We start from the raw sequence: 72,089 nt of genomic DNA, 5'->3' as shown, positions 1-72,089 counted from the left end.
GAGCTTTATGTGACGTTCAATGTGAGCAGCTTCACTTGTCATCATCATGGCAGTGTCTAGCTCTGTCTAACTTCTGGCTAATCCAAAATGGGCACGCATTACTGGGAAATTAGGGTTAGGGTTAGGGTTAGGATATAGAGGGTGCAAAGCATGCAAGGATAAGGGAAGGATGAACATTCAAAAAGAATAAATACACAGAAAACAAGTACCTGCAGCTGTACACAGTACAGAAAAGAAAAAGACTATTCACACTAGACTTCCTCAAGTTATGATTAGTGGATGGATTAATTATTGTACAGATTTGTTTCAGGAAGAGACTAAGTATGTATGTACTGATCCTAGTAGTAGTGTTACATGAGTAAGGATTATTGCACAATTATTACTACACATGTATTATTGCAGGTCTGGTGTGACTATTGGTCCCATTGTTGCACATGATTTATTGTCCAGTTAACACATTCAACAGCTTAAATGTCCAGTCTATCGGCTGGGCTTGTTGTGGAGTCTGACAGCAGTGGGCAGGAAGGAGCGGCGGTACCTCTCCTTCACACAGAGCGGGTGTAGCAGTCTGTCACTGAAGGAGCTGCCCAGTGCTGTCAGAGTGCCCTGCATGCGTGGGAGGGGGTCTCCAGCATGGACAACAGCTTGGCTATCATCCTCCTGTCACCCACCTCATCCACTGAGTCCAGGGAGCAGCCCAGGACTGAGGCGGCCCTCCTCACCAGTCTTTCCAGCCTCTTTTTGTCCCGGGCAGAGATGATGCCTGACCAGCAGGCCACACCATAAAAGATGGCTGATGCCACCACTGAGTCATAACAACTCCTGAGGAGTGGACCCTGTATTCCAAAGGCCCTCAGTCTCCTGAGCAGGTAGAGTCTGCGGGTAGAGGGTGTCCGTGTTGTCAGTCTAGTCCAGTTTATTGTTGAGGTGAACGCCCAGGTACTTGTAGGAGATGACTCAATGTCTGTTCCCTGGATGTTCACCAGTGTGGGTGGGGTGTGTTGGCGCCTGCTGAAGTCCACCACCAGCTCCTTGGTTTTACCCGCGTTGATTTGGAGGCGGTTCTCCTGCCACCAATCCACAAATCCCTGGATGAGTTCTCAATACTCTCAGGCCGACGATGGCAGAGTCATCTGAGAACCTCTGTAGGTGGCAGGTTGGGGTGTTGTACCTGAAATCAGAGGTGTAGAGAGTGAACAGAAAGGGAGCCAGAACTGTTTCCTGTGGTGCACCTGTACTGGAGAGAGAAGCATGTTAGACTCGCCGCTCATACTATGGCCTGTTTGTCAGGTAGTCCACGGTCCAGGCACTGAGGTGGTGGTCTACTCCTGCACATTTCAGCTTGTCTCCCAGTAGGGTGGGCTGGATGGTGTTGAAGGCACTGGAGAAGTCGAAGAACATGATCCTCACAGTGCTCCCAGCCCTCTCCAGGTGAGAGAGTGATGTGTGCAGGAGGTAGATAATGGCATCCTCCACTCCAATTCCTGACTGGTAGGCAAACTGCAGCAGGTCCATCGATGAGCTCACCAGTGGGCACAGGTGGATGAGGACGAGTCTCTCCAGAGTCTTCATCAGGTGAGACGTCAATGCCACTGACCTGTAACTGTTGAGCTCCTTTGGGTGGGGGGTCTTTGGCACTGGTACCACGCATGATGTCTTCCACAGCTGTGGGACTCTGGCCAGCGACAGGCTCAGGTTGAACATGTGCTGGAAGATTCCACACAGCTGGTCAGCACAGGATCATAGGAGCCTGGGACTAATGCCATCTGGACCTGCTGCCCTCCTTGTCTTCAGCTTCCTCAGCTGATTCCTCACCTGCGAGGCTGTGACAGACAGGCTCGAGCAGAGAGGAGGGATGCTGGGGACTGAAGAGAGGGAGCCCATGTCTGCAGATGGGGTGTGAAGTGGCTGAGGGCTGAATGCTGGCGGAGGGGGGTGGAGGGGGAGCAGTTCACAGTAGGAGAAGTGAGGCGTAGCAGCAGGGACTGAGTGGGGGGAGGTGCAGGCACCACATCGAACCTGTTGAAAAACTGGTTCAACTCGTTTGCCCACACCTGGTCCCCCCCCCAGTCAGAGTCTTGGGTTCCTTGTGGCCTGAGATGGTCTTCAGGCCCTGCCAGATTCCGCTGATGTCCTTATTCTGCAGCTGATCCTCCATCTTCTTCCTGTAGCACCTTTTCCCATCTCTGATCCTCCTCCTAAGCCGGCGCTGCAGAGACTTCAGCTCCTCTCTATTCCCTGAAACGAAGGCTCTTTTCTTCTCCTTCAGGAGAGCATTGATGTCAGGGGTGATCCAGGGTTTGTTGTTGGAGAAGCACCGTATGGTCCTGGTGGGTGGATAGTCTGTAACTGTGTGAGTCAGCTGTCAATGTCCTCCCCATGGGCATCACTGATGCATGTTCCTGCTTTCAGCCATTTGGTGTGTGTTTTTGGGGAGGATTCTCCGAAGACAGAATATGAAGACTTACTAACCTTTATATTTTAGCAGCTGTCACATGTTCGGAACTCCTGTCCATGGCTCTCCATACCCATTAGTGGCTCGTGAAGACCTCAACCTTTCAAAATAGATATTTTAACTGAATAAAGATGTTTAAATAATTTCCTAAAATAGCAAATCACTATAATTTTTAGCAAGTGTTTCCGGAGCAAAACTATATTACTGACAGGATTTGGCTTGAACAATTAATCAAAAACACAGAATATATAAGTCACTCATTCAGTCACTATTGTCATATATTGATCCAAAAAGGTTATAATGTAATTGAATATCAAGTCATGTATAGTTTAGAATGAAAAGGAAATACAATCTATAGTTCAGTGTTCTATTCAGTGTTGAAAAGAAAAACAATGGAAACAGCATAACATAAGATATATCTAAGCAATGTCTTGTGGACATTGGAACAGTGAGCAAAGCAACCTAATCCTGTATCATCCCCTCACATTTTGATTGCCTTGATTAGAATCAACAGTAAGACAAGACAAGACAAGACAACTTTATTTGTATAGCCCATTTTTACAAACAGTTTGTCTCAAAGGGCTTTACATAACATTATAGCAGCATCCTCTGCCCTTCGACAGAGTTACCTGAGCCAACCCTAACTATAAGCTCTGTCAGCCTGGACTTAAATGTGGAGAGTGTCTGCCTCTCTGACCCATGGAGAGAGTTGGTTCCACAGTAGTGGAGCACGGCAGCTGAAAGCTCTACCTCCCAGTCTGTTTTTAGAGATACTGGGAACCACTAGCAGAACTACATTCTGGGAGCAAAGTGTTCTACTGGGGCAATAAGGAACAACAAGGTCCTTGAGTTAGGACGGGGCTTTGTTAATGAGAGCCTTATAAGTCAGCAGAAGGATTTTGAAGTCTATCCTATATCCTACAGGAAGCCAATGGAAAGCCAAGGCTTAAGCAGGTGAGATATGCTCTCTCTTATTAACTACTGTCAATACCCTCGCTGCAGCATTCTGGACCAACTGGAGACTCTTCAGAGAGTTTTTAAAACATCCTGCCAAAAGAGAATTACAGTAGTCCAGCCTAGAAGTGATGAATGCATGGACCAACTTAGGCCTGTCGTGATAAGCACTAAATCAGTTAATCGCATGATAAATTAAAATGAGCTCGATAATTTTGCCAGCCACAATAATTTCCAGTTGCATGCTTGTTTGTTTTCCTCGTGTCTCCCTCCCTCCCTCTCTGTACCAAAGAGACTGCATGACAAAAGGCTTCACTCCAGTGCATCGGTCTCGACTGACCGCTCGTGTTTCCTTAGCTTAAAGAGGAGTGAACTCTCGTGTCAGTTACGTGCCATTCGCATGGTGACGTACCAGAGTGTAGCATGAGAGCCCCCGTGAGGAGTAGTAAGCCAGAGAAAATGCTAGTTGAGATTTGGAAAAAAACAGAGATGGAATTGGTTTCTAAGCTGAACACGACAGCTGCAGCATGGGAGCAATTTGGATTCAAACCGAATGACCGTGGTGACCCACTTAACCTGTGCAAGCTGGTTTGTTGCATTTGTTGTAAAGCAGTAGCAGTACTTAATACAAGAGTAGCTAGTCATCAGGCATACAGACCAGGAGAGAGGTGAGCAAGTGGAGAGAGAGAGGAGCCATAGCTAAGTAAGCTAGCGATCTGACTAGTAGAAGGATCGATGAATACGGCGGCAGTTTTCTAACAAGCTTGTGGACTAAGTTCAGGTTGATGTAGTGGCGTTTAACACTATAAAACATTATAAAAGTTACAAAAAGTGCAAAATATGTGTATGAGGGTCTAACAGAGCAGAGCACTACATGCACAAACAAGAAATGACGAAATACACACACTACACTCCTGTTCACAGACGGTCCACAAACATTGACAGACTTTTTTTTACCAAATCCTTGTCCAGTTTGTGCCAGTTGGTAATAAATTAAACCAAACTGCAGTCTTGTCAATTGCAGTTATATGCTCTTTTGTGCACAGGTAGGAGCATTTTTAATTTTTAGCAGAATATAACCATAAAATTATTTTAATTTTCAATTTTATTTATATAGCACGTTATACAATCAAAATTGTCTCTAGGTGCTTTACAGAGGCCCAGAGCCTGAACCTCCGAGCAAGCGGACAGGGGCAAGTAAAAACTCCCTTTTAACAGGAAGAAACCTCAAACAGGACCCGGCTCACAAGGGAGAACCATCCTGCTGATAGTCGGCTGGGTGAAGGGGGGGAAAGAAGAGGTAGACAGGACAGAGATCCTCTCTGTCCTGTCTACCTCTTCACTGGAAAGAGAGAGAGAGAAACATACAGGCAATAAACATCATACATTACAAAGGACAAACATGACAGGTTGTTAATCAAGAGAACAGTGAAGGGTTGAACCTGAGCACAAGCTGTCAGAATCCAGCAGCTGTCACACTAATATGCACAAATAATTTGATTTGATTATAACAGACTTTATTAATTAAAGCAATATTAATTCACAATCGACACTTCAAATCAACAACAGCCAAAGAGACAAACATCCGTGTGTCTTTGTGTAAGGGAGAAAGGGAAAGAGGGCAAAGAGCAAAGATGGCAGAGGAGGTCGTGTGAGTAACTTCACCTTGTTGAGTTCAAAATAGCTTGTTAATCTGTGGGGTTTGAATGGAGTGTGTGGAGAACAAACAGGGACAACATGGTGTAACACGTGTCCAGCAAGGTGATGGTGGCAGATACAGGAATTGTTGAAGCACACTTGCTTCCCCGAGTAGGTTGATGTGAGAGAGTTAAAACAGAGTCATTGAATAGCCTTAAAACAGAGTTATTTATTTAGAAACAAAGATCTTTGGAGATCCCACCACAAGTCTGCTTCAGCCAAACGCCAAGTGGGATCTAAAGCACTCAAGGAAGTACATCATTATATACTTTAAGATAGCACTGGTTGTTAGTCTCAACACCTTTCCACTCAAGCCAGAGGGGAGGGGTGGTGTATCAGTGTCTTCGCCCGTCGGTCAGAGTGACTTGAGATATGGTGTCCTTCTCCTACTATGCATGATACCTCTATCTCCCTCAGAGTGTGCAGTCCTGAGACAAACAACCAGTTCTACATGATTATAACATTATTAATTATACCATTAATAATATAGCATAAAACATATAGCATAAAACAGAATAAGGCATGTTAAACATTTATTAATCCACAGAATCTATACTACCCCGCTATCTCTATGCTCTGGTGCCTGCAGATATATGATAGTGTATAGATGGGTTAGTGGAAGAAAGGAAAGAAAGCAGCAGCAAACAGAGAAAGGGCGATCCTGATCACCACCGAGGAGCAATAAGCTGTACTATTTTACCACACAGTAACAAGGCAACTGGTGAAATCTCAGGTTATTCACTTGGTGGAGGTAGGCTCAACAAACACACTCACCACAAAGCACTGAATGCAAGCAGTGAACAAGCAAAGAGCAGATGCACAACATTCAGTAAACAAAGGGCATGGTGGACCCACCACAACAAAAACACAGTTAACAATACATGCTAACTAAGTTCAGACAAAAGCCTCTTACTTTGCTTCAGCATGGTTCTTGGCTGGAAGCTGGCTTATTTTCTCAATTGGCAGCGGGGAAAAACATTGGAGTTGACTTGACTGGAAAAGAAGCTTAATACATTCTCTCCTCGTCAAAGTCTCTTCGTTCTTCCATGGGTAACAAGCAAGACCAGTTGATTTGACGCAACTGAATATCAGAATCAGAATTGTCTTTATTGCCATGTAAGTGAAGAGGTTTCACATTACTAGGAATTTGTCTTAGTCATTGGTGCATACATAAAATGTAAAAACGAGTAACACATAATAATAGAATAAAATAAAATAAGATAAAATAGAATAAACAAATAAACAAAATAAAATAAAATAAGTAAAATAAATATGGTACTTGAGGTAGTACTCAACGACAAGAAGAGGGCTTTCAGAGCGGGCAATAGGGAGGAGGTGAGAGCTATTTAGTGAATCCTGAGATTAAAGATTAGGGAGGCAAAGGAAAGGTACCGGAGGAAGCTGGAGTGGAAACTCCAGCAGAACAATATGAGAGAGGTGTGGAATGGCATGAGGACAATCACAGGTTACGGGCCAAACAGCGGAGGAGGAGTTGATGGCAGTGTGGAATGGGAGCTGAATCAGTTCTTTAACAGATTCGACACAAGGACCCCAATTCATGCTTCAAACGACTCCTCAGCAGTACGGTTGCAGCAACTAGCCACTCCAGCCTCTCTCCCCCCCCCCACATTCCATCTGGATGGCCTCACTCACGCCTCGTCCCCAGACGCCTAGGTGGACCGCTCTCACCTGGGTACCACGTGCACCCCTCCCCCACACATCACCTCAACAATCAACCGGTCGATAGAACCGGACAGGAACAATGTGGTTTTCGTCCTGGTCGTGGAACGCTGGAACACTATACCGTCCGCAGGGTGCTTGAGGGTTCATGGGAGTTTGCCCAACCGGTCCACATGTGTGTTGTGGACTTGGAGAAGGCATTCGACCGTGTTCCCCGTGGCATCCTGTGGGAGGTGCTCTGGGAGTATGGGGTCCGGGATCCTTTGCTAAGGGCTGTGCGGTCTCTGTACTCTCGGAGCAGGAGCTTGGTCCGCATTGCCGGCAGTAAGTCGGACCTATTCCCAGTGCATGTTGGCCTCCAGCAGGGCTGCCCTTTGTCAGCGGTCCTGTTCATTATTTTTATGGACAGGATTTCTAGGCGCAGCCAGGGGACAGAGGGTGTCTGGTTTGGGAACCACAGGATTTCTTCTCTGCTTTTTGCGGATGATGTTGTCCTGTTGGCTTCTTCAGGCCAGGACCTTCAGCATGCACTGGGGAGGTTTGCAGCCGAGTGCGAAGCAGCTGGGATGAGAATCAGCACCTCTAAATCCGAGGCCATGGTTCTCGACCGGAAAAAGGTGGTCTGTCCCCTCCAGGTTGGAGGAGAGTTCCTGCCTCCCTTAGGGATAGGGTGAGGAGCTCTGTCACCTGGGAGGAGCTCGGAGTAGAGCCGCAGCTCCTCCACATGGAAAGGAACCAGTTGAGGTGGCTCGGGCATTTGTTTCGGATGCCCCCTGTACGCCTTCCTGGGGAGGTGTTCCGGGCATGCCCCACTAGGAGGAGGCCCCAGACACGCTGGAGGGACTATGTCACTCGGCTTGCCTGGGAACGCCTTGGGGTCTGCCTGGAAGAGCTGGACAAAGTGTCTGGGGAGAGGTAAGTCTGGGAATCCCAGACTCAAGCTGCTGCCCCCGCGACCTGGTCCCGGATGAAGCGGAGAAGATGGATGGATGGATGGAAGTCCCTCTGGCAAACGAGGTGCTTCCATGCGAAGGAGGCTTCCTCCCCATAAAAGAAAGTTTACCATACTTGACCTTGCCATGCTAGGCCAGCAGAGGAAGAAAGCACAATTAAAAAGCATTCACGATCAATAAAAAAACATGGGCTGCAACAACATGAAAGCAACAGCAGGAAACATGGCCAAGAGAGGGGGGAAAGTTGAGAAAATAGGAGTGCTAACCAGAGACGCGATACCAAAATGATACAGGGAAATGCAAATAATGATGCAAGGATGAAAAGTTAATCAGAAAACCAGGGGAAATTAGCGTAGAAGGAGTAATATGTGACACAGCAATATGGCTGTTAATGCAGGGGAATAGCCATATGTTGTAGAAAGGGCTAAATGCTGATGCACTGTAGACCTGAATGATTCAGGGGAAATGCATGGAGCAGGAGAGTAGAAGTTTTACTCCGCTTCAGTGTTAAGGGCTGCAAAGTGACTCACTTGAAGACTTTATGCCTCCTCAAGTGGTCTCACTTCCTCTTGGTTGGTGTAGCCGGCGGGGTATATTTCTTTCTGTAATTGTACATATGCTGTGCATACAGTTTGTAGGTCATGCAAAATAAGATTAATTGTGTGCCGTCCTGTGTTTAAGAGTTCAAAGGTGGTTTCGGTGACAAAGTGTGATTGAGATGAAAAGAAAGCACCCAGGGAGTTCAGGTGTTGTCATAAAACTGATGTATATGAACAGATTATTAAATCTCAGGGTCGCACTGTCAGCCATAGTACACAAAGATGGGAGGCTGTGTAACTTAATAGGTGGCACATGTTCCTGCCTTCGTCAAGAGAACAAAACAGATTACAACTCTATAGATTTACTGATGGCAGAAATGAATATCTTTCATCGCATTCTTACCTAAATTGATTGAACTGAGGAGCAAAGGAGCTGCAGGGGCTGAAGCATTTTAGAGTATCTTGAAATGAACTGACTACAGATGATTAGGAAACATCAAGGTGTGGTGTGGCTGGTGTGGCAGGTGTGAAGCGAGTGGCTGCGGCAGCTGATACGGGGGGCATGCAGAAGCAGCTTACAATGCTGGAACGCCAGGGCAGATGAAGACGAAGGCCTGAAAGAGGGAGACCTAGTCTACTGGGATAAAAATCAGCTGATTCCTCTTGCGAATACATGTGCAGGCAGGGTGAATTGGGTGAAGAAAGGTGTCAGGTGTGTTATGTGATAAAAGAGTACCTGCAAGAATGAAAGGAAAGGTTTACAGGACAGTGGAGAGACCAGCATTGTTGTATGGTTTAGAGACAGTGGCTTTGAGAAAAAGACATGAGGAAGAGCTGGAGGTAGCAGAGCTGAAGATGTTGAGGTTTTCTTTGGGTGCAACCAGGATGGATAGCATCAAGAATAAGTACATTAGAGGGACATGTGAGATGTTTTGGCGATAGTTAAGTTAAAGAGAGGGTCTGGACATGTTCAGAGGAGGGATAGTGAATATATCAGTTGAAGGATGCTGAGGTTAGAGCTGCCAGGCAGGAGGATTAGAGGAAGACCAAAAATTAGGTTTATGGATGTAGTGAAGGAGGGCATGAAGTTAGTTGGTGTGAGGGAAGAGGATACACAGGATAGGGCGAAAAGGAAGCAGATGGTTCACTGTGGCAACCCCTGAAGGGAACAGCCTAAAGAAAAAGAAGACTGGTTACAGTGAGTGCTTAACCCACACCTTTCATTGTTTATACTACTTACTGTTTACTGTTTAACTGTTTTTTGTTTGTTTGTTTGTTTTTTATTTACACTGTTTACTCCTTACAGAACTGCATTCTGGTCGGTGCTTCTCCTTTTGTGTTCACTGTTCTCTCTTGCACTGTGTATAGTCTTTGTGTAGTATGTATAGTCTGTACAGTCTTTGTGCACAATGTATAGTGTTTGTGCACTGTGTATTGTCCTTGTGAGTCATGTACAGTTTTGGTTGTTTGCACTATGTGAAGTTATGTACCGGTTGTATTTAATCTCTCTCTCGTAGTGTTAGTGTAGCACCTGGGGTCCGTTTCATGAAGCAGGTTATGTGGAAACTCTGAGTATGTTAAGCCTGAAATCAGCGAAACCCTGAGTTAAGCGCTTCAAGAAGCGAGGTAAGTTAACCCTGAGATCGGGGTAAGTTCAGGAGTAAGTTAAGCCCGTTTCATAAAGTGAGGTAACTCATACTCAGAGTCTGTTACCGCGGTAACTTAGTCTGTGAACATAACCTGGTCGGGAGCAGGTTTTATCCCAGAAACCCAGAGTTTGTCTCTGACTCCTCCCCTTTACGGAACATAAGCCTGAACCGTTTCCTTATTCACCGAGTCTCCGTCGAACCTGCTAAGTTTACGAAAATCGAGTGTCTGTTTCTGGAGGAGCCTGTAGACGAAGAAGCAATACTGATTCACAGAGAAATGTGATTGCGTCGGGCGAGGATTTTCCGAGCACGTCTGGGTAATTTTTCATCCTGTCCCGACTTTTTACATGAGCCTTTACAAGAGCCAGGCTAGAGATGACTGTAGGCCTGTTGAAAGCCTGTTTCCAGTGCTTACATCATCTCAGAGTAACCCCTGAGAGAGCCTGTGACATAAGTGTGGCATGTGTTATTCTCCATAATATTGCGACTATTAGAGGAGAGCAACACTCAGAGAAACAGAAGACCATGAGGAGGACCCCATCCACCTCCCAGAAAACCAGGATGAAAGAGCAATCAGAGATCTCATATGCAATAATCATTTTCCAGGTTAAATCAATAAAAGCACGACCACACTGTCACACATTGATTTTATTTAGTCTTCCTTATATCCTACAGACAGAGAGAGACAAAGAGAACATTTTTCTGTTAGTTTTTCATATTGTTCCAATAATAAATTAAATTTACCTGTGACTGCACACCCACCTCTAAGTTGTATTTAAGTATCTCGATTTCCAGATCTGCCTTTTGGATCTGGCGGTCCAAGTGCACCATTTCCTTATCTGTTATATATTATTCTACATGTGCAATTGTACAGAATTAAACTGTGTTGTTTACTGAAACTCTCACTGTGTTCATTGGTGCTGCAGAGTTTGATGGACGCTCTTCATTGCTGTCCAGTTACGCTCTGTTAAAAAAGGATAACAATGTTAGCTTCCATGTCAATATAAATCCATACAAGAATGTCACATGTACATGTAAAGCTGATCTAATGTGATACCTCTGTAGGCCTTTCTGTGACAGCAGACACAGTGTCTTCATCTTCATTATCCTTTGAAAACAAGCATTTTATTCTGTGAACTTTACACCACTATTGGTTATGAGTTTTGGTGTGTTGAGTTACATACAACAGACTGGAGTCTGGAGTCTACCCTCTTTCTGTTGGCTAGGCAGGAGTCAAATGTTAACTTCACCACATTAATTAATGAAACATTACAGAGAACAGAATGTGTGGAAACATCATGCGGTGATGAAAGAGTTGTCCAGTATTAAATCATTTAAATACATTTAAATAGTTTGACATGTCAAATGTTAGCAAAGTGAGATACAACCAGGCATGTTATGTTTCAGCCTCACCTGACGGAATTATATTTTTATATTTCACCCGTTTTTCATCCCCTGGGTTGCACCTACATGAACAGAGGGTCAATACCATATTTTACATGCAATATTTTATGAGTGATTAAACAAAACTTACGCATTGACTCGAGCAGTGATTTTTTCCCCACGCGTTTTCGCTTTCCCTTTTCCCGCAGGTGTTACTTTTTTCCGGATTATATACCGATATTCACCGTACGCCTCCATCAAAATTTCCAGCTCCAGCGGTGAAAATTATGCTGAGCGCTTTCTTTGCCCTCCGGCCTCCGTGGTGAATCAGTGAATCAGGGCTCCATTGATGAGGGCTTTTTTAGAGTCGCGGTGCACGAGCTTAACATACTCAGAGTCGACAAAACTAATGCGAATCCGCTTTGTTGAAACAGGAAACTCTGAGTTTTTCATCTCAGGGTTTGTCAACTCAGAGTTAACATACATACTCACAGTTTGCTGAACCTGCTTCATGAAACGGACCCCTGGTCCCTGGAGGAACGTATTGTTTTACTGTTTAGTGTAGTACTGTAAACAGCTGAAATGACAATAAAAAAGCCACCTGACCTGAAAAAAAGTGTCTTTGCACCAGACAATGAATCATGTTACTTCAAATAGATAGAGCAGCACCTTGCATGGAAGTTTTGCTACTATCAGTGTGAATGTGAATGAGTCAATTAGAGGTAATATTACAAAGCATTGTGTTTGTTAGGATACAAAACACAAATAAAACACATCTTTCACTCGGTTAAAACAGAATATTTTGTTTATTTGCATCTTGCAAGCTATTTAATTGGGTTCTTTTATTATTGTGGGAGCATTGCTATAGGCTTACCCTGCTGGAGGATCTCAATTCAATTCAATTTATTTCAATTTATTTATTTATATAGCACCTTATACAATCAAAATTGCCTCTAGATGCTTTACAGAGACCCAGAGCCTGAACCCCCGAGCAAGCAGACAGTGGCAAGTAAAACTCCCTTTTAACAGGAAGAAACCTTGAGCAGGACACGGCTTGCAAGGGAGAAGTATCCTGCTGATAGTCAGCTGGGTGAAGAGGGGAAAGAAGAGGTAGACATGACAGGTTGTTATAATTGGAATTCTGAAGACTATATATTGTATGTATTTGTTTTTAGCTGATATGTTGTTTAAGTTAATTATATTAGCACTACATAGAAGAACAACATGGGCAAATGTTGATAGTAGACACTGGGTTTGTCAGAGGGCTGGATGCATTTCAACATGTAGATCTGGATGGAGAGAGACCTGCAGAAAGATACAGAGAGAGAAAGAAAGGGAGGGAGAGGCACAAAACTACGAGGAGAACTGGACACACAGTTAGTGACATAAAATAATGAATTATATGTTGATCTGATGAAAGGAGAGGAGGGGAGAGGAAGAAGAGGAGAGGAGGTGAGGCAGTAGAGATGGTGGTGGTATTGGCGAGGTGGGGGAACTGCTCGGTGGATCATGTTTGTGTCCCCCGCCAGCATAGGCCTATAGCAGCGTAGCTATGATAGAGATTAAAGATTAACAGTTAGTCAGACCTATTCTACCTGTGACTGTCTGTCAAGAAGTGACTGCAACTATGCCTACCAGCCCTACACACTTTGTTTGAAGCTAACTATACGCTTTACTAAACAGAAAGGTTTTAAGTTTAGTCTTAAAAGTGGAACCAGATTGGCAACTGGTTCCACTGCGGGGGTGCCTGATAGTTAAAGGCTCTTCTATTTTCATGAATTCTGGGAACTGCAGGTAAACCTGCACTCTGTGATCTGAATGTTCTACTGGAAATATATCGGGCTATTAGATCCTGCAGGTATGATGGGGCTAGTCCATTTAGGGCCTTATGTGCAAGTAAGAGAATTTTAAAGTCTGTTCTGAATTTTACTGGAAGCTGGCGAACAGAAGCTAAGATGGGGGAGATATGATCCCTTTTACTGATTCCTGTCAAAACTCTAGCTGCTGCATTCTGAATCAGCTGCAGGCTATTAATAGAGTAAAGACAAGTTTTTCAACATCACTCTGAGAGAGGACGCTCCTAATCTTAGCAATATTACGGAGGTGAAAGATGTCAAATTGGGGTCGGCGTCGCTGACGCAGGAATATACTGCACCCCGATGCAGAGTCAAAGGAGCAGGCAGGCAGGCAGGGGTCCGAGCAAAAAGTCTTTATTTTTAGATAACAAAACCTAACTCAACAAGGCGCACACTTACTGTGTCCTAGGATCTGTGAATATCTGTGGCTAAACTCCTGACAAAAACAGGGCATGGCAAAGCAAAATTAACAAAAGATCCTGGCTTGACCTGGGTGGAAAAACGCAGACGCACTGACAAAGGTGACTGGGAAGACAAGGACTAAATAGACATGATAACGAGACACAGGTGACACACATCAGGAGGGAGAAAGCAATCAGGAAAATCAAAAGCAAAGTTACAAGAAAACAGGACACACAGGGGAAGTGACGCTTTTCAAAATAAAAGCGGACATGACAAAAACCTTGAACATAATACATGGAAACACATGACAAGACGAACATGGAACATGGCACATGGACAGAAATCAAAAGACAAAGCATAACAAAAACCCAGGCATGACAAAAGAAGGCAGTCTTAGAGATCTGTTTAATGTGATGGATAAATGACACGTCCTGATCGAAGATAACGCCGAGGTTCCAATGAAAGTTGATTCCATGTTTCTGAATAATATTTCCTAGAGGGAGCATGTATAAGCTGAACAGGATCGGCCCAAGCACTGAACCACGTGGAACGCCGAGGTTAACCCTTATATGTGAAGAGGAAGCATCATTAACGTGAACAAAGTGAAATCTGTCTGATAAATATGATTTAAACAGCCTAGTGCTGTCCCTGTGATCCTAGTCTCATGTTCTAATCTGTGTAATAAAATGCTGTGATCTACAGTGTCAAAAGCAGCACTGAGATAGAACGAGTAGAGCAAGTAGAACGAGTATGGCATGATGCCATGAGGAGGTCATTTGTAACTTTAACCAGTGCTGTTTCTGTGCTGTGATGGGCTCTGAAACCAGACTGAAACATTTCAAACAGACTGTTCCTGTGTAGGTGATCAATTAACTGATTTGCAACCACTCTTTCAAATATTTTAGACACAAATGGGAGGTTGGATATCGGCCTATAATTTTCTAAGATGTCTGGGTCAAGTGAAGGTTTTTTTTAGCAAAGGTCTGATAACAGCAGTTTTAAACGCCTGTGGTACATAACCTGTTGTTAAAGACAAGTTGATCTGATCTAAGAAGGAAACGACAGTCAAGGGAAAGACGTCCTTGAGGAGCTTAGTTGGGATGGGGTCTAAGAGACATGTAGTTGGGTTAGATTTATTAATGCTGGAGGTCAGCTCAGGGAGGTCTATGAGCAGGAACCTGTCCAGAGATGGAGTAGGACTAAAAGAGGTTTCTGGCGGTATATTGGCTATTGTGGGGAGCTCTTTATAGATTTTTTCTCTAATGTTAGTGATTTTATTGGTGAAGAAACTCATGAAGTCTTCACTACTAAGAGCTGCAGGAATACAAGGCTCAACAGAGCTGTGACTCTTAGTCAGCCTGGCTACAGTGTTAAAGAGAAAACGTGGGTTATTCTTGTTTTGCTCTATTAATGATGAATAATAGGCAGTTCTGGCTTTACGAAGGGCCTTTTTATATGCCAGTAGACTATCTTTCCAGGCCATCTGGGATTCAATTGGTTTGGAGTACCACTTCCTCTCCATCCGTGTTGATGTTTGCTTCAGTGTTCATATATTTGAATTATACCAAGGAGCTAGCCTCCTATGATTTGCAACCTTCTTTCTCAGTGGAGCAACCATATCTAAAACTGTGTGTAACGTGGCTGCAGTGTTGTTGACAATGCACTGAGCTCTTTCTTCCTCTCCCTCTCCTTCTGCACATTTATGTCTCATTAATGCATGTTAGTAACTCAACTTCTTCCCCGGAGTCCTTGTGCTTTCTCATCTCACAGGATCATGGTTTGTGGTTGGACCTCCTGCTGCGATCCTACTTGAAACCTACTGCAATTACTACAGTTTAACTCCAGAGTTGTGTTTTTCTTCAGAAAGCTGTAATGACCAAAGTGCAACAGTCAGCAGGAGCAGACAGTACAGCAGCTCCTCCTCCCTCCTGCAGAGTGGACTTCTCTTTGATGTGGTCTGCTCAGTAATGTCTCCTCCTGCTCTCAGACCACAGACACTTACCTGATAGGACCAGAATAGTTTATCACATGTCAAATAAGTGTGAGTTGGTTCAGCATGGAGCAGCACCAGCAGGGAGCCCCTGGTCTTTCAGTTTCAGTGATAAATAAACCACTCACTATCCTCCCTCTGGGAAATTGAATCCATCAGGAGTGTAAGATGTAGAGAAAAAAAAATCTTCAAAACCATCCAAAATGCACAAAATAAATAAATGCTATTTGTACAGAAACTACCCAAACTACCCAGGAATTATGTGGACATATTATGGACAAGGAATTAAAAACAATACTATAACTATATAACCCGCCTCCTGAGCGGGAACAAATTCCCCTCTGGGCACTTATGGAACAGCGGCCCCATAGCGTTGAGCTCCTTGATCTGTGCTCCACTGCCAATGAGTAAGAGACTGCTTGGGCACAACCCAATTGCACAGGGGTCGCTTAAAATACGGAAACAGTTAAGAATACATTTTGGGTGCAAACAGGGCCTCTCTCCAGCTCCCATCTCAGCAAACGCTCTTTTCCCACCATCTCTGATTGACACGTTTCAATTCTGGTCTGGAAGAGGTGTAGGTTTGGTGAGGGATTTCTTTAAAGACAAGACAAGACAACTTTATTTGTATAGCCCATTTTTACAAGCAGTTTGTCTCAAAGGGCTTAACATCAGCAACATCCTCTGCCCTTCGACCCTCACATCGACTAAGGAAAAACTCCCAGAAAAACCTTTAACAGGAAAAAATGGAAGAAACCTCAGGGTGAGCAACAGAGGGATCCCTCACCCAGGACGGGCAGACGTGCAATGGTTGTTGTACAGGCAGGAAAGCAGTTAACAACATGAGAACGACATTACTAAAAAGACAAGTAAAACAAAATCTCAACTGTTTAGTTTCACTTTTGATACCACCTCAATATGATTTTAACATTTCACAAGACTGAAAGTATAATAATGAAATTATAATGAACTGCTGTATCATTCATGTATTGTAGTCGGTGCACAGAAGAATGACAGGCAGATGTCAACAGTAGGCATTGGGTTGGTCATAGACCCGGCTACAGTTCAACATTAAGATCTGGATGGAGAGATAGAGAAAGATAGAGAGAGAGAGAGAGAGAGAGAAAACGAAAGGGAGGGAGAGACACAAAACTATGAGGAGAACTGGACACACAGTTAGTGACATAAACTAATGAATTGTATGTTAATCTGACGAGGGGAGAGGATAGAAGAGGAAAAGGAGGAGAGGAAACTGCTTGGTGGATCATGTTTGTGTCCCCCGGCAGCATAGGCCTATAGCAGCGTAGCTATGATAGAGATTTAAAGATTAACAGTTAGTCAGACCTATTCTACCTGTGGCTATATAGCATGAGGTGAGTGAAACTATGCCTACCAGCCCTACACACTTTATTTGGTGCTAACTATATGCTTTACTAAACAGAAAGGTTTTAAGTTTAGTCTTAAAAGTGGAGGTGGTGTCTGCCTGTCGAACCCAGATTGGCAGCTGGTTCCACAGTAGGGGTGCCTGATAGCTAAAGGCTCGTCCTCCCGTTCTACTTTCATGAATTCTGGGAACTGCAAGTAAACCTGCACTCTGTGATCTGAGTGTTCTATTGGGAATATATGGGACTATTCTGCAGGTCCTGCAGGTATGATGGGACTAGTCCATTTCGGGCCTTATATGTAAGTAGGAGAATTTTAAAGTCTATTCTGAATTTTACCGGAAGCCAGTGAAGAGAAGCTAAGATGGGGGAGATATGATCCCTTTTGCTGATTCCTGTTAAAACTCTAGCTGCTGCATTCTGGATCAGGTGCAGGCTATTAATAGAGTAATTTGGACATCCTGACAATAGTGAGTTGCAGTAATCCAGCCTAGAAGTAGCAAAAGCATGGCATCACTCTGAGGGAGGACGCTCCTAATCTTATATTAATATTATATTAATATATTATAATATTACGGAGGTGAAAGAAGGCGGTCTTAGAGATCTGTTTAATGTGATGGATAAATGGCACGTCCTGATTGAAGATAATGCCGAGGTTCCAATGAAAGTTGATTCCATGTTTCTGAATAATATTTCCTAGAGGTCGCACTGGGGGCCAAAGTAATGCCGTCCAGAGAGACAATATTATCAGCTATTCTAGTTCTAAGATGTTTGGGGCCTAGAACAATGATCTCAGTTTTGTCTGAGTGTAATAATAAAAAATTGTATGTCCTTAAGACATGCCTGGAGTCTGGCTAATGGCTCTGTTTCTTCAGGCTTTAAGGATAAGTACAGCTGAGTGTCATCAGCATAATAATGAAAGTTTATGCCATGTTTCTGAACAATATTTCCTAGAGGGAGCATGTATAAGGTGAACAGGATCGGTTCAAGCACTGAACCTTGTGGAACACCGAGGCTAACCCTTATATATGAAGAGGAAACATCATTAACGTGAACAAAGTGAAATCTATCTGTTAAATATGATTTGAACCAGCGTAGCGCAGTCCCTGTGATCCTCTAATCTGTGTAATAAAATGTTGTGATATGCTGTGTCGAAAGCAGCACTGAGATGCAGTAAAATGAGTATGGAGACAAGCCCGCGGTCCGAAGCCATGAGGAGGTCATTTGTGACTTTAACGAGTGCTGTTTCTGTGCTGTGATGGGCTCTGAATCCAGACTGAAACATTTCAAACAGGCTGTTCATTTGTAGGTGAGTGAGTCAGTTAACTGACTTGCAACCACTCTTTCAAGTATTTTAGACAAAAATGGGAGGTTGGATATAACCCTATAGTTTGCTAAGATGTCTGGGTCAAGTGAAGGTTTTTTAAGTAAGGGTCTGATAACAGCAGTTTTAAAGGCCTGGGGTACATAACCTGTTGTTAAAGACAAGTTGATCTGATCTAAGAGGGAAACACCAGTCAAGGGACAGACGTCCTTGATGGACTGTGGTGGTAGGTTCGACTGTTTTTACTGAATCGAATCATTCACTCTCGAACAGTAAATGAACAAATCTTCTTTGAGTTATTTAGTTCATTTTTACAGCAGGTGGCGCTGTAGCCCTCTTGTAGGCGTTGTAAAAAAGGCTGCAGTTCACAAACACTAAATGCAGAAGGCAACATGGTTTGCTTCAGCTGACAAAGTATAATACACAAAATGTCACAAGCAATTCAAACCATGTGAAAACCTGGGAAAGTAAATACACACCACAATAACATGACTTATGTCCTGCATCCTCCCTGCCATTGTTGTTTAACAGCGCGACAGTGACTAGGTACCTGTCACGTAACAGCTGAACGAGAGACCGATCCAAGAACGAATGTACTGTTCGAACTTACAGCATCATTCACAAACGATGAACGGGAACGATGAACGAATGTACTGCTCTCCACACAGCCTGAGCTGTGAACGATGAACGAGAACGAGAACAAGTTGCTTCTTACACAGCCTGCACTGCCTGTCACGTTACAGCTGGTAGAGGACAAGTGAATGTAAAACTCATTTTGAAAATTAGTGAGACAATAAAAACAAAAAGTAACAATTAATAAGTTCCCCAAAATGTTTACATGGTGCATTTACTGTGTCCAAAATGTGCAATTTACAACATGAGAAATGACATAGTAATGAAAATTATAATGAACTGCTGTAACATTCATGTATTCTTTTTTTTATGTGATGTTGAGAATCACTATCCTATCAGTTCGATTTCGGCCCGTAGGGAGAACCACCCCGCCGATAGTCGGTACACAGAGGAATGACAGGCAGATGTCAACAATACACATTGGGTTGGTCATAGAGCCGGCTACAGTTCAACTTGAAGATCTGGATGGAGAGATACCTGCAGAAAGATACAGAGAGAGAGAGAGAGAGAGAGGGAGGGACACAAGACTACGAGGAGCACTGGACACACAGTTAGTGACATAAAATAATGAACTGCATGTTAATCTGACGAGGGGAGAGGATAGAAGAGGAAAAGGAGGAGGGGAAACTGCTTGGTGGATCATGTTTGTGTCCCCCGGCAGCATAGGCCTATAGCAGCGTAGCTATGATAGAGATTTAAAGATTAACAGTTAGTCAGACCTATTCTACCTGTGGCTATATAGCATGAGGTGAGTGAAACTATGCCTACCAGCCCTACACACCATTTCACACACCTTGCAGAAGACAGGAGAGGCAGAGGGAGGGCGAATGGAAGAAGCCATGCTAGCACTAAGCTAAGCTGAGCTGAGCAACAGAGACAGAATCGGATCGGGAAAGTAAAAAATCCAGAGGATCGTGCAGTTAATGAACATTTCCTGAAGTGCTTGTGTACTTATTTGTCAAAACTAACCACAGTTAAAGCTAACACAAAGTATGTCGCAGGTAAGTGAATGAATAGGACAGAGCAGAAACAGGAAGTGACTCAATACGTTACCCAACCGTCAAAGATCCTATATATAGGTATAAATACATATACCTATACTGTAACAAATTTACTGTGGATTTCACAGTAACTAACTGGCAGCAACTGACAAGTAACTTACTGTAAATAATATCACAGTGATTAACTTAAGGCAAATTACAAGAAACATACTGTAAAACACATCACGGTATGGTGATGGTATTTTCCTGCATCTTTTTACAGTAAGTAAACTTTACTGTATTTTTGTTTACAGTAAAATTGTTTTAAAATGATGAAAATGGTAAAATACAAACATTAATATTGTATTTTTTTAGTTACTATACAGTGCTAATAAAGGAAATTTCATCATGTCTCATACGTCATGGTCAGTTACAGTTTAGCCATTATTTAAAAATTTTAAAATATCATGGGTATGATCTGCTATGACAACCTAATTTCCCCTCAGGGAAAGTCATGAGTCTAGCTAAACTTTATCAATAACTACAAAGAGTCAGGTAGCAATACATTTAACTGTTTATTAACAATTCTTTAATGTAGGAATTGTCAGTTCAATGTCAATATTTAAGGACTATTTACAATAATATTTTGGAACTAAAACTTGTTATCAAAATAGTACCTTAGTTTAATTTTGCCAAACAAAATCAGTGAAGTCCCTCATGAGTTCCAGTTTTACGTCTGCACCTTTGCACTGCACTTGGTGCAGTCAGGATCAGTCCTGGCAAGGAGCCTGGAAAAATGAAAAGCTGTACATTAACATTCAGTCACATGGCCAGATCAATAAGTATATACCTCTCACAGCAGATCACATAGCAAATCAACAAATATATGAGAAATTGATTTCTATATTTTGATAATTATAGGGGAGGCCTAATTTTTGAAGCTACTGACACAAAAGGTATCAAATTTCAACTTTAATACTTTTAAAACATAAAAGGATGCTGGCTGAGTCTTGAGCTTAAGAGGGTCTATATTTGCTTTACACTACACAGACAAGATCTAGACAAGAGCAATACCTCTGAACTAACTCCAGCGTTGTGGCTGCCTCCACCTGATATTCTATGTTGAAGATATAGAAACTGGCAAACAAGACAGCAAAGGCAATTGTGAAATCTGGCATAGGAGGTGAATGTGGAATTACAACATGGCCCTCTATTGACAGCATCCACTTGTTGGCTGATCACACACTGTCTCCTACAACAATAAATCATAAAAAATACAATTACAATACAATATTAGACATTGTTTATTGATCCCATTTCAGGAAAGCAAACCCCCTTCACATTTGTACTGCGGTGAAATAAAAATGTCCCTATTCAATCTTTGAAAGGATATATTGGAAAAGCAACACTGCGTTATTGTACGGTGAAATCTAATGTTTTCCAGATTTCTGTGAATTTTAGCTTGCAGAACGAATGCTGAAATGTGTTGTTGTACTAAGCTGACACAACTTGAAAGTGTAAGACATTTTTCATGCAAAAAACTGAGCAAACAATAAACAAAGCTGAACCCAGACCAACTGAGTTGGTCCAAAAAATGAATGAAAATGACTTCACTTACAGTGAAAGGTGCAGTGTAGTTGTTCTGAAGAATCTTTTAATCCAATGTTATTGAAAGTCTGCGATTGTCCAGGTAAAAATCCTTCAGAGAATGACCTAAAATCAAACTGCTAAGATCATAGGCTGTTGAAATAATGAACTCTCCCGCGCTTATGTTACATCTGAGTGGGCTCAGACCGGCTCAGACGTAACTTTTACTTCTACTACTACTACTACATTTTCTGTTCTTCTAGAAGACTACCGACCCCTATAGTCCAGTAGTAGATTGCAGTCTATTTTCAAAGTTAAAATCGTTTGATGACTGCTGATAGAAGTCTCTGTCCCTCTCTCTGTATCTCTCTCTCTGTGCATGTGTTCATGTGTGCATGCACGCCTGTGATTTTTCCAAAGCAGATAGATAGATAGATAGATCCATCGATCACCAGGACAAATTTAGATAATTGTTTTTTTAATGTATGTATCAAACTTTACAGTAATTTCCTGTAGTGTTTAATTATTCACTTTTTCTACAGTAAAATATTGTCTACTGTCCACTACGATTGTCTACTGTCTACTACGATTGAGATTTTCCACAGCACATAACTCTTTACTGTAATTTCTACAGTATGGAAATGCATACTGTAATTTCCCACAGTAAAATAATTTTTACAAGATACAAGATAGGTTTATTTGTCACATACACAATCATACACGGTACAATGTGCAGTGAAATTTTTTTATGTCCCTGCTACCAAGAAATAGGTAAGTAAAAATAAAAAATTAAAAATTAAATATTGTAAAATAGAAACCTTATTAAAAATAAAATTAAAAATGTGAGAATGTGCCGTATTTAGTGCAGTATTTACATGTAGTGCTTGTAGTGCAAGTGGGAGTAGGATTGTCCAGTTTAATGCTCACTGTTGAGCAGACGGATGGCCTGGGGGAAGAAGCTTTTCCTCATCCTCTCTGTGTTGGTTCTCAGGCAGCGGAACCGACGGCCTGATGGCAACAGGGAGAAGAGTGAGTGTCCTGGGTGATGGGGCTGCCTGAGGATCTTCTCAGCTCTCGACCTGCATCGTTTGATGTAAATGTCCTGCAGGTCGGGTAAAGTTGTTCTGATTGTCCGTTCAGCTGAGCGGACTACCCTTCTAAGGGCCGAGAGGTCCTGCTTTGTGCAGCTGCCCATCCATGTGGTGATGCTCCCACTCAAGATGCTCTCAGTGGTGCAGGTGTAAAAGTTCCTGAGCACCTTGAGGGGGAGTCTGAAGTCTCTGAGGCGTCTGAGGTGGAACAGACGCTGCCTGGCCTTCTTAACAGTCCTGTTAATGTGCAGTGACCAGGACAGGTCCTGTGTGATGGTCACACCGAGGTATTTAAAAGTGTGATCTTCCACAGCACATTATGAGTTACTGTGGTTTCCACAGTAACTCTTTGCATACTGTGTTTTCTACTTAAATACACAGTATTTCGTTGTTTTGTTTTGTTTTGATTTTCCACTTTAAAGAACACACATTCACAAACACAACAACACAACAATCAAAAACAGAAACTCCCCCAACCCCCCTCTTCCCACCCTCGATAAGATCCACGGCAAAAAACAAACAAATAAACAGACAAAAAACAAAAAAAAAATAAAATAAAAATTAAATAGAATAAAAAAGAATACTAAAAAAATAATAATATCCGTATGTACATTACATATTGATTATACATACATTTAAGTGAACAACAATATATCAATATGCATACATACAGACACACATATTCAATGCAACATAAGTACGTATTTCGGTCATCTTCTTCATCTCCATTTCTATTCTCATGTCACAATGCTAGTACTCCAGACATGGAACTAATAATAAGCCATTTAATGTCATGAAGGTGGTTGCATCGGTCATTGTCCAGTTCAGTATTCCATTGTTAATTGTTATGCAGTAAGTTACTGTACTCAAACACAGTATGTTACTGATTTTACAGGTATTTATACATATATAAACATACTGTAACTGTCTGAGAAACAGTATGGTAATTGAAGTGTATGATGAGTTCATGATTTTAGTTTTGTTGTGGAAAATGATTTCATGTTTGTGCTTTAGGAAACTGGTTGTTAGTAGTGCGCATTTGAGAATTGTGCCTTTTCTCTTTAAGAGTTGTTGTATACGGGTCACATAAGGGTCATGACCAGAGGATTATGGGTAGAGCGCCAACAGAAATATAACCTGTGACGGACTCACAACGTTAAGAGAAAGCGAGATGGACTCTGCATCATAGCTTATCATAGGTTTATAGCGCGAATGTTGTCACAGTGTTTTTGTGACACATTCCGATTCAAATGGTGTTCAGTGTTGGAGTTATTTAACAGAGTCAAACCCAAGCAAATTAACTCTGTAGAGATGTAAAGAGCAGATCTATTACATCTCTACAGAGTTAACTTGCTTGATAGGCCCCTGGGCTTCAGCCCAGGTAAACCCGTGCATCAATTAATAGTCTGCTGAGCGTCTTTCATGTGCTGCTGCTGGTTTTGGGAGTGGCTGCAGAGTTGGAGGGAAAGTTTTCCACAGACGGTACAGTACAAGTACAAATCAAACTTACGGGAACAATAATAGCAAAAGAAACGCAGTGTATAAAATGAAGTATCTACTGAGAATATATACGGCACTTTGCTAAGCTTTTTTTGTCACTGGTACTGAACACCTAATGTGTGGGGTTAACATTAGCTAATTTTTTTTAATGTAACCACTAGCAGTTAAACATTAACAAGCTGAAAAACGGTTTCCTACTATCCATTACAGTTTATCAAGTCCCATGCATGCTTGAAGTGGTGTAACAGTAAAGCTTTATGTTTGTAACTCTGTCAAACCTAATTTTGGGCTAGCGCAACGTTAGCAAGCTAACATGAAATTTACGGTCTTTCACCCGTGCTGTGTAGTGTTTGGTCGACAACAATAGCATGTTGACGAGCTTTTAACACAGGAGGAAGATGTTTCAAAAATTCTGTTTGCCTTTAATGTAAACGTTATTTTTTTAAATTTTAACGTTAATTAATAACGTTTGCAAGAACAGTGTTGCGGGGTCTTCTTTTTCCTTTGCTCTAGATGTGGGTGATGCTTTCCCAGGCACCTGCATCCTTGTGGATGTGCAAATACTTTTATGTTTGATACAGAACGTTAATTTAGTGAAATGGAGCACAGTAACTTTAACTTTCACTTGGCAATAGTTATAGTATTTTGTCCGAATTTAGGGGCATGGGCAGCCACTAGTTTGTTTGGTAACATTGCTGTTAAGTTTAATTGCATTTTAAAAGAAAGCAACCTAGCTTTACTGAATCACTACACCACCTTGCAGAGGCGAATACATACTGTGCTCACTAATTATAATCCACCTCTGTGGTAGTTCAAACTGGGGTGCTGCTCTTCAGCTGCAGAGTCGTCAGCTTGTAAGCCTCCGGTGAAGAGAATCGAATTGGCAATGTCGCTGGATAGACATGTTGGCAGTGAATTTGATCAGCATGCCCACTCGCTCTTTGTTTCAGATTGTTTCCTGCTCTTTTAAGACAGGCTCATCTGAACTTTTTGCGGACTTTGTGTTTACACCGTAGACTTGCAGTCTACATGGTTCACACATACATACAGCCTCTCCAGCTGGTGACGGTATGTTGTGAAATTCACTGCATATGTGTGAAAGAGGCTTTAAAATACTGCTTAGTGTATGGCATGGCTGATACTGACTTATCATGTTTATGTGAGTGTTTTAATCATTTTTGCTTGACTTGACTTTACTTGGCTTCAGTTTCAGTTTACTATTAAGTGCTTATTACTGACATTTTTTTTCTTGTTTTTTTGCATTTCTCAGCAAAATGCTAGTCCAGGTTCGGTACTGCCAACAGCAGAAGTATGTGAAGTTGGATGAGGTTGATGGACAGTTTGATTTTGTGCGGTTCCATGAAAAAGGTTTGTTTTTATTTTGCTTAAGCTTGGTTTAGGAAAAGGGGGGGAAAGAACCCCCTTTTCTTTAAAATTTGGACTGAACAGGGAATGTATTTTGTGTAGGGGATTCTCTCCAAGCCTGTTTAATCATACAGTGGAGGATTAATTTATTGATTGATAGTGAAATCATTTGTGAGGCAAGAACAGTGCTGGCTTAAAAGATGCTCTTAGATGTATCTTATCTTTTCCAGTCATCGAGAGATTTTGCCTGCCACCTGATGCAAAAGTAGTGTACAAAGATGCGACAGGGACAGAAGTTGATGAAAACATTTTCAGTGACCTTGTCAGCCAAGGCAATATGGTTCTAACAGTTTTCTCAAGTGACGGAGAGAAATGTAAAGGGGTTAATGACATGAGGCAACTTGGTGGGGATGCTTGCCAGGTAGCCATGTCTTTGCTCAAGCATTCAGGAGGATATGTCCTGCTCAGTGTTGCCAAAATGCATTAAAATTTACATACAGTACAGAAATACAGCAAAAGATTTCAATTTAATGTTTTCAGAAGAAAGTATGTTTTAAGTACACTTAAATCCACTGTAGGTGGATCACGTATTCAATATTTATTGAATACGTGGTTACATTACTTGATATTTTCAGGGGCATTCAGTCTGACTTTCGTTAAAAAATGGTTTAAATGTCATTTAAATTGACATAAATCCAACATGAATACAAAATGTATTTTAATAAATCTGATGCATGTCTTAAAACAATTTTTGAAGATATTTCTGAATTGCTCATCTTGCCAACTTTTATTTTTTGCAGACCCAAAGACAGATATAATCAAGCTCAACACCAGGCATGGGAGAACTAACCCTCAAAGGGCATATTGCTGGCGGTTTTTGTTCCAACCAATCAAGAGCACATAGTTTGACCAATCAGCTCTCTTAAGACTGAGATCAGTTGATTAAATGAGTTAAGTTTGTGGTGTGCTGTTGCTTGGTTGGATCTGCGGCCACGTGACTTTTTCTACATCCTACAGAATAAATTATAAAATTATAATATATTTTTCCTTTTAGAATTTTCTGATTGCTCCTTGTCCTCTGCATCTGAGTGGTCTGATTCGAGTTTCAGTTCAAGTGCATCAACTATAGGCCTATTCCTAGATGAGGCTCCTAGTGTATAACCCTACCTCATGTACTACAATCACCTGACCCCAGACAACTCTAAGGTTTAAACACAAAACGCTTTACTGAAACAATTTCAACACAAACACCAACATAAACATAAAGTAAAGTGACATATTTAGTCTCTCCAATGGTATTCCCACACAGAAAATACGTTCCCCAAACACAAATTAACCCTTGAAAATCCATCCATCCATTTTCTATACCGCTTATCCGTCAGGGTCGCGGGGGGGCTGGAGCCTATCCCAGCTGACTACGGGCGAGAGGCGGGGTACACCCTGGACTGGTCGCCAGTCAATCGCAGGGCCAACACACAAAGACAAACAACCACACACTCTCACACTCACACCTAGGGGCAATTTAGAGTAGCCAGTTAACCTAATGTGCATGTTTTTGGTATTGTGGGAGGAAGTCGGAGTACCCGGAGAAAACCCACGCAGGCACAGGGAGAACATGCAAACTCCACATAGAAGGGCCCAGACCGGGATTCGAACCTGGAACCCTCTTGCTATGAGGCGACAGTGCTAACCACTGCACCACCGTGCCGCCCACCCTTGAAAATAAATAAACAAAATAATCTCGGGCTAAACCAAAATTATATTCACTTTGACAAACAAAAATATACCCCTTAATGGGCTTTAGCGAAATACCTTATCAAACACTTGTAAGAAAAAACAGTTTTAACCCTTTTGTTAAGATAAACAAACAAAAGTTATGATGCTTATAACACTTTCTACCTCGTGGGCCCACACACACACACACACGATGTCGCCTGTCAGTACAGCGCACCAGCGTCTCTCTGGTCGGTGCATACCTCTAACTTACTGTTCACTTTACTCAAAGTTGCACAAAAACACCTCAGCACGGATAAGCACCCAATTACTGAGAAACATGCAGTGTTGTTTATATAACTTTTCACTACTCAAAATTACACTCAGCCATCACACAGAATCTCTCCGCTTGCTAGCTAACTCTGCCTCGTGCTGCTCTTCCTCCTCCTCTTCCTTACATGATCAACCAAACACATAACAGAACAGGAACACATTCAAATCCACAACAACTCTCGTGAGATTTAATCATTCATGTTCAGAAATAATTTTAAACACATTTCTGTTTTTATTTATCAACATATTGTGAACCATTTATGCCTTAAAGTGTTATTTAAATGTTGTTCTCAGATTCAAACCTAAGTGCGATTAAAACATGCTTAGTTTCACTCTCATTGCTCTATTTTATGACTTTTAACTTCATAGGAACCAAATGTATTTAATCCCTACCAGGGCTACACTAGGAAGAAGAGTTGAGGGTACAATTGATGCAGAATAAAAAGGTTGTGACAAAGCTCAGTTCTCACAGGTTTCTTAAAACATCAACATTTGTAATTCTTAATCTCTCTTCCTCTGGTCTCCCCGGCGGCAGGCGGCCTGGTCTGAAGTCGGCTTGTCCCAGTGGGGATTCAAAGAGCTTTACTGTCATTTCACACATGTAGAACATGAGGTGGAACGAAATTAGTTTCCCCAGTCCCGGTATAAGCCCAATAACCTAACAAAATACCTAATGCTATAAATATAAAACAACACTATATAAATATAAAAACCAGTCAGAATAAAAGATATAAACAATCAGAATAAAAGATATATAAACAGTTAACAGGGAGCAACAATATTTACAGCAGTACTGCGGTATTGTGCAAATGACAGTAGTGCAAATGAAATGAGTAGTGCAGAGTTCTGTGCAAATGGCTACATTGTGCAATGTTCCATGGGTGGTTGTCGGGAAAGGGGTGTGTGTGTGTGTGTGTGTGTGTGTGTGTGTGTGTGTGTGGGTGGGGTGTAAGGTATGGGGTAGCAGCAGGGGCTACAGAGGACCTCCAGAGTTCAACAGTCTCACAGCTTCTGGGAGGAAGCTGTTCCTCTGTCTGGTGGTCGCAGCCTCCCGCTTGAGGGGAGAGGGGCAAACAGTTTGTGTGAGGGGTGGGTGGGGTCCTTCATGATGCAGGAGGCCCTTTTCCTGCACCTGGAGGTGTAAATGTCTGTGGTTGTGGAGTTCTTCTGGGCTGAACTTCTGGGAGTTCTGGGAGTATTTGTTGGGGCACAAATGTGTGGTTTTTACAGATAACAACCCACTGAGCCACCTTAATTCAGCTAAGTTGGGAGCCACTGAGCAGCAGTGGGCATCCCAACTAGCTATGTTTGATTTTGAGATCAGGTATCGCTCTGGCCGCGTCAACAGGAACGCTGATGCTCTCTCCCGGCAGTATTTGTCAGGGTCCAGCCTGGTTGAGCAGGTGCTACCTGGCACTTCAGTCCCACTGCCCCTCCAGCAAGCTTAGAGCTCAGCTCTGGGGGTGCCTGCGGCTCAGTTGATTATGTCTGTCTTCTGGGGTCAGTCTCCATCAGACCTCCGTTCGTCGCAAGAGGCAGATTCCCTCTTGCGTGACCATTTTCTGCACTTTAGGAGGAGGTGGGCTAAGCCTACTCACGAGGAGAGGCAGTGACTTCCTGCTCCAGCATTGGCCCTGTTGAAACAGTGGGACCGCTTGGTTGAGCAGGAGGGCGACTTTCTGCTCGGATGGGGGAGAGGAGTACCTCCAGCTGATTCTACCGGTTGTTTGGCCACAATGTTATACTTGAACCACTGTTAAATGATGTGAAAAACTGGAAAGCCAAGGGCTAAGTCTTCCATTTTCTGATGAGCAGGTATATGGTACAATCTCACAGATCACTGGAGATAACCTAGGGATGCACTCAATTCTTGGTTTTAACGAATCATTCTGTAGCCGTTATTTCTGTCGCCTTTGTTTGATTGAGAAAGATGATTGTCAGACGGTGTGCAGTGAGGATGATCCTAAAGTGATTCTTCGTGGTGTGTTTGACATACATTGCCAGTCTCTTCAGGAAAATCTTCAGTTGAAGTCACTGTATGGTTTGAAAAGAAATTCTGCACTTAATTCACTGCAGTACTTTCTAGAATTTATGAATTTAATTTTGAATTTTTAGAACGAAACAAACACCCCTCTAAAATCATATTAGATAGTGATGGCAATGGCATTGGCTTGAACTCAATCCAGACATTTTGTCTTGTGAAAAACATCCCACTTTTGTTTGGTGACATTATTCCTGCAGAGAACAGACACTGGAATTTGTTACTGTTGTTACTTCAAATAATGAACATAGTTTTTTTCACCTTCTTTCACTCTGGGTATGACTGTATATAAAGAATTTGATTGCTGACCACCACAAACTATTTAAGCACACAGAAACTTGATACCCAAGCATCATTTTATGATTCATTATCCATCTTCGGTTAGGAAAATTGGCCCTTTGTTGTATGTCTGGAGTATGAGGTTCGAGGCTAAGCATAAGCCATTTAAAGATTATTTCAAAATTTTCAAAAACATTACCAAATCACTAGCTAAAGGGCATCAGATGGCCATTGCTTATCACTGGGAAACCTTCAGTCTTAAACAGATGGAATATGGGCCAATTAAACAATTTTCTTTAAGAGATGAAAATGTCCACAGTGAAATGCTTGAAATGTTGTCAAAAGATGTTTTCTCAACAAGTTGGCTTAAAGTTGATGGTGTAGAGTACAAACCTGGACTTTTTAATGGAGGAAGACATGCCAGTCTTTTGTCAAATACTTGATATACTTCTGGTTGAAGACGACATTTTTTTATAGACACACAAGCTATTTACAGAGAACTTTGATGAACATCACCATGCCTTCAAAGTATTACCAACTGAAGAAAGGTGTGTAATTAAAACAACTGAACTTAAATGTCACAAACCATTTGATATTCAAAGCTCATATGGTGCTGCAGATGAAAGTTTGTACATTATATCTTCATTTATTATGTTTTCATTGACTGCATGGGGAAAAAATAATAATAAATGGTGTTTTTGAAATGTATTGTTTTTCTTGGAATTAATTCTTAATTCTCACTAATAATTTTAATTATTATTGTATTATAAGGCTATTATTATTTTTCAAACTGTGTAGTCTTAATTTAACCCAGTTTAGTGAGTTAAAAAGGAACTCTGACATAATGTTAATGTAAATCGCTCAGCGTTAATTTAACCAAGTTTAGTGAGTTAAAAAGGAACTATGGCATAGTGTTAATATAACTCGCTCACTGTTAATTTAACCCAGTTTAGTAAGTTAATAAAGTAACTGAAGTAACACAGTGTTAAATAATTACCTATTTTGAAAATGTTAATTTAACTCTGTAGAGTGTGGACCTATATAAATCCTGAAAAAGTGTTGAAATTAACTCTGTAGGAGTTAATTCAACACTCCAGTTTTTGCTGTGTTCCTTCTGGGTTGGGATGAGATGCTGGGGGCTGTATTTGGGAATGAGACCTGGGAATTACCTGATGAAACTTTGTTAACTGGCCTGCATTTAAAGTTGTCTTTGTGGTGTTGTCCTGCCAGTGTTTTGTCTCTTGTCTTGGAACATGCGTGTCGCTAGACCGCTTTTTATTTATGTGCTGTGCCCTGGTAAAATATCATGTTCAGTTTTCAACAAATGGCAGGCCATTAATTTAGATTGATAATATTGAGTAAAGAGTGAATGTTTTTCTACTCCAAAATGTTGCAACATAGTTTTTAACCTATTAACCAAGAAGCACATGTACCTCCTGCATTCTGTGTCTGTGCTGTGCATGTCAGTGTGTGTGTGAAGCAGCAGATATGTGAAACTGGGAGCAGTTTTAAGGTATAGTGACATGACGCAACAAAAGATTTAAAAAGGTGATGATTTTATACCAACTAAACATTATTGAAATACTTGAGGGAGGTAAGATCTAGCTGTAGTTGGTGATAAACAAGATACTTGGCGTAATGTTACTTGCAAGCTGTACCGAAGCACGAGGTTTAAAAGGAGACTCCCAAACATTAATTTGACATACAAATGTGGTCAGTACAAGGGGGATGACAACTGAAGTGTCCCCCTCTTGCTGGCGTCGTGAGAAAACGGCTTCCTGTAAGGCAACGTAGGAGTCTGAACAACCATACAGCTCACGCAGAACAGCAATAATTTTAGCCGGGTCACTTCGCTCTGCGCTAGAACGATACTTTATCTCTTCCCGTGGCTCTCCCTTGGGTGAGGACAGGTGGCGGGCTCTCATACATGCCTGAACCTCTTCTGTCTATTCTTCTAACCCTTGGCCTGACTTACCCTTGAAGACTGGGCTCTTCCTGTCTTGGGGTACCAAGACCATCATTTCTGTTACAGGAGCGCTAGAGGTGGAAGGTGCTGGAAGAGGCTCAGTGGGAATGGGGGGCCCAGCACTAGGACCAGGCACGGCTGCAGCTTGCTCCCGCTGCAACCTATCATTCTCCGCCCTCAACTGTGCCACCAAGTCTCTCAATTCCTGTAGTTCTCCCTCCATTATCTTACTGCTGCCAATAAACCTTGGACGCTAGTCTTACACTGATCAACAGGAAACCCACTGCTGCTTCGCCTCAGCTCAGTGCATTCACTCACACAAATTGCAATCAGGGAAATAGGCCAATCAGGAACAAAAAGAAAATAAACAAACTACAAAGAACACACGTCTCTGCCTTCACTCAATAAATCCTGCCGACAACACCAAGTTGTAGCGGTACGAGGGGGATGACAATTTATTGTAGTGATCTATACTCATGAAACCTGGAAGGAAAACCGACAACGCCACCCGGGGAATTTCACCCCCGGAAGTTTAGCAGAATTACATTGCAATTGTAAGGCACGCAGGTAAGCATTACAAAGAAGGGCAAGAGATGTAGTTCAACGTAGCAACATAGAAGTTTATTTCACTGCTGTGTCATGAGGCAAAAGTCAGGTTATAAAAGCATAAGACCCAGAAATAAAAAGACTACTCCCGTGGCTGAGGCTTACCAACGGTGAGGGGAATATGGAGTGAGGAAATCCAAAATAACAGGAGCACCCCATTCATACATGGCACACACAGCAAAAAGGTGAAATACAAAAGAAATCAAATCCTGGGGTCACAGTACACGAAGGGGAAACCACCACCTGGGACACCACCACCACCGTTGGCTTGCTGCAGCTATAGGGAGAGGGACAACACAGTTAAGCCACCCAATAATTGCCGCCACTAAGAAATGAAAATATATATAGGCACAACAATAAAAAAAGAAAGATGTTACCAGCCCAGGATGGGTGTTTAGCAAGGATTATAGGACAAAAGTCACTAAATCAGTACATTCCAGCAGCTTAACAAATAAACCTACAAACAAAAAAGAAAAAAAGGAGAAAACTCTGGCCAGAGTTATTAAATCCACAAATTAACAAAGTTGTTTAATTAACGCAAGACACTAAATAGTACATAACCAATTCATAAAAAGAATCTAATACATCCAAAACATAATTACCGGATCCCCATGCTACACACACACAGACAATCCGAACTGAGCCACCACCGCTGAAGCCAGCCGCTAAGGGACAAGGCCGGGTGCTGGAAAATCAAGGCCCGAAGAATAGCGTAAAGAAAATCGTCTCAGTAGCGGCGAAGCAGAGGTGACAAGCAGAGCGGAAAGCAGCAAGCTAGAAGACCTCATGCACAGTCGCTAAAATCCATGCAGCACGGCGACAAATCAGTCAAAGCAGCCACCACACACCGAGGGTAAGCGAAGCAGCAGTGTTCTTACACTTATCTTAGCGTCCAGGGTTCCAACACGGGTCCCGATCGGCAGGCATCCTCCTGGTGAGGGACGAAACGAGCAGGCTCTGCACGATCCGGCGTCACCTGGAGCATTCATGGTGCGCCGACGATACGTCCAGGGTCCACTATAAAAAACAGGCAAGTAATCTGTTTAACACCTAAGCTAATGAGGCAACAGTGGGAACTAAACATAAACACTACGGTGTCTGTACCTTTTCTTTTCAGAGCATACAGCGGACAAAGATGATCGCCACTGTTCCCTGAACCACAATGGCCAGCTAAGAAAACACCTAACTGAACTGTTTAATAGAAGCTAAAAGAAATAACTTGCAAAATGCAGCAGCATGCCTACCTGCTTGGAGAATGAAGGAGGAAGTGGAAGGAAGGGAAGGAGGGAGGGCCCTCGAGCCAGGAAGCAAGAGGGTAAGCCTCCTTTTATCCCTCGCCCTTCGCGCTGATAGGCTAATGAGCCAGGTCGGGTGCAGACTTGCCTACATACAGTGAGAGCAGCATATTTTATTGCTACAAAAACATGTATGTGTGTGTGGGGGTCAAAGCTGTAGGGTGTGTTTAAGTTAGCTTGAGGTGGTATTTAGCTTGTGAGAAGTTTGGCCACGAATTTAGAGTGATGCCATACACCCTAAGTCTATATCGCAGATACGTGATAAGAGAGCAGTAAAAAAATAATATTCCAGGTTAATTTCTTGCGAGCTAGTGTTGAACATCAGCAGTATTCTATCTGACTGATTTACTAACCAGGCAAGAAATGCAGTTTACTTGTAGCCTAGGTCATTTGCAAGCATCATTAAACATCACAATCAAAATACAGGTTAAATAAACCAGTGCACTTCATCTTCTCAATGTTGACTGAACTGGAGTAATTCTCTTATAGCCTGGCATGATGTTCTGATATCTTCTTCAACTTAGAGTTCTTGACTATCCTTAACATCTTGATCTAGCATGAATATAAGACAAGATGAACTTTATTGATCCCACAATGGGGAAATTCACTTGTCATGGCAGCTCACAAGAACAGAACAGTGTGCAAAAAGTGTGCAAAATAGTTTCAAAAATAAGAGTTTATAAATTAACAGTTTTAAAATAAATACAGTACAATATACAATACAATACAGTGCAATATAGCACATTTCTGTAAAGATAGGGAGGAAATAAGGACTACACTGTTAAATTGTACAGTCTAACAGCAGTGGGAATGAAGGACCCGTGGTAGCACTCCTTCCTGCACTGTTGGTGTAGCAGTCTGCCGCTGAAGGAGCTGTTCAGAGCCTCCACTGTCTGATGCAGAGGGTGAGACATGTTGTCCATGATGGATGTCAGCTTGGCTAACATCCTCCTCTCATCGACCTCCTCCACAGAATCCAGTGGGCAGCCCAGAACAGAGCTGGCGCTCCTGACCAGCTTGTTCAGTCTCGCACAGGTGGTTGCGCTCACACCAGTCCACAAAGTCCATGATGACTGACCTGTACTAAATCTCATTCCCCTCAGACACACAGCCAACACTGACTGGGTTGTCAGAGAACTTCTGGAGGTGACATCTGCTTGTGTTGTAGGTTAAGTCCGAAGTGTAAAGGGTGAAGAGGAAAGGTGAGGGCACCGTTCCCTGGGACGCCCCTGTGCTGCAGACCACCACTTCAGACACACAGTTATGCAGTCTCACATATTGTGGCCTGTTGGTGAGGTAGTCGATGATCCAAGCAGCCAAATGTTCATCCACTCCTGCTCTTTCCAGCTTCCCTCTCAGCAGCACTGGTTGAATTGTACTGAATGCGCTTTAGAAGTCAAAAGACATTCTCACAGCGCTCCTGGCACTCTCCAGGTGAGTCAGTGCCCGGTGCAGCAGGTAGATGACAGCGTCATCCACCCCGATGTTTGGCCTGTAAACAAACAGCAGCGTGTTCATCACTGTGCTCACCATAGAGCGAAGGTGGCTGAGGATGAGCCTCTCTGTGCTCTTCATCATGTGGGTGGTCAAGGCAACAGGCCTGTAGTAATTTGGCTCCTCAGGGTTTGCAGTCTTAGGAACTGGAACCACACAGGAGGTCTTCCACAGGACCGGGACCCTCTCCAGACTAAGGCTCAGGCTGAAGATGTACAGGACCACCTCACAGAGCTGGTCAGCAGAGTCCCTAAGCAGTCTGGTCCTGCAACCTTTCTGGTCTTCAGCCTCCTCAGTTCTCTCCTCACTTGGTCTGATGTTAAGGGGGGCAGGAGGGTGAGGAGGGGCTAGGGGTGGACAGTAGGGGAATGGGGGCTGATGGTGGTGGAGGGGGCTGGTGTGAAGTGGTGTGAAGACACGGGGGATATGGAAGGTGAAGATGGTGATGGTCGGGTGATGGTGGTAGTGTCTGCTGTCCTATGGAGTCTCGTCCGTAAAACTAATAAAGTAATTATTATGGGTGATTTCAACATCCACATGGACGATGGTAATGATAGCATTTGAGCAGCATTTATCTTTCCATTAGATTCAATCGGCTTCTGTCAGTGTGTACATAAACTACTCAGAATTCCTTTATTTATCCCGAAGGGAAATTCTTTATTTACTTTACTCTTTACTCACTGCTTCAATCACACTCTTGACCTTGTTCTGACATTTGGCATTGAAGTAGAACATTTAATAGTCTTTAAACAAAATCCTCTTTTGTCTGACCATTGTTTAATAACTTTTGAGTTTGTACTATTGACTGCATACCACCAAAAAAACTCCTACACTAGATACCTGTCTGATAGTGCTGTGGCTAAATTTAAAGAAGCAGTTCTACTGTCATTTACTTCAGTATCATGTCCCGATACTAGTGAACATTACAACACTAAGCAAAAGTCTTATGCCAATTGTAGTCCCTCTCAAACTGACCATTTTGTGGAGGTGCTGCAAGCTCATTAAGGACAAGGATAGACTCTGTTCAATTCAATTCAAATCAATTCAATCAAAAGAAACACATAAAACAAAAGAGACTTGCACCCTGGTATAATACAGAGGTTCGTAAATTAAAGCAAAATGGGGAAAAACTTAACAGGAAATGGCACTCCTCCAAATTTATTGAATCTCGCTCATTCAGGCAAGACAGTCTTAGATTATATAGGAAGGCCCTACGGACTGCCAGAGCAGCCAATTACTCAAATTTAATTGAGGATAACAAACATAATTCCAGGTTTCTTGAGCTTTCTTGAGTTTCTCTTCAGCACTGTAACCAGACTGACAGAGAGCCATAGTGCTATTGCGCTTTGTATCCCTGTGACCCTCAGCAGCAATGACTTTATAACCTTTTTAAATGACAAGATTTTAAACATTAGAGACAAAATTCAACACCTACTGACCTCAGCTGGTACCAATCAACATCCAAACACTGGAAACTTATCTTGACTGCTTTTCTCCTATTGACCCTCATCAGTTATATTCACTTGTATATTCATCCAAGTCAACAACATGCCGCTTAGACCCCATCCCTACTAAGCTACTCAAAGAAGTTTTACCCTTAGTTAGCACCTTTCTATTAGACATGATCAATCTGTCCCTAATAACAGGCTATGTACCCCAGTCCTTTAAAGTAGCTGTAGTCAAACCTCTACTTAAAAACCACACACACTGTTGAAAGAACAGTCGACAATCAGCTATGTGACTTTCTTCAAAATGATAACTTATTTGAGAATTTTCATTCTGGCTTTAGAGCTTATCATAGTGTGGCGGCGCGAGGGCGAGACCTCCGCGTGCTAGAGAAAAAGGGGCTATGGAAATCGACACCAGTTGCCAGACAACGCCACCCTGGGAGTTTCACCCAGGGAATTCTTTCCAGGGGACTAACTCCCCAAGGATAGGTAATACAATCAGGTTCGTCCACAGCTGAGGCAGAGACCGTAGTTCAATAAAAATAATCCGTTTATTTACAATAAAAGAAAAGAAGAAACCAAACACTGAAAAATACATGAATCCAAAAAAAAGAAAACACAAACCTGTCACTCAAATACAAAAACCAATCAGGGCTGAACCTCCTGGGCTTGATCCAGACAATAATAATAAAAAAAAGAGAACCCCTGGAACACCACACGTGAAGCAAACCAAAACTGGGACAACAAAATCCACACGACGTGCAAAACACAAAAGGGACACCGCCACCAGGACCATCCACCACCGTAGGTTCAGCACCTGAATGGGGGAAACCACAAAAATCAACAGGTTATAAAAAGGAAAACAAGCAACCACTAACCAAGAAAACAAAACAAACGAAAAGGAAAAAACGAAACTATAAACACATACACACACACACCAGAATAATCTCCCGCTACTCACTCTTCGCCATACACACACACGCACACAGTAGTGCACGTAAACATATACATATGGATGTATATCGGCTACACCGCAGGGAGAAGCTCCAACCAGCCGAACGGCCAGCCAGAGGCCAAGCCGGTTGCAGTAGGACGGCGCACGCCCGGGGCGAAGCAATCGAGCCCAAGGCGAGACAAGCAGTTAATCCCTCTGACGGCACGCCGTATCCAGCGTAAAGCAGAAGCGGGCAATCTCTGTCACCAACGACAATCTCCGGTATGAGGCAGAGCAGTTAGTCGCTGTTACAGCCAACGATCTCCGGTATGAGGCAGAGCAGTTAGTCGCTGTTACAGCCAACGATCTCCGGTATGAGGCAAAGCTGTTAGCCGCGGTTGCAGCCAACAATCCCCGGCAAAGCAGCAGTGGTTTCCCTCGCTGATCGGCCGACACTGCGCAGCAGCTGGGTTATACTTCCCCCAATCAGGCAGTCCTGGACGAAACAGCTTGGAGGAGAGGAATAGACGCCGCACAGAAACAACCCGCAGCGAGCAATCAGTGGAGCATAGCGCACCCCCAATGGCCTCTACCACCACGCCAGGACGGAACTGGGGGAATGCCAGGAAGTGCTACGACCCAGCCTCTGACAAGCCAAAAAGGGAGACAGGTGCTCTCTACCCGCTTTTAAGCAGTCTCCTCCCACAATGATTGGCCAAAATCCCAACCCAGCTGAAACTGATCGGACCACCGATTGCGTCCTGCCACAATAGCACAGAGAAGACATTGGTCAAAGTCACAAATGACCTCGGGACTTATCTCTGTCCTTGTTCTGTTAGACCTTAGTGCTGCATTTGACACCACTGACCATTCCTCTTATTGCACAGATTGGAACACCTAATTGGCATTAAATGAACTGCATTAAGCTGGTTTCAGTCTTATTTATCAAATCAATCTCAATTTGTTCATGTTAATGATGCATCGCCCATACTCACAAAAGTTAGTCACGGAGTTCCCCAAGGTTCTGTCCTGTTCACCCTTTATATGCTCCCCATCTGTGATATTATTAGGAAACACTACATTTTCATTGTTATGCAGATGACACACAATTATACCTGTCAATGAAACCAGATGAAACAAATCAGCTAGTCAAACTTCAGGCATGTTTTAAAGACATAAAACCTGGATGACTTGCAATTTTTTACTTCTAAATTCAGACAAAACTGAAGTTATTGTTCTGGGCCCTGAACACCTTAGAAACAAATTATCCAGGGATATAGCAGTGCTAGATGGCTTAGCTGTTGCCTCAAGCTCTACTGTGAGGAATTTAGGAGTTAACTTTGACCAGGACATGTCCTTTAACACACAAATATCGAATATTTCAAAGACTGCATTCTTTCACCTCCACAATATTGCAAAAATTAGGCACATTCTAAGTCAGAAAGATGCAGAAAAATTAGTCCATGCATTCATTATCTCCAGGCTGGATTGTTTTAACTCCCTTCTATCAGGCTGCCCCAATAAATCTATAAAGACTCTCCAGCTAATCCAGAACGCTGCTGCAAGATTACTCACAAGAACCAGCATGAAATATCATATTTCTCCTGTACTATATATATATATATATAAAATTCAGGATAGAGTTTAGAATTCTCCTCCTCACATATAAAGCCCTGAACAGTCAGACACCATCATATCTTATCACCATCATATCACCATCATAAAGAGTTGATAGTTTTCCCACCAGAGCTTTACGTTCCCAAAATGCAGGGCTACTTGTGGGTCCTCAAAAGTAGATTGGGAACCAGAGCCTTTAGTTATCAAGCTCCTCTACTATGGAACCATCTTCTGGTTTTGGTCCGGGAGGAGGACACCCTCTCTACATTTAAGAGTAGACAAAAAAATTTCCTTTTTGATAAAGCTTATAGTTAGGGCTGGCCTAGGCGGGCCCCTAGTTATGCTGCTAAAGGCTTAGACTGCCAGGGGACCTCCCATGATGCACTGAGCTCTTTCTTCCCCTAACTCTCCTTCTGTACACATTTATGTCCCATTAATGCAAATCACTAACTCAACTTCTTTCCTGGAGTCCTTGTGCTTTCTCGTCTCGCAGGTTCCCATGGATCGTGGTTGGACTTCCTGCTGCAGTTCTGCTCGAAACTTAATGTGATTACTACTGCTTAGTCATAATCAGTTTTAATTCTGTTATTACTCTGCTGCAGCTGCTACCATTATTATTGTTAGTAATATTGCTATCATAATCACCATAATACCTTCTGTATACTTCATGTCATTATCATTATCTACAGTTCCACTACTTATGGTATTATTACTGCTGCTATGCATCTCTGCTTGTGTGCTCCTTCTCTCACGCCCCCTCTTCAACCCAACCGGTCAAGGCAGATGGCCGCCCATCTTGAGCCAGGGTCTGCTTCAAGGTTTCTGCCTTCTAAAAGGCAGTTTTTCCTCGCCACTGTCGCCAAGTGCTTGCGCTTGGTCAAGGGGTAATGCTGGGTTCTCTATATTACAATTTAATTAAAGAGTTTGGTCTAGACCTGCTCTAATTGGAAAGTTTCATGAGATAGCTTTTGTTGTGACTTGGCGCTCTATATTGTAAATAAAAAAGGGTAATGCCATCTGTTGGGAAAACATTGTAACAGTACGGAGTGTTATTGTAATTTGATCAAACTTTGAGAGAGGTATTTATATGTATAGAAGTACAAATTAAATATGTATGCATGTTTTTCTTTTCCTGATGTGTGTATATACATTATTTTGGCTGGAAAAAATATATATATATATATCTAGATAGATAGATAGATATAGATATAATCAGGCTCACCTCTCTGCACAGATTGGGCTCTGGAACCAACCCCTTGAGAGGAGTTGGACTCCTCTTTTCTGAACTTGCTCCAGGTGAGAGGCAGAGGGCAGGTGTGGGGTTACTTATAGTTACTTAAAGCCCCATGGTTTTACCCTGGTGAAAGAAAAGGGTTGCTTCCCTGCGCCTGAGGGTCATAGCCACCCTTTCTGGAGTTCTTGGGATGGGTGCTGGACGATGCCCCTACTGGGGACTTGGGATTGGTTGTTGCATCAAATCTGAGCTATGGTTGTAAAGAAAGAAAAGAGGAACATAAATGAGCATACTGCTGATCTGTTTTTTTTGTTTGCTTTTTTTTCAGACAAAAAATATTACTAACTTCGAGTGAAATATCTGGCTCTGCTGAATGACTCACATATAAACAGAAAGTGTAAGGGTAACGAACCAAGAATGCAGAAAACACAAATGGCATAAGACCAAACTTTGATATCCACCATAGTCCACTTTTAGATAATTATTTTGCTATATTTCAATCAGATTTTTGTGCCAGTTGTATAAGGTTTTAATACTGACTGTTTTAGTGCATGTAGATAACCTTTGATACATCAGTCACAAACTGGGTTGGACCAAAGTCAGGAAAGTTATGATAAAATAGGATTTTGAAGAAAAAGAAACTGAATTGAAAAAAAATGATTTCTGCAACAGGCCTCTGACAGGACTTCTATCAAGCACCTGCAAGTTATTCAAAATTCAGTCTGAAGACCTGCGCTGTATAATGATGTGAGACCTCACAGATCACTGGACTGGACTGGAATCAACTGCCTGATGGTTTCAGGAACCATTGGAGCTTTTAGGTCCAGACTGAAACCCTTTTTTCTCTTTCAACTGTTTTTAAAGCCTTGTATTACCTCCATCTTAATAGTGTCCCGCCTCACTTCTTTCTTTTTGCAGATGCAGTGGTGTGGTCATTTAAAAACAGGTGAAAAAGCTCAATGGTGTTGGCTTCTTTTGGCAAACATTGTCTTGCGGAGCTTCAAAAATGCATTTCAGTATTTGTTATTAAATAATTGTACAACAACTAAAATTTCATATTTTCATTGTGCAATCTGAAACTATGATTTTACATTGTAACTGTTTTCAGAGGATGGAAAGCCAAACAGGGAGATTTTCAAATTGATGCAGACTTGCTTGAAGTTTCATGTCTTCTCACAGCTTAGTTAAGTCCACTTTAAACATGAGTCATATCAGAAATGGGAGAGAAAAGAGGAAAATAGAACAGTGCAGCTGTAAAGCCAATTCAGCACTCTGTGTCTGAGTGAATGTCACTTTAGTTTTTAGTGTAGGTGTTTTACAACTTAGACGAACTTAATAATATGGAACTGAAAACCAAATACATAACACCACTTGTGGCTTACCAGTGGATGATGTGGATATCATGTTACTGAGCTTTCAAAATCAATAACATACAGTTCACTCCATTTATCTTACTGTGGACAAGGACAGACAAACAGTTTTTCACACTGCATCTAATTCATGTTTTTATTGTGTAGTTTACACAAATATGAATACACTGTTTGTCCCAGTTGCAGACAACCGGCATGAAGTAGACAACTGTGTGGAATGATTTGTAAAAACAAAACAAAAACACTCTATGGCTTACAGAGCACAACACTGACTAGTTACAAACTCAAATGAACTCAATGACAGTTTGAAAGTTGGAGCAAAAAGCTTTATCTTTTATAAATATAAAAAGGGGAAAGGAAAAAGGCCACTATGGGCCTAAAGGGGGGGTAAGTCTCTTTCACCGAGACAGTTTAACACTCAACAGAGTTATACATATCCCATGGCACCAGTATCAAAGCATGCCCTGGACTTGCCGGTTTCCATCACAGATGCTTCATGTTATGCAGGTTTAACAGAGCTATTAGGCACTGACCCAACAAGTAGAATAGAAAAAGAACTAAACAAACAAGACGACTAAAAATTTGAGATAAATCTTGACTGTCCCATGAGGTATTGTGGATCAAAGCATTTCTGTACATTGTCTCATTTTTTTCTTATTTTTTGGAATAGCTTGGAAAATCATATTGTGTAATTACAAACAGAAAACTGATCACATAGAATCTACATAAAAACAATGGATGTCAATAACAATTTTCTATGAGAAAATTCAACTCTAGATTGGCACTATATTGACATACTGATATATATAGATCTACATAGATCTATATATCTATATATATAGATATAGATATACATAGATCTATATATATATATATATATATATATATAAAATCAAAATCCAAAAATGTAGCAGCAAACAAGAGAAAAGCATTGTTTTTATCCTTTACTTTTTGTCATCTTTTTCATCTTTTTTTAAACACATAGCTGGGATTTATTCTTTATAGCAGCAGAATACAAGGAGTGTTTCTCTCCTACTCTCTATTCTTAATGTACAACCAGAAACTCATTGACAGGGTTCCAACACAGTTGTCAGAATAAGAACCCTGTTTGCAGTCATCTCTTCATCTGAACATATAAAGTTTCATGACAACTTCCATGTCCTATGTAGGAACCCTGACGTGAACTCTACAGCATTAAGACACACCTCCCTGTTGAGCCTTCAACCCTTTTGCCACCTTTTCGCCCATCTGTGCTCTTACCAGCTTTGCCTCCCCCCTCTTTTTTAAGGCAAGCCCGCAGGAAACACAGCCCATGTCTTTTAGCTTTGTGCAAAATCATGTCAATAGTCTCAACACCCCCTCTTTGTTGTAGCTTCTTCCCCTACCCAGAATCCATGAGCAGTATTTGAACTGAGATGGCACAACGGAGGAGATGCTGTCCTGGTGATTTGGAGGCTGACTGGAGTTTTAGTTTTACAAATATTTCTGGAAGGCAGTGCTGCTCTGGAGGCAGAGATAGTTAAACATCAGTAGGTGAGGCCAAAGTAAATGGCAAACTTAAAAACTGAAGCTAAAAAAAATAAATACACTTTTGTATATAAAAATTTAAGTACTACTAAATTTATTTACTTTTTCCTCTGGACCTTCAGCTCTGGGCTCTGCACACTGAGGTTTAGCAAATGCTATGTGAGAGCAGCTTGGCCAGTATGAAACATCTGTTGAACTAAAACTCGATTCTGAGACTTGAATGCAACTACAGATAGCCACTGGCTCTATGAGACTCGTGAGACAACACTGACAGTGTTGAGTAGCATTCAAGTCTTGTCTAATTATTTTTTTTTTTAAAAAAAGCCATAATGGTCAATGGTCAACTTTTGTCCCATTAGATGAATCAGATCCAGGCCTCTGACTCTCCATCACCAAAAGACTCCTGCCCAAACCTCCATTCCATTTTCGTGCTGTTTTACAAACTTTGTCACTGTGATTTTTTTCATTATAGACGATCAGCAGAGCTGACCAAAAGTGCTTTTTTAAAAAATAAGTTGGAATGGTTTAGGTTTAACTACAAAGAGAAATAAAATGTAACAGACTATGGATTGCTCTGTTTGGTTGTGCAGTGAGTTGATCTTATAAAACAACAGCAAGGTTAAATGGGTAGAGCTAATGCTGTGAATGAAAAACCACCTTTATGCAAACCTTAACATCAGCAATCCACAATCACTAAAATCATACAAACAACTTGGTTTAAAAAAAAAAAAAAAACAAAACTTGGAAAAAGAGAGGTATAAGACTAATTGATGAAGACATCTAAAATTATATATAATAAAGTGACTAAACTTAAGCAAGAATAGACATATGAATGTCTGCACAGCAAGAAGACAAACATGGAAGCTTGGACATTTAGTCTAAATCTTTCTAGATAGAGGGAAAAAAGCCTTTCTCGGATGAAGGCCTAAAGACAGACTACAAAACCCTACTGTATATAACACTTTGGGATGTTTCAGTAGGCATGCTGAGTCTGCAGTAATTTGAAGATTCCTAGTAATATTTCAAGGAATAAGAAAAAATATGAGTTCAAATATCAGCTTTGCTGTTTTAGCTCCAGCCCTCACAGATCATCAGTATATGGTTTCTTTTCTCTCTTGTACATTTCTGTAGTGTTCATTTCTTTTCCCAGGGTGGGAGGGGACACTGGCAGAAAATTGTGGGGCCAGCGGGGGGTGCTCGGCCCCATCCTGGCAGTCATACAAGCATGTGAGTGACATGTCAGCCATGATACCAGAAAGGTCCTCTGTCCACAACTTTTTCTTGAGCATCAGATCACTGTGTGACACATCTGTCAGTCATTTCAGATGTTGACGTCTCTCACATCTGTCGGTGTGCAGGACAGATCCACGTCCCCATCCACACGTTTGGTTTCTGTTGTGCTGCTGTGCTGCTGTGCCTGCCGTAGGCTTGACTCCAGCAGCGACTCAATCTGCTCCTGACATGCTCGCAGGCAGTCCTGTAAAGCACAAAGTCAACAATGAGTGAACACCTCACACCGCAATCAGTGCCTTTTTTCACATTCAAACATGAGTTTGGAAGAATGTGTGTTTGCATACTGGGTCACTGCGAATGACTTGTGACAGGAAGTTGGTGAGGTTCTGTGAGGACAAGGAGGCATCTTGGCTCTTCAGATAGAGACCTTGTACAGCCGCAACCACGCTGCCTGCTGCCACCATGGATGGAGGACTCGCAATGAAGTTGACATCTGTGCAAACAGCACAAAGCATGTGTTACAACCAAGAATGGGTAGCAACAAACTAATAATGAGGCTAACATCACAGTCATGATCAGAAATTGTGTAGAAAGGGGCAAAAACCAGTAATCGAATTTAAAATCAGGAATGTGTTTCTATGTGTCAGTACATTGTAATGGTCTACAAAAAAGAAGAAAAGAAAACACTGAACTGAAGAAAATACAGAAGAATCAGCAGATTACACAACAAAAACAGAACAAGGAAAATGTGATTTTAAAAGAAATTTTAAAATATGACTGAGCAATTTTTATTGTCTATGAATTTTTTTACCCAACAATTAAAAGAAAAGAAATCGAGATAACATAATAACTGTACTGCATTCCATTTCACAGTGATACTCTCATTTTGTCTGGTGTTATCAATCCAACACACACCCTTCCTTTACAACCCCTCCCTTGGTCAGCAAGAAAGTTAAAACTCAGATGTAGTAGTAGCCAGTAGAACTCAGTTGTTCGACATAAAGACTGCACATGGGGGTTGTGGGAGGACTGCACACAGCAAGTGACGATTGTGTGCGTCACTGGTCTCACAATAATAACTGAGGTAGTGCAAACTCAGATGTATATAAATACAATTGATGTCACATTTTATATTGCTTTTTCCCTGAATTATATTTAAAGTTCAAGAAAATTCACTGTTGTTTTTTTCTAAACTCAATAAATAACTGTGTTATGATCTCAATACAGATCAAAACGAATATGATTTTGCCATAATTAAGCTAAGTTCATGTATTTACAGGACAAATAAATGTTCTTTTTTTATATCATCTTTTATAAATATTCTCCTAAGTCAGTTTACTGTGCACAAGAATATAGAAGACATTAACCTGTATTAAGACATTAGCTTTCTGTTGTACCTGTAGCACATAAAGCCACAAAGGTCTGGGCATGTTTCCTGAGGATCTGCTTGGTGGAAGGGTAGATCTTCAACTTGGACAGGAAGTGTTCAATGAAATCATGCGGCGTGACTGAAGCCAGATCCCACTTCAGCTTGTTGAGAACCAGCAGCTCCATTTGCTGTGGACAGAACAGATAAGAGGCATTAGCTAAAACTGACCTATGTGTAGAGGAAAATGTACTCCAGTTCCTGCAGTTGTAGCCCTTAATCATTATTTATTTTGTATATACTGCATTGTTTGCCTTTGCACCTCTGCAATACTGCCACTAGGTGTCACTGTGAATCAGTGGTGTTTTCTTGGCAGTAACTGACACCATTCTGGAAGTCAGAGAGCCCTTCTAGTTATCACGAAAAAGTCAGAAGCAGCCATTCAGACAGTGCTGCACTAAAGCTACATTTATTCTTTTTTCCCATTTCAACCAATCAATGTGTCTATAACATTTCAGTAGAATCTATGCTTTCCAACCATGCCTGACACTGACAGACCCCATATGCAAGCACTGTATTCAGGTCATGTGATCTCCAGAGCACACTGTTCATGTAGACCTACTGTAGGCCTATGTGTTATGCAACATCCATGTCTGTAGAACTTGATTACCAGCAGTTCTCCGGGTTGAACGGAGTTGTCCGTGTAGATACAGAGTTTCTCCGCCGTTAAGGGCACCGTCTCCTTCATCTTGGAAGCTAGAAACATGCAGGTAGCTCCCAGCAGCTGTAGTCTTGTTTTCCTGGTGGCCTCCACTGATAAAAATCTGTCCAAATAGTTCATAGCCAGAGGAAAAACCTCCTCCTCACATTTCTGTTCTTCGCAGACCTGGGAGGTGAGAAAAGCACTTAGAGGTTGCTGTTGGTTGCTGGAAGAAAATTCCCCCATTCATGTGTATTAGTAAGTCATTGCCCCCACTGGATCTATGTCTTATTCCACAGCTGTTTGCAGCCAGTAGATGAGCTAGCCAAAACCATCTGAAAAGAAATGTAAAAAAATATTTTGGACATCTAATTTATTTGAGTTTAGAGTTGAAATATTCGATTATTTAATTTCAACTCGATTTCACGGGTCAAAATTTAACCTTTTTAATTAGAGCAGTATAAGTAAGACTGCTGCTGTAATGAAAACAGTTGGGAATTAGTTTGCAGTCAGTTCTGACTGAGACACAAAGGTGGCGTCGATGCAAGTTTCACTCTAATTTCAACTTCGTCATCTTTTCAAAAAATATTTATAAATATCTAAAAATTATGAGGGTGTGTAAAATCAACATGTTAATGATCCTTGTCGAATGCATGATCGGATAAGAGTAAAATGTGTCGAACTGTGACATATATGAATTGACAAAAAAATTATTTCTGTCTGAGCTTTGTGCTGGCGACTTTCCTTTTACTGTCCGAGGCATAATTTCAGAAATTAATTAAAAATATAAATCTACAAAGAATTCAATCCAAAATTTTACGTTAATGTTAAACATTATCTGTTTTATCAAATCCGACTGTTTGATTTTATTTAACAGCTTACTTTAACAATTTTAAACAATGTCCTTTTTTCTTAGCGACCTTCATATACAGCAGTGACTCTGAGAAGCAAACCGAACTTTACCAGTTGATACCAGTCAAACGAGTAGAAGCAGCATGTACACAACCGTCTTTTGATATATTTGCATTTCTGGCTGATTTAACCGAGTTACTGTCATTGTTGCTGATATTATAAGTTTTTAATGACATTAAAATCCTTCTCATATAGGCTACGACAACAAAGATGGCGCGCAATACTGGCACGGGCCAGACTGCATACGTGTACATTGCTGTTATTTTGGAAAAAATCCCGATGTAATTACATTTCATAAACTTCTAGAAATAAAGGCTACGAAACAATCACTAACAAAGGAATTCATGGTGGAAAGTGAGAGCAGCCTGTAGCCAATATCTGCTCTTATAGTCGAGAGACCACCCAGCACTCTTGGGGACATACTTTTCAGAGCATTTATGTAACATACACAGTGAAATAACCACTCCAAGACTCACAACGTTCACGTTAAGACTAATTTCTTGTGTTTTGGCCTGCGTAGATAAGCTAGCGACAGTCTATCAACAAGTTCGCAGCGACACTCGGGCAGAAGAGAAGTTTAAGTGCAGAAAAACCAACCTCTAACATCCATGTAGCAACTATTTTCCTCATTTTAGGGACAATTTCTTTCTGAACACACTTGAAGTAGTTGGGCGACGGTAAGTAGTTTTCCTCTGCCCTCAGCATAGTGTGTAAAACTCGGTCGTTGAGCAGGTTCACGTCCTGATAAGCTCTCCTGATGGAGTCCACCTCGCAGCACAGCAGCTGGTCCTCCATAGTAGCCTACTAGTGGAAAATATTATCCCCGTCGATAGCCTGATTTTTAGTATCTCCCTGTTGAAATGTTACTATATCAATGAAGGATCGGGCTGCAGAAGATTGAAGGCCGTATTCCGATAATTTTAAATCACTTTCTTCTCGCTGGATTTCTGCCGCAGCATGCTGTTGTTCCGCCGGTGTGCGCGAGCCCTCTGAATTACTGAGCGCTTGGCCCTGCGAAACAAAAACCTCGAGCGCGCACTGAGGAGGTGGAGTGGGTGCTCGCGATGACGTCAGCTGTTGTTAAGAGGTAGTGTAGAGGCAATCAGTCAAGCAGCATTTTCGGGAGCGATTGTGTGTGTGTGTGTGTGTATGTATCTATCTATATATATATATATATATATATATATATAAATAAATAAATATATATATAGAGAGATACACACACACACACACACACACACGGAGAGAGAGAGAGAATTGTTCAGGATCAGGAGGCTGGCAGCTCAGCATCGGTAGGGGGCGATAAGGGCTTACACCCGTTTGTTCCTCTGTCTTTGCCCAAGGTTCAATGAAAGCAGAAGCTCTCTGTGCTGAACATGAGGTGAGCATATGAGACAATAGAGCAGACTGGAACACACAGTGCAGCTAAATTACACAGGGCGTAGGGTAGGATAAGTGTTTTACACCAGTCTATACTACATGTAGCTCAGTGTGTATCAGTGTTGTTAACCTCTTATAGACTGCTATCAAGTTCAGCTCTTTATTATTTTGTTATACATTAAAAGTGGTTCATTGTTGACACCTACCAGCTCCCTGTGCATAATATGATTAAATGAACAACATGAAATTCACCATGTGGCTCCCTCATACCAAATCAATATGTTTGTCTGAAGTCTAACTTCTGCTGGTGTCAACATCTGTAAATGAGAACCCTGCTGTGTTTGCATTTTAACTTTATATCAGATGGAGATTATTTCATGAATTACTATTGCAATTAAAGATATTACATTTTTAGGTTACACACTAGGACATTACAAAAATGAATGTATGTAATTTATTTAGCTTATTTTTTTGGAACTGAGTTGAACATGAGCTTCATTTCATTTGACTGTCTCAGAAAAACTGGTTTATTCATACTACTCAAAAACATAATACTGGAGTAACACTGGAGTGCAAATAGTAAAGTTTATAGAGTTTCTCTAACACACACACTCAAACACTCACACACAAACGGGAGGAGGCTAGAGTTGCACCAATGGGAGGAATTGCTGTTACTAGGCAGATGTCTGTTCATGTGGGGAAAAGTTCAGTGCCCTGGAAAAGTTGCCATTGTTATTGATAACCTTATCAAAGTCCATTGATGTCTCGGTCTTTCAAATAACCGACAAAGGTGTGTTCCATCAACAGAACTGCTTTATATATGCACCTCTGCTGCTGTACATGACTGAATTTTTTCACCAAGAGAACCATTTAGTAAGACTCACCAGAGGACAAATTAATGAATTCAGCAGTAGCTATATAATCTGACATTTACAACTTGATACAAAGCATGTCCATCAGTCTGCCATGTGTCCTATTTACTTCCTCAAGTTAAAACCAGCATTTAGTGTTAAGTTGCCCACATTTTAAACTAGTTTCAATATGAATCAGAGCTTTTCACATTCCTTGAATTCCTCTCTGGGATACTTTCAGACTACCGTAATACCTGAAGAGGGTTACACCTCTGAGGGCAGAGCCTGTATGTTTAAAAAAAACCTTTTAACATTTGTACTATGGTTCTTTTAAAAGTTTCTGCTGCATATATTTTTTCCTTATGTGATTTCCTCTTTACAACTGAATCAGTATAATTAAGATAACACCATTACATATGATAATACAGATGCAGTTTTTATCCTGATCATAAGACTTTTTATCTGTCTTATCATTACAATACAACAATCTTTAATTACTCAAGTATTTTTTATAGAATATGCATGTCAGAAGACACAACTAGGGGAAATTTTATTTAGTCACATTTTATTTTATTTTGTTGAAAAACAAAATCTATATTCTGCTGACACAGTAAGAAAAACTGAAACCAACACTTATTTTGACCCACTTCATTTCCTTCAGATATGACCTTTCTACATGGCATGTTCTGTTCTCTCAGTCCCTCTCATGCACAGACAGATAGATGCTTTCTGTGGGAAACAAAGGGCGCTAGAGCATGTGACTTTTGCAGTGAGGCTCTTCTAACAGCTTTATGGTAAGGAGAGAAAGAAGTGTTTAAAGGGATAGCGGGGAAAGCAGCAGGGCACAGACTGGCCCAGACTACTGATTACACCACCAAGAAATCCGTGGCCGGAAAATAAATGATATCTCAAGGCAACCACATTAAGTCCAAAGCTCTTTGCTCTGGTTTTAATTCACTTGCAGTGAATCATGTATGATGTTGTCTTATTTTGACAACTACCAGCAATTTCATTGCTTCATCAACACATACAAACTGATTTCAGCAACTTGCTTTTTTTCCCTTGATCATGTTGGTTAAAACCACAGTACTTGTAGTGCACGTGGTTGAAGAAATGTAATCAGTACATTCCCAAAGAGAAGCAAAGAAGGGGAGAATATTACCATGTTGGCTGCCATTTCCTCAATCTTTACCATTCATTAATTTCATTTCATTCATTCATTCAGTGGTTTCATCGGTATGTGTGTGTGTGTGTCCGTGTGTGTGTGTTCTGATCTACTCCTCCTCAGACCCTCCCCCATGCTATCTGTAACCCCCACTCGCCAATTTTGCTTTGTTTTCTGCACCATGGTTGTCGAATGGTTTAGTCTCTGTGTGTGCATGTCTGTTCTTTTACACAATACATAGACTAGCATGCCTGCCTGGCAAACTTGTTTGTGCCAACACCAAGGTAACCATTTGCCTGTGGCTACCTTATACTGTGAACTTGATTCCTAATGAGCTGTTCTCTAATCCTGCCTTCACCTAAACCCAAGCTTTAATAACTAAAATCAAAACTGTCTATGGAGTTTGCAGGGGTGTTGAAGTGATGACATTTGTCTTCACCATCTTTCTAAGCCCAGCTTTGAAGTCATGATGCTTCTCATATTCTAAATACAGACAGACACACACACACACACACACACACACACACACACATTATCTGTATGAGGGCATCCCTTCCTCCAGCCATCATCCAGAGGGACTGAGTCTCATTCACAGAGAAAGTGGGCTCTTCCCTGTGAATGAAGCTCCTTTCTCAGCTGAGGGCAGACCCACAATGACCCTGCAAAGATGGATAGGGAGATTGTCCTGTGAAGTGATCCACGAACACAGATAGGCAGGAGGTCAATCTAAGCGTATGTGTGTGTGTTGTGTGTGTGTATGTATCTTGCACTGCAACTGACCACAACAGAACCTCTGGTCTGGCAAGATGGGTGGGTACTATGGGGATATTTAAGGCCAAGGGCAAGGATAAGAGGAAAAAATCCACTACAATGGGTCTGTGGGAATTTGGAATGGGGGCAGGGTGGTCTGGAATGCATGCATCTTATATCAGACACACACAGCTTGAGCCTACAGGGTGCTGCTTTGATAAGTATCTGTGAATGAGGCTCTTGCCAACTAATAGCTAGGTTTTGACCAGCTAATATCTGACAAACATTCTAGGCCTACTTCAGGGTTGCAAATTGGCTAAATGTGGCTTGATATTTGTAATAAATTATTCAACATGTAACATTTGCATCTGTCATTTCTATCAGTGTCAGCATAACACATATTATGCCAAAAAGTTAATCCAACTTGTAATCAGTTCATGTTGCATTTAAATTTCATACTGTTCAGGTTGGTGTTTTCTCTTTTGGCTGACACAAAGTGACAGGTGTTGTGAATAGGTATTATGAGTGGCAATAGTCATTATGACGGAGCAGCCACTTTGCATATGACAGAGCATTTCTGGTCATCCAAAGTCTTAAAGTTAACATAGGTAATGGTCCCATCGCAGAATTTGGCTTATTTGAATGTGATAAATCAGTTAAAATGTCTACTCACTGCACAAAAGCAAATTCATCCAAAGTAACACGTCAAGCAACTGACAAGCACTTGAAATAGACAATGTCCAGGTCAAAGTACTTCTTTCTCAATCTCATTATTTTTCATTCTTTATACTTTTGTCACTTTTTGTGTTGACCAAAGTGTCTCTTTATACACTTTCACACCCTTACCATCTTGACTAAACAGGGTGGAAGTGATGCCTTAATCTTTTATTCTATTTTCAATCCGACGTTCAAATAAGATATTAAATTTAATCCATTTTAAATTATTGGATTACAAGAAAGCATCTCCATCAAATATAAATGTATTTGTATGTATTGGGACAACTTGGAATGTATTTATTGTTACTGATTATGGGAAGAGAAAGACAAGCACACATGTAGTGCAATACCTTTTTTAAAAAATAAAATGTATGTTCCAATGTCCTGTAGGCCTGGTTAAGAGCTTGTTTTTCATGTAAACCAGGGTGTAGATTTTGTTTATCGTGTATTTTTTGTAGAAAGAAGGGCTGTGAGTAGCATGGGCTGAGTTTCAGCTATAATTTTCAATACGCTCTGTTGCTGTTGCGAAAGGAGCCAATAATGACAACAGTAAACGTTCCATTAAGTGCAGTTAATGTTCCAGGCCGATGTTTTGAGTAGTAAAAACACTGGTGCCAACATTACAAGGACAGATTAGTATCATTTCAAATTTAACTGCTGCCCTGTGCAGGTCAGCAATTCTCTTCCTACATTTGTTGGAGTCTTTTAAAGCTGCTCATGTTCATTTACTTGTTCAATAGTAGGTGCCACTACTCACTCACTTAATTCTGCTACATTACAAAAATACGTTCATTCAGGCCGAGAATTTCATAAGTTTAGGAGCCAGGCCTGCATGTAAAGGATGCTCACAAAAAGCTACTATTTAGGTCCCCAAGGTCCAGACCTAGGTATTTTTTCTGAGCTGTATATAATAAAAGTAATGCAATAATTACTCTTCTTTGGTGCTGTAAAAATCTTAAATATTGCCAATGTCCCACTTTCACCTGATCGCTTGTGTCATTGCGTGTTTGTATTTGTGTGTAGGAGAGTGAACGATTGGAGGAGTGAGAGCTCTTAATGTTAATACAAGATCTTTGATAAGAATACATTGTCAGATAGTTTTAAAAGTTAAAATACATGGTGAAATGAGGAACCCTGATTTTTTATTGCTTATTATTAGGTTTATTATTGTGCTAGTAGGGCATTGTCTGTCAGTATTATATTTAGTGTGTGTGTATATATATATATATATATATATATATATATATATATACATACATGCACAGTATATCAGCTAAAACTGTCTTTCCTCTTCTTACAGACAAAATGAAAACACTATCATCTTAAGCTCTGTTTTGGTAAGAAAAAGGGACACAGGAGAAGCTGAGGGGAGCCAGGCAAAGAGAAAGAGGGAAGGTGAAGAGGATGAGAGAGAAAGAGAAGGTATTGTCCACTATGTCCAGGACAGGATTAGCATGTGGTGGTGTCAGTGAGTCTCCATAGAAATGGTTGAACCCTGACCCAACACCACCCTCTCTCTTCACTTAATGCCCACAGCCTTTTCATTCTCCTTTATAATTTAACTAAAAATTGTCAACAATCAATTTTTGGACCTTGGCATTTCTAAAACCCTGGCTATGGCCCTGCCCACAAAGTAAAAAAAGAGGAAAACAGAACCAAGAAGTTTTTTCACCTGGAAAATCACTTTGCATATATTTGAATACATTTACATAATGTCTTTAAAGTATGTAAAGCATTCAGACAAATCTTCATAAAATCACCTGCAGCACTTAATTTCAACAACATGGAAAATGTTGAACTATATTCAACAAGAAAATAAACTAAAGACAGACTAACATAAACATAACATAATGTAAATTACAGAATAATGTAAGAACCAAAAGCTGTTCCATCATTTCTAGATTTTCTTATCTATGTACAGTGTAAATGTGATATGCATGAAGTTAAAAGGTCAGCAAACTGAATTTGAAAGTGGACTATAGAGAAGGTGAGTGCAGAAGGGTTATTGAAATTCAAATCAGTTGTGTCTGCAGGTGTAACTGTGACATTGGTAATATGCTCATGTATCACTTTACTAAGAACGAAGACACGTGTATCAGCATAGCTGATTTACTGATGACTTGATTTGATGATCATTGTAAGGATATGATGTCAAGTGAAAACACTGATTCATGTCATCATCTTTAAGATACGCGCTTCATTTGAAAGCACCATGGCAGGCCTTTGTCAATATCGCCATCCAAGCAGACCTCTTTCCTAAACATTCAAATGGTACAGTATGCTAACATTGGTCACTGTCAGTTTCAGCTTTTAATGAAGAAGTAAAACTGCTTAGTTAAGTTGAATTTCTTCATTTTGCTGCTGGAGTTTTTTTAGAATTTGTAGGGCTGGGCTTTTGCTGAGACCCAGTGACAGTTAATCTTGGCCACAGCAACAAAATGTTCTTGTTGTTTTCACAGGGATTAATTTTGAGTCAGAAAAAGACAGTAACTTTATTGTTTCCCTTGTGTGAAGGAATTTACCTTTCAAAAGTTCCACAATGTATGAATCAAAATGTAGCAAGCAAATTGCTGAATAATTTACTGAGCAAATTTATGTCACCAAGAGGATGATCTCTGGTCAGCAATTTTGTGTTTGATAATGAAAGAAGAGAGACTGTTTCCTAGAAACATGGGGACAGAAACAGAGGTGCTATGCTGGCATCAAACTAGGCACTGAGACTGTTTTATGCACCAGTGTGTGTCATAGCTGAGTTAGTGTGTCTGTCGCAGGACAACCTTCCAAGTGTAGTTTCTTATTGATCCCAGCTGCTGCTCGCCAATCAACTAAACATGATCTGCGTCCATCAAGACAGATGGCCACCCACCTAGAGCTGGGGTCTGCTCTGAGGTTTCTGCCTTCTAAAAGAAAGTTTTTCCTCGCCACTGCCGGCAAGTGCTTGCTCATGGGGAAATGTTGGGTCTCTGTATTAAAGACTAAAGAGTATGATATAGACCTGCTCCATTTGGAAAGTATCATAACTTAACTTTTGATGTTAACTGGTGCTATATAAATAAATTGAATCAAATTGAATATATGACGGGCTCATGTGGACTGGACAGCATTTGGCTGACTGTTAAATTAGTGTGTGCATGTGGGACAGGTTGGAGATGTTTTCAAGAACAAATTTATCCAACAAAAGAACAACAACTCTGTACTGTAGCCCCATGTGCTCGTAATTTTCCTCTCTCTCTCTCTCTCTCTCTTTCTGTTTGTCCTATATCTCTCTCCCTTTCTCTCCATCCTCTCCACCCACATTGTGGCTCCTACATTGCCACATCAAGAGCAGAGAAAATGCAGAAAGCACGCTGAGAAAGAGACACCCGTAATCAAACACTGGTTTGCATATTTGCTACATGTTTGCTGCATGCAGGAGTGAATCCTGCAACTACCAGCATGAACACAAGAGCTTGTGCAGTGCATCATCTTTTTAGACAAGTTTTGAATCTGACAAGCTTGCTGACAGCGTGACATCCTCACTGGCACTATTAGTTGTGTGAATTCCCTTGGGGATTAAAAGAGTAATTCTCATTAAGTATTTCTTGACAACAAACAACTCACCAGACTTATCTCTTACATTACTGAAAGTGCAAACAACAATGAAATACTTTAGATGTTATTCAACTAAACAGATTCCTGTTCTCATGTGGCAATGGGAAACGTTAAATATTAAAATGTGGCTGTTGAGCTGCACAATCAGGCATAGTTTATTGCTCTTCTACTGTGATTGGTGCCAAGTTCAGTTTAAAATGGCTTGCTAAATGGAACCTTATCAATGGTGTCAGTTTTTTCACTGCCCATGATCTGAGTATGGTATATAGAAAGTATGTCTGTCTGTGTGCCCCCTCTCTCTCACTCTCACTTTTGTGCCTTTGCTCTTTCTTTCTCTATCAACCCAACTGGCCAAGGCGGGTGGCTACAAGGTTTCTGCCTCTGTTGCCAAGCGCTTGCTCATGGGGGAAAGTTGGGTCTCTCTCTCTATTAAAGACTGAAGTAAGGAGTATGGTGTAGACCATCTCTATTTGAAAAATATCATGAGATTTTGTTGTGAATTGGCGTTATATAAATAAATTGAAATGAGTTGAATAATTTGAACTGGGGGCGGCAAGGTGGTGCACTGGTCAGCACTGTCGCCTCATAGCAAGAGGGTTCCAGGTTCAAATCCTGGTCTGGGCCCTTCTATGTGGTGTTTGCATGTTCTTTTTGTGCCTGCGTGGGTTTTCTCCTTGTACTCCGGCTTCCTCCCACAATACCAAAAACATGCACTTTAGGTTAATTGGCTACTCTACATTGCCCCTAGGTGTGAGTGTGTGGTTGTCTGTCTTTGTGTCTTGGCCCTGCGATTGGCTGGCGAACAGTTCAGAGTGTACCCCACCTCTCGCCCGTAATTAGCTGGGATAGGCTCCAACTACCCTGACAGATAAGCGGTACAGAAAATGGATGGATCTTCTCAACTTATTTCAAAGAGAGCACCCCGCCACCCTGCAGAGGAAGCTCATTTCAGCTCCTTGTATCCAAGACTTTGTTCTTTTGGTCATAACCCAAAGTTCATGACCAGGTAGCATAGGTGAAGGTAGCAGCGTAGATTGACTGGTATATTGAGACCTTCACCTTATGGTTCAGCTCCCTCTTTACCACGACGGACCAATACAACGGCCGTATTGCTGCTGTCGCTGCACCAATCCGCCTGTCAATCTCACCTGCCATTCTTCCCTCACTCATGAACAAGACCCCAAGATACTTAAACTACTCCACTTGAGGCAGGAACTCTCCTCCGATCTGGATTGGGCAGACCACCTTTTTCCAGTTGAGAACCATGGCCTCAGATTTGGAGGTGCTAATTCTCATCCCCCCCACTTGGCACTCGGGTACAAACCTCCTGCTGAACGTCCTGGCTTGAAGAAGCCAACACGACAACATCATCCGCAAAAAGCAGAAATGAGATCCTGTGGTTCCCAAACCAGACACCCTCCGGTCCCTGGCTGCGCCTAGAAATCCTGTCCATAAAAATAATGAACAGGACGGTTGAGAAAGGGCAGCCCTGCCAGAGACCAACATGCACTGGAAACAAGGTCTGACTTACTGCTTACTTACTTTACTACTTACCTTCATTACTGCAATGCGAACCAGACTCCTGCTCCGGGAGTGCAGAGACTGCACAGCCCTTAGCAAAGAGCCCCGGACCCCATACTCCTGGAGAACCCCCCACAGGATTCCGCAAGGAACACAGTCGAATGTCTTCTCCAAGTCCACAAAACACATGTGGACCGATTGGGCAAACACCCATGGACCCTCAAGCACCTTGCGGAGGGTATAGAACTGGTCCAGTGTTCCATGACCAGGGGGAAAACCGCATTGTTCCTCCTGGATCTGAGGTTCGACTATCGGCGCAATTCTCCTTTCCAGTTTCCTAGAATAGACTTTCCTAGGAAGGCTGAGGAGTGTGATCCCTCTATCGTTGAGGACACTCTCCAGTCCCCCTTCTTAAAAGTGAGGTACCACCATCCTAGTCTGCCAGTCCAAGGGCACTGTCCCCAGAGTTGTGTCAGCCAAGACACAAGTCCCACAACATCCAGAGCCTTAAGGTACCCAGGACATATCTCATTCACTGCCACTGAAGAGCTACCAAACTACCTCAGTGACTTCAGCTTGTGTAATGAGTGAGTCTGCCTCTGAGTCCCCAGTCTATGCTTCCATGACAGAAGGCATGTCAGCATGATTGAGGAGATCCTCGAAGTATTCCTTCCACCGTCCAACAATGTCCCCAGTTAAAGTCAGCAGTTCCCCAGTTCCTCTGTAAACAGTATTAGTAGGGCACTGCTTCCCCCTCCTGAGGTGCCAGATGGTTTGCCAGAATTTCCTCCAGGGCTGATCGATAGTCCTCCTCCATAGCTTCCCTGAACTCCCTGAGTTTTTGCTTCCACAACTTCTCGGGCTGCAGCACGTTTGGCCTTCCAATATCGGTGAGCTGCCTCGGGGATCCCACAAGCCAACCAGGCTCTATAGGACTCCTTCTTCAGCTTGATGGCATCCCTTACTTCCGGTGTCCACCATCCTGAACCCGGTGGTGGACACCACCACCAGACACCCGGCCACCAGACGCTCGCCTGCAAGCCCCAACCTCAGGGCTCAGGGGCCCCGGTGACACCAGTCCGGACGACACACATGTCCTTGTTGTCATGTCATTCAGCAGAGGCTTTTGAACCGCTATTAGACAGGCCTGTCACCTAGAACCTGTTTGCCTTGGGAGACCCTACCAGGAGCATTAAGACCCTAGGATCATTCAGGTGCTCAAATCCCTCCACCATGTGGCGATTCAAGTTTAAATGTAAGTTAATTAACTCTCTTTAGATCTAAGACAAATCACACACCTGTGCTATGACACTTAGAGATTTACAGTCTTCAGTATACACTCTGGCATTAATTTATACTTTCAGTGACTGTTTTAATTTTTTAAATCACCAAACATCTTTTAAAAGAATAAGGAATGTCAACAGTATAAAGAAATTATTTATAAATGATTGACAGTTCATGAGGACAAACCAAGTGATGCTTCTAAACAGCTGGTTGTAGCAGCAGAAGAAAAGAGCCAAGTTACAGGAACATTTTCCACTGCACAAACTTTCATTTCTCTAATATTTTTTATGCTGTGTATCTGTCTCTGGTAGCCTTGTCTTTTCCACAGTGATAGCTAGACAACTCAGAATGCCTTTGCTGTGCCCACTTCCTCCCACGGTGCCCCTAACTCATGTATCATTGGTCTTGCAGCCTTTCATCTTGGCCCAGGCCTTAATCACAGTCTGTGTGCATGTGTGTATATGTGTGTGAGGTTTGTTCTCCAATCTCCTGTCATTTTGTAGGGAGGTGACAAAAATGTAGAGGAAAGAGTTGCAGAAAACATTGCATTTACATGCATTCCTTCTGTCTTTGGAACCCAGTGATTAACAGAAAATTTGTCAGTTGATTGTTACCTACCTAAAGTCGCTTAAGAGATTAGTACTACCTCCAAAATGAGTGTGAATGTGTGACTGTACTGACTTTTACAAACAAAATAAAATACTGCAATACAGCAATACTGAAACAGAAATGATCAGAAAAGGTTCAGTTTCATTCCTTTTTACAGAAGACACGCTGACATGTGAAAGAAAGAAAAGCAGTGGTGTAAATAGTAAAAGTAAATAATGGATACCATTTAGCTGCTTCAGTTTCACAGTTGTGTTATTGTTCATGCAGCAATGTCATGGTTTACTGACACTTGAGTAGAACAAAGCCTGTCTGCTGTGAAATGAAGCAATGTTAACACTGTATGTATAATGGGCTCTGATAGCCTGGCTCTGCATGTAGATTCAAGACATGACTCATCCATATGATGCAATATCTATTATGGCAATTTATTATAATTTGGCAATTCTAAGTAAAAAGCACTTATTACTATTAAAAACAGTAACAATAAATAACTACTATAGTTTAATGCAAGTGAGAATGGAAGGAGATGAAGAAATAAGGACAGACAGAAGCAGGTAAAGAGGTAAGTTTTATTAAAATATGAAATGTTCATCTTAAAGAACCAATAATCACAGCTGTTACATGTGTAAATGTAGTGGTGTAAATAATACAGCCATTATTTTTAAAATGCAGAGAAAAGATAAAATGCCAAAACTGTATTGTGTTAACTGCTGCATTATTTACATTTTCTTCTACATATTTACTGAACATATTGCATTTTTTGTTACATTGAGGTTGTATGACAATTGTTACATTAATCATTGCATGTTTACTGAATGTTGTGAATCTATTTTGTTTGTTCATATCTCCAGTTCTTATCTCCAGAAAAGTTAAATAATTTCTTTTTCTGGGTACAAAATTTACACAGATCTAACATTTACAGTCTAATAATCTACAATACAATCTAACAATTCAATCTTCAATACAGTCTGAACACTTCCAGCATATTATTGATTCACAGTGGAGGGTTCTCCCCCACTTCATCATCTCTTTTCGCACAACTGATGACAATCACTGTGATATAAACAATTCAGAGAAATTAGCTGAAGCCCTGTGCAATATGTCTGTTTTTGGAGTGGCATATGTGTGGAGTAATGAATATTCAGGTCAGGTGGCCAAACGGAGGCCAGTCCCGGACTGTCAGTCTGATGTCCATCTCTTCATTCACCTCCTAATAGGATCAAAAGCAGAAGGGTTGTGGCCGGGTAACCAGCAGGGCGTAAGCTAATGCCAAACACGCGCCACCCCTGCCCATCTGCCCAGATGGACCTCCGAACCTGTCCCTGGGGATTAGATGATGATGCAGTACTTTATTTGTGTGTGTCTGTGTGTGTGTGTGTGTGTTTGTGTGTGTGAACAGTGGGTATGGATTATTTATAATTACCCAATGAAGCACCTTGCGTAACTTTTCCATTGTTTGCTCTTGACTTTCAAGATGACACATTTACATGGATTATCCCTCCTCATGCCCCATATTCTTGTGACAGGGGAGGCTGGATGGCTACTCAAGTAGTCACCCATAGTTTCTTTTAGAGTAAAGCTGAAGTTGTAATTCAGAAAGATAATATTAAATCACACAAGTCCATCACATTTTTTTGTTGCAAATGAAAAGTTATAATTTCCCTCTACTTATTTTCTTTTTTCTTTTCTTTTTTTAAATTTACTGTGTGAGGGACCAGAGTGGTCTCCCCGAATAAAGAAATCTAGGCAAGTTCAGATTTAGGTGGGACCGCAATGGGATGTGCCCCATCCTCAATAAACTCCGCCCCTGCAGCGGCGCGCGCTTCCGCAGAGGAGCAGTGGAGCCGGGCCGGGAATGCAGGTGAGTATGTGTATGTGAGTGTATGAAGGACCAGAGTCTTTACAAATGGACAGATGAAGAGTAGGAGTAGTGGGTACCTCACTACATGCCTGGATGCTGGACCGGGGATAAAACTGTCATGGGTGAGTTGTGGTTGTGGTGAGTGAGCGATGCGGCGGGCCGAATTTTTGGCGCCAAAGCGTCCATGGCGCACGCCATGCCAAACATGTCACCAAGCACCTAAAATATGTACAAGCTGATAAAGAGTCCATCTCTGTGTGTGTGTGTGTGTGTGTGTATGCGCACCCGTGTGTACATGTACCAAAAAGTCCAAATAGTCTTTCGTTCTCTGACGCTGCCTTGAAGGCCACGTCATCACCAAGTCTCCGTCACGGGAGACAGTGAGAAGCGGGGTGCTCACCTTCTCACAGCATGATATCAATTATGATAGCTGCAGTGCACTCCATGGGGTAAACATTAGCTTTTGAAAAGTGACTTCCAGTCAGTCCAAGATAAATCAGTCATCCATAAATCAATGAATCAGTGATCCATATATCAATAAAATCAGCAAAACATAAATTTAGCAGACTTCATTTTCTCATGGACGCAACAATGCATCCAGTAAAGTAGGTGGTGGTACTCCTCAATAGCAATTGCTGAAATTTACAATAAAACAGAAATAAGAAGACACTATGCTTAGCCGATAACCATGGAGGAGCAAGAAAGGATGAGGAGGCCTGATATTAGGACAGTTTTTCTCAAGAAGTTTCAAATCCAAGTAGGTTAGCATTTCAGCATGATGGTAGCTAATTGCTCACAGTGGCAGTTTCACTGCGTACTGATTTACTTTCACATAAGAGAATAAACCAGTTTAACAAGCTGAATATGGGACCTGCAAGAATAATCTCTTATACTCAAAATTTGATTCTTTTTGATTTGACTCTCACAGCTTGTGTTTAAATTCTTGGGGGCACTTAAATTCCAAAATCTTAAACCATTGCTGATGTGTACCTCCTTAAAAATGTTGCTGTCGCTTGAGGCTATGGGCATATCATATAGGGACTGAAGAACTGTGACTGGTCAGCATGGGCTGCTTGTGTTTCTAATGCTAGTGGTGTTAAAAAAGAACTCAATTAAATTCTCTTTTCTGTAATCCAGTACTAGTAACACCATCTCCATGCAAGCATAGACCTTGTGGCCATAGAACTAGATTCTAGATTTGTGGGGAATTCCCCATGACCTCACAGTGCATTAAAGAACAAGAATTATCAACAGGTAAAATGTGATGCCGACATAAAATAAAAATGTACACCTTAGGAATCTACAACATTAAACCCTGGTAGAAAACAGAAATCCAGTTTACTGCTATATAGCAGGTACTGATATTAGGTAACAAAAATAAGAAGAGCTCTGGCCATAAAAAAAATCATGAATGATCATGATAATGTTTGACTGATCAAGCTAATTGTAGAGATTAGAGGAATAAGTGAAGCCAAAGTTGAACAAAGGTATATTAAAATTATTGCTCAAATCTTTGAGATTTCCGGTGTGACAGGAGAGCAGTATGGTTGCATAAATACAGAGCTCCCACAAGCCAACCAAATAAAGTTCAAGACAAGACGAAACTGGAATATGAGCGGAGGAACAACAAAAGTTAAGAATAGAAGAACTCCGGACACCCAAGGTAAAGACACAAAACACCTGAGCAGCGAGAAGTTAGCGCCCAAAGCTAATATGGCTACATTCTAGAGCGGGCTGGACAATATTAACAAACAGAAAACAGACTTTATCATATTCAAAGATGAGATCACAGGCCAAATGAAACACAAATTGACTAAATTAAAAGAAGACATCAACCAAAAGTTTGAAAAAATGACCACAGAACTCAAAGAACAAGATGGGAAAGTAGAAGCCACACTGACCCGTATGGAAGAGACGTGGGGCCATGAAGCTAATCATATCCTGCATGAACGAATAAAAGAACAAAAATCGGTGATGGGCAAATTAGATGAACACTTTTTGATATTATAGCAAGCAGAAGGCATATGAATATGTGGAGGGGATTTCAGTGCTATATTAGACAGTGATCTGGACAGAACCAGTCAGAAGAGAAACAAACATACACACATTCCAAAATTGGTGCAAAACACATGGGTCTTTTTTTTTTTGATGTGTGGAGGGTCCTGCACCCACTGCACAGGAATTACAGTCATTACTCAGGAACACGTTGTGTATATTCAAGAATAGATTTCTTCATTATGCAGAAAGAAAACAGAGATAGAATAACAGACTACTGGATTGGAGTAGCAGATGTGTCTGATCGTAGTGCCATCTACCTAAAAATTAATAATTGTAAAAAATACAATATGGAGACTAGAACAAATTCAAAAGGATGTCAAAACATATTTAGAAGAAAACGACAGTGGTGAAACTGGTCCAGTTATACTATGGGACTCTCCAAAGACAGTTATACGTGGAAAACTAATTGCACTGTCAAGCAATCTTAAAAAAGAAAGGATAAAGCACTATAAGCAATATATTCACCCCAAGGAGCCAAACCACTACAGGCCTGTCGCCTTGACCTCTCACCTGATGAAGACCATGGAGAGGCTCATCCTCAGTCATCTTCGCTCTGTGGTGAGTACAGCGATGGACACGCTGCAGTTTGCCTACAGGCCAAACATTGGAGTGGATGATGTTGTCATCTACCTGCTGCACCGGGCACTGACTCACCTGGAGAGTGCTGGGAGCACTGTGAGAATCATGTTTTTTGACTTCTCAAGCGCATTCAACATAATTCAACCAGTGCTGCTGAGAGGGAAGCTGGAGAGAGCAGGAGTGGACGGACATTTGGCTGCTTGGATCATCGACTACCTCACCAACAGGCCACAGTATGTGAGACTGCGTAACTGTGTGTCTGAAGTGGTGGTCTGCAGCACGGGGGCCCCCCAGGGAACAGTACTCTCACCTTTCCTCTTCACCCTCTACACCTCAGACTTCACCTACAACACCAGCAGATGTCACCTCCAGAAGTTCTCTGATGACTCAGCCATTGTTGGCTGTGTGTCTGAGGGGAATGAGACGGAGTACAGGTCAGTCATCGTGGACTTTGTGGACTGGTGTGAGCGCAACCACCTGTGCTTAAACACCAGTAAAACAAAGGAGATGTTGATTGCCTTCTGGTGAAGGACATTACCACATACACCAGTCAACATCCAGGGTTCGGACATTGAGATTGTGGACAGTTTCAAGTACCTGGGTCTTCACCTCAACCATAAACTGGACTGGTCACATAACACCGATGCCCTGTACAAGAAGGGCCAAAGTCGCCTCCACCTTCTGAGGAGACTGAGGTCCTTTGGAGTGTGCAGGCCCCTCCTAAGGACTTTTTATGACTCTGTGGTAGCCTCTGCTTTTCACTACGCTGTGGTCTGTTGGGGACCGGGCAGCACGGACCGGGACAGGAAGAGACTAAATAAGCTGGTCAGGAGGGCCAGCTCTGTCCTGGGCTGCCCACTGGACTCCGTGGAGCAGGTGGGTGAGAGGAGGATGTTAGCCAAGCTGACATCCATCATGGACAACACCTCTCACCCTCTGCATCAGACAGTGGAGGCTCTGAGCAGCTCCTTCAGCAGCAGACTGCTACACCCTCAGTGTAGGAAGGAGCGCTACCGCAGGTCTTTCATTCCCGCTGCTGTTAGACTGTATAATTCCACGGTCTAGTCCTCTTTCTTCCCTTATGAGGACTTGTATATAGCTTTTATAGTGTACTGTTTTTACTTACCGTGTAAATTGTTAATTTATTTTACCTCTACATTCTTTTGTAACTGTTTTTGCACACTCTTTGCTTTTTGCACTCCTCTTCTGTCCTTGTGAGCTGCCACAACAAGTGAATTTCCCCACTGCGGGATCAATAAAGTTCATCTTATCTTATCTTATAATACATATGTAGATGAACTGAGTCAATTGGAGTATAAACATAAATGTAAGGACACAACAACAAATGAATGATGTTAAGAAGAAAAATAATAACCTATTCCTGTTCCTGGTTCTGTCTTTTTGTTTTTGAGTTAAAATGGAGAATTCATTTGGAAAAACCAAATTTGTTATTTTATTACACCTAAAATCACGAATATACAAATCAAAATATTAGGCTATGGGATTCCATGTGTCATGTTTCTTGTGTTTCCATGTTTTACGTTCATGGGTTCTGTCACATCCTGGTTCTTTGTCTTTGGTTTTGAGTCCATGTGTCATGTTTCATGTGTGTCTTGTGTTTCCATGTGTTATGTTCAAGGTTTTTGTCATGTGCTGTTTTATTTTGAAAGCGTTACTTCCTTTTGTGTCCTGTTTTCATGTAGCTTTGCTTTTGGTTATCCTGATTGCTTTCTTCCTCCTAATGTGTTTCACTTGTGTCTCGTTGTCTTGTCTATTTTGTCCTTGTCTTCTCAGTCACTCTTTGTCAGTGTGTTACATTGTCTACCTTGTTAGGTTTAGTTTTTTTCCTTGATTCCATGCCAGGATATCTTTTATCTCGCCTTGCCATGCTATGCCGTGAATTTTGCCACAGTTTTTTCCATTGATCCCATTGCACAGTAAGTATGTGCTTTTTTGAGTTTTGCTTTAATTAATAAAGACTATTGTTCGGACCTCTGCCTCGCATCTGGGTTCAGCTTTCCCTGCGTCAGCGTCGACGCCGCTACTTTGTGACGCAAAGTAAATATACTTAAAACTGAAGTTCTAATGTTTAACTATGCACCAAGCCAAAAACTTAAAGAATGGAAAATAAATTGGGATGCAAAAACTCTTAAATACGCTTAAATATAACCAAAAAATATGCCAAATTATATTAAAGTAACTATGGACACATAAACAGCATCATAAGGCAAGATATGGAAAGATGAAATACATATTCACTAGGATTATGTGAAAGGATAAATGTGATAAAGCTGAATATCTTGCCAGGGTTGCTATATTTATTTGTCTCTCTCCCAATACATATACCTCAAGCCCAATTCCTAAAATGGGATAAATACTAGATTGGTTTGGGAAGGCAGATGACCAAGAACATGTTCTATCACGCTACAGCTTTCTAAAGAGAAAGGAGGAATGTCACTTCCTAATTTAAAAGAATATTTCTGTGCCACACAGCTATGTCTGTTAAGAAGGCCAGGCAGCGTCTCTTCCACCTCAGACGCCTCAGAGACTTCAGACTCCCCCTCAAGGTGCTCAGGAACTTTTACACCTGCACCACTGAGAGCATCTTGAGTGGGAGCATCACCACATGGATGGGCAGCTGCACAAAGCAGGACCTCTCGGCCCTTAGGAGGGTAGTCCGCTCAGCTGAACGGACAATCAGAACAACCTTACCCGACCTGCAGGACATTTACATCAAACGATGCAGGTCGAGAGCTGAGAAGATCCTCAGGCAGCCCCATCACCCCGGAAACTCACTCTTCTCCCTGTTGCCATCAGGCCGTCGGTTCCGCTGCCTGAGAACCAACACTGAGAGGATGAGGAAAAGCTTCTTCCCCCAGGCCATCCGTCTGCTCAACAGTGAGCGTTAATCTGGACAATCCTACTCCCACCTGCACTAGATGCACTACATGTAAATACCACTCATGTAAATAATGCACATTTTCACTTTTTTTAAATTTAATTTTAATTTTATTATTTTTTCTTTGAATTAAAATTTTTTTATTTACCTATTTTTTGGTAGCAGGGACACAACGAATTTCACTGCACATTGTACCGTGTATGATTGTGTATGTGACAAATAAACCTATCTTGTATCTTGTATCTTGTCAGTTAACAAATTCAGAATCAGAATTCCTTGATTAATCCCTGGAGGGAAATTCTTGTTTCTACAGACAATTGCACATGCAGTATTCCCGACCAAGAAAGGAGAAAAGTGCAGAGTATAAAAATAGGATAAACAAAAACTAAAATCTCAAGTACAGTAGTATTTACAAAAACTGTATTCAAAATTTTTTAAGAAAATTTAAAAATACAGGTATGTACAATGTGTAAAAGTAGCCAATATGTACATTGTATATACAGTGAGTGTGTCCGTCACAGTGCTGAGTTTAACAGTTTGATGGCGACAGGCAGGAATGATTTCCTGTGTCGCTCTGTGGTGCATCGTGGCAGTATGAGTCTGGTGTAGTGGTGTAGTGGTGACTATGTGCCTCGCTGGAAGGATGTAAAACTCTCCAAACTCAATATTCCAATACAAACACGCATAGGTGCAAAAGAGACTCCTGAATATATATCTAAAGAACAAGATTGCAACCCAATAATATCCCTTACATTAGATATATGGCATTCCATAGTAAAGCAATTAAAAATTGGTAATGAGATCGGATTATTGAAATGGTTGCTTTTGATGATAAATTTAGACCAGGAAAATTGCCCTTTGGGTTCAAAAACTGGATGAAGAAAGGAATCACGGCAATTTGTCTAATAACTAAAAAAAGGAGAACTTAAAGGTTTTGAAGAATTAAAAGGGGAATACAATCTAACAAATATGGATCTTTTTTGATATTTACAGGTGAGAGATTATTTCAATAAAAACATTAAAATAGACGATAAGATACATCCTATCCTAAAAATAATTATGCAAGCCTATAATGTCATTCCAAGAGTAGTATCAATCCTATACAAATGTTTGATGGAATCAAGACAGGATTCAACTATATATGTTAAAGTAAAATGGGAAAGAGAGCTGGGTGAAAAAATCAGGGAGAAAATGTGGTACGATATGTGGAAAAAGCACAAAAATACAACCCAGTCATTAAAATGGAGAATTCATTTGGAAAAACCAAATTTGTTATTTTATTACACCTAAGATCACGAATAAACAAATCAAAATATTAGGCCATGGGATTCCTAGAACTTGTCTTGTTTTATATCTTTGACACTTGGAAGGTGTTGTGCAGGTAGGGCACCTTTATCTGGTTAAAATTCTTGTTGCTGCAGCTAAAAAAGCCATTACCAAAAACTGGTTTAAGACAGAGGTACCAAGTTATAAACGGTGGATCGCAATTGTAGAGGGCATTACGGAGATGGAGAATCTCACATATAAACTGAGAATAAAGGAAGATCGCTTTTTGAAGGACTGGGGAAAATGGTTAACACACAAGAGGAAGATGGCTGAAGACGGACAAACAAAAGAAGAATACTGAACTGACACCTCAGACACCCTAGTTTTGTTTGTTTTTTTATGTTTGTTTCCCTTTTCATTGTTATTTAACCTCTATAACTCCACACTTATTCACTGAAATAAGATGAAACTGTATTTGTAGTGTTTTGGAGAGTTGTTTAAAGAAAATAAAATAAAAAGTTAAAAAAGATATACATATTACTCAAATGTATGGTGATGGTAAACATCCATATGTCATGCCTGGTGTTTTTGGTTATGCTTTGTTTTTGATTTTTTGAGTCCATGTGTCATGTTCCATGTTCAGCGCCGTATTCCAGACCCTGATGGAGCGGCTGTCTGCCGTCTCCGCTCTCCTCACTTCAGCTGATGGGCCGCAGCCCACTGTTCCAGGTCTGGGTCCACCAGCACCCCAAGCTACGCCAGGGCTCCATGCTTCAGCTGATGGGCCGCAGCCCACTGTTTCAGGTCTGGGTCCACCAGCACCCCAAGCTATGCCAGGGCTTCATGCTTCAGCTGATGGACCGCAGCCCACTGTTCCAGGTCTGGGTCCGCCAGCACCCCAAGCCTTGCCAGGTCTTCACGCCGCAGCAGACGGGCCGCAGCGGACGGGCCGCAGCTCACCGTCTCCGGGCTGGGTCTACCTGCCTCGCAACTTTTTGCTCGGACCTCTGCCTGCTTGGCTGCTCCTTAGACTCTGCATCGGGGTTCAGCAACGCCGACACATTCTTGACACCAGATTTCGGATTTTTTTCAGATTTTGGATCTTTACCATTGATTTACTTCCCAATTCAAACGGGGAATTCGATCAGATTTTTCAGATGCATCATCATCTGGATAATAGCTTTGGTGCAAAGTCAACAACTTGTCCCTGAACGTCAACAAGACCAAAGAGATGGTTGTGGACCTCAGAAGAACACAGACTGACCCACTCTCCGCCGAACACTGATGGCGATGGAGATCGTCAAGAGCACAAAGTTTCTCGGTGCTCACTTGGCGGATGACCTCACCTGGTCCCTCAACACCAGCTTCGCTATCAAGAAAGCCCAGCAGTGGCTCTACTTCCTGAGGAAGCTGAGGAAAGGCCATCTTTCCTTTCTTTTTCAAGATGGCGCTATCACGTCCACCATTGTTATCGCTGTTTACATCCCCCCATCAGCTGATGCAGCGGTGGCCTGTGAAGTCGACAGCTCCACCGCAGTCAAACTACAGACTGAACACCCGGATGCATTCATGGTTATTACAGGAGATTTTAATCATGCAGCTTTCACCAATATGTCGACTGCCCCACCAGAGACAATAAGACACTGGAGCTCCTGTATGCTAATGCCATGGATGCATATGACGCCACAGCCCCCCCCCCCCCCCCCTCGGCAGGTCAGACCACAACTTGGTCATGATGACTCCAAAGTATGTCCCTCTTGTGAAGAGGCAGCCGTGCACACCAGGACGGTGAGGAGGTGGACACAGGAGGCTGCTGAGGCACTGCAGGACTGCTTCGAGTCAACAGACTGGGATGTACTCTGTGAGCCGCATGGGGAGGACATCGATATGATGACTGACTGCATCACTCAGTACATCAAATTCTGTGAGGACACCACCATGCCAGCCCGGACCGTGCACTGCTACTCCAATAACAAGCCCTGGATCACCAGTGACCTCAAGAGAAAAGTCCCGACACTGTGGAAGACGTCCTGTCTGGTTCCAGTCCCCAAGAGGTCGAGGCCATTTGACCCGACCCGGCAGACTACAGACCAGTCGCCCTCACATCTCATGTGATGAATGTCTGACTGGTCTTAGCCCAGCTGAGGCCACATGTGAGGACGTTTCTTGACCCCTTGCAATTTGCCTACCAGCCCCATTTAGGAGTTGATGATCCCCCCCACCATCCATTTGCATTTGGATGATGAGGGAGGCACTGTGAGGATCACATTCTTTGATTTCTCCAGTGCTTTCAACACCATTCAACCTCTGCTACTGGGTGAGAAGCTGCGGGTGATGGGTGTTGACGACGCAAGGATCTCCTGGATTACTGACTACTTGACAGGCAGGCCACAGTTTGTCCGGCTGGGCAACGTCCTGTCGGATGTGGTGGTCAGTGATGTAGGAGCTCCACAGAGAACTGTGCTTTCTCCCTTCCTCTTCACCTTATACACCACTGACTTTCAGTACAACTCTGAGTCATGTCCGCTGGAGATGTTTTCTGAAGACTCAGCTGTTGTCGGGTGTATTAGAGAGGGAGAGGAGGGAGAGTACAGGACACTGGTGGACAACTTTGTAGAGTGGTCTGAGCAGAATCACCTGGGACTGAATGTCAATAAGACCAAAGAGATGGTGATCGATTTCAGGAGGAAGAGGACGCGTTCACAGCCACTACGGATCAGGGGGGAGGTGGTGGAGGAGGTGGAGGACTACAGATACCTGGGAGTGGTGATCGGTAATAGACTGGACTGGACTTCTAACAGTGAGGCTGTGTACAAGAAGGGGATGAGCAGACTCTATTTCCTGAGGAAGCTGAGATCCTTCAACGTGTGCAGCAAGATGTTGGAGATCTCCTACCAGTCTGTTGTTGCCAGTGCCATTTTCTTCGCTGTTGTGTGTTGGGGCAGCAGCATCAGAGCCAGCGACACCAACAGACTTGATAAAATCATCAAGAAGGCTGGTTCTGTACTCGGTCTCAGGATGGAGTCTTTTGAGACCGTGGTGGAGAGGAGGATGCTGAACAAACTGTGATCCATCATGGACAATGAACAGCACCCTCTCCACCACACAGTAGACAGACAGCGGAGCACCTTCTCCCACAGGCTGCTAAAGCTCTGCTGTCAAAGGGACAGATACAGGAAATCTTTCCTTCCACATGCCATCACACTGTATAATAACAGCTAAACTCTGGTCATAACGTACAGTCACTACGCACTTTATATGTTTTACTCACTCAACTTACATTCTACTGGCACCTTACACTCTACCTCTACTTTATTTTGCACTACATTACACTGTTTACTGTCATATATATGCTTTTTATATTGCCTTGTATATATATTTTATATATGCCACTTTTTATTTTGCTATTTTTAACATTTTGTTTAGCTTGTTGTGTGTATTGCTGCTGCTGCACTGCAATTTGGATCTATCTATCTATCTATCTATCTATCTTCCTCCCACGATCCTCACCACATTCTACATGTGGTCCATTGAGAGCATCCTGTGCAGTTGCATCACTGCCTGGTATGGTGACTTTACAGCAGATCGCAAGGTCCTGCAGTGGGTAGAGAGAACAGCTGAAAAGATCATCGGGGTCTCTCTCCCCCCATGAAGGACATCTATACGTCGTGCTGCATCCGCATCCTTCGGCGTCGTGGATGACGCTGCAAACCCATCACACAAACTGTTCACTCTTCTGCCGACTGGGCAGCTGGGCACCTACAACCTGTGCAATAGCTTCCTTCCCCAAGCCATAAGACTTCTCAGTTCTCAGAGGTTGGGCTCAGTTCACTACACAACAAAACATGCACATGTCACCTTACCTCGTAATGTTTACAGCAGATGTTCTACTGCTCTTTATACCATTTACACTGTGTACAGTACCATCCCTACCTGCATTTTATGGCTGTCTCAAACATTCCATAACAGGACCATGTCCTGGTCAGAGTTGGTGTGTGTTGTTTGTATCCATAGTCTTTGCGCAGTATGCATAGTCTTGTGTAGTCTCTGTGCTGTGTGTATAGTCTGC

The 72,089-nt window shown here is 41.9% G+C and overlaps 1 protein-coding gene across 1 annotated transcript; it reads right to left on the bottom strand.

The window, feature by feature from the left end:
- Positions 1-41,859: 41,859 nt before the first annotated feature.
- On the bottom strand, positions 41,860-48,518 carry ccnd1 (cyclin D1). The gene is made up of 5 exons (XM_046379569.1): positions 48,087-48,518; positions 46,548-46,763; positions 45,909-46,068; positions 44,856-45,004; positions 41,860-44,755 (listed from the first exon to the last, which is right to left on the bottom strand). The coding sequence occupies exons 1-5, from the start codon at positions 48,282-48,284 to the stop codon at positions 44,600-44,602; spliced, it is 879 nt and encodes a 292-aa protein (XP_046235525.1). The 5' UTR covers positions 48,285-48,518; the 3' UTR covers positions 41,860-44,599.
- Between the last annotated feature and the right edge of the window lie 23,571 nt (positions 48,519-72,089).

The sequence above is a fragment of the Scatophagus argus genome, chromosome 1 (genome assembly GCF_020382885.2).
Source record: "Scatophagus argus isolate fScaArg1 chromosome 1, fScaArg1.pri, whole genome shotgun sequence".
NCBI lineage: Eukaryota > Metazoa > Chordata > Actinopteri > Scatophagidae > Scatophagus > Scatophagus argus.
The sequence above is the reverse complement of the archived record's forward strand: the minus strand, read 5'-3'. Positions and strand labels throughout refer to the sequence as shown.

Excerpts from the sequence above, each read along its gene's own strand:
- ccnd1 (XM_046379569.1), bottom strand. The coding sequence starts at position 48,284 with ATGGAGGACCAGCTGCTGTGCTGCGAGGTGGACTCCATCAGGAGAGCT. Across the intron at positions 46,069-46,547 it reads TTCAACCCGGAGAACTGCTG|CAAATGGAGCTGCTGGTTCT; the intron begins GTAATCAAGTTC and ends TTCTGTCCACAG. Across the intron at positions 45,005-45,908 it reads TGTGGCTTTATGTGCTACAG|ATGTCAACTTCATTGCGAGT; the intron begins GTACAACAGAAA and ends CTGTTTGCACAG.